The sequence below is a fragment of the Acipenser ruthenus genome, chromosome 33 (assembly GCF_902713425.1).
Source record: "Acipenser ruthenus chromosome 33, fAciRut3.2 maternal haplotype, whole genome shotgun sequence".
Classification (NCBI taxonomy): domain Eukaryota; kingdom Metazoa; phylum Chordata; class Actinopteri; order Acipenseriformes; family Acipenseridae; genus Acipenser; species Acipenser ruthenus.
The window spans coordinates 7,663,375-7,735,463 of NC_081221.1; the positions used below are offsets into that span (position 1 = coordinate 7,663,375).

General features: G+C 41.4%; 2 protein-coding genes across 3 annotated transcripts; one reads left to right on the forward strand and one right to left on the reverse strand.

Annotated features, from left to right (window-relative positions):
- Positions 1-3,068: 3,068 nt before the first annotated feature.
- Positions 3,069-9,560, forward strand: LOC117433250 (glucose-6-phosphatase catalytic subunit 1-like). Its single transcript, XM_034055351.3, has 5 exons — positions 3,069-3,360; positions 4,719-4,828; positions 5,317-5,422; positions 6,758-6,873; positions 7,727-9,560. Exons 1-5 carry the CDS (start codon positions 3,131-3,133, stop codon positions 8,236-8,238), a joined length of 1,074 nt encoding a protein of 357 aa, XP_033911242.1. The 5' UTR covers positions 3,069-3,130; the 3' UTR covers positions 8,239-9,560.
- Positions 9,561-25,673: 16,113 nt separating this feature from the next.
- On the reverse strand, positions 25,674-58,152 carry aarsd1 (alanyl-tRNA synthetase domain containing 1). 2 transcript variants are annotated; one of them, XM_034055837.3, is made up of 12 exons: positions 57,958-58,148; positions 51,081-51,209; positions 49,894-50,053; positions 46,057-46,114; positions 44,991-45,147; positions 44,066-44,182; positions 42,763-42,893; positions 41,424-41,490; positions 40,164-40,255; positions 29,567-29,621; positions 29,153-29,247; positions 25,674-26,149 (listed from the first exon to the last, which is right to left on the reverse strand). In XM_034055837.3, exons 1-12 carry the CDS (start codon positions 57,994-57,996, stop codon positions 26,011-26,013), a joined length of 1,239 nt encoding a protein of 412 aa, XP_033911728.3. In that variant the 5' UTR covers positions 57,997-58,148; the 3' UTR covers positions 25,674-26,010. The 2 variants fall into 2 exon arrangements, with proteins under 2 accessions (XP_033911728.3, XP_058862557.1); XM_059006574.1 differs by lacking the exons at positions 40,164-40,255; positions 41,424-41,490 and having other exon boundaries at positions 57,958-58,152.
- Between the last annotated feature and the right edge of the window lie 13,937 nt (positions 58,153-72,089).

The window sequence follows — 72,089 nt, forward strand, 5'->3', positions numbered from 1 at the left end:
AGAGTTGCACAGGGGAAGCAGTGTGGAGTAGTGGTTAGGGCTCTGGACTCTTGACCTGAGGGTTGTGGGTTCAATCCCCAGTGGGGGACACTGCTGTTGTACCCTTGAGCAAGGTACTTTACCTAGATTGCTCCAGTAAAAACCCAACTGTATAAATGGGTAATTGTATGTAAAAATAATGTGATATCTTGTAACAATTGTAAGTCGCCCTGGATAAGGGCGTCTGCTAAGAAATAAAAAAAAAAAAAAGCGAATCAGTGTTGCACAGCCTTCAGCCTTTGCAGAGTCAACCATTTCAAGTCAACAAAGTAATCTTGAATAAAAAAAAAATGGTATACATTTTTTTTTATTTGGAAACAGACCATTGGCAATTATATATATATATTATATTGTTGACTTGAAATGGTTGACTCTGCAAATGCATAGCCATTGACGCAAGATATGCATTATTTTGTGTGAGGTTAAGCTACATTATATATATATATATATATATATATATTGTAAAAAAGAACTCACCCACTCGGGTTCGTTGCCCCTTTAAAAATACGACCCAGGACACTCAAATTGGATTTTTCAGCGCTGACGCGCTATTTTTTTTAATAAACACAAACGTAAAACAAAGTACACAAAATAAACACCTAGCTCTTTCTGAGCACTAACTACACACGCAGGAACCTAACTATCACAGGACGGCTAAGCCGTTTCCCTGTTCCACAAAACTTAACCACACAGGTTTGCACTGTACCTGCTTCCTCGGGACTGCCAGGAAGCAGAGCACTCCTTTCTGCCTCCTTCTCTTTAGCAGCCCTGAGCAGACTGCCTGCTCTCCTTTTAAACCCTGCACCTGGGCCTAATTTCCAATAGCGCCCAGGTGGGGAAGATAATTCATAATAAAACAATTAAACAATTAAACAAAACAATAAGACAATTAAGAAATCAATTAGAAAATCTAATGAAACAATAAAGCAACACAAATCAAAACGGTGCATTTCTATAGCAGGGAGGTTTTAACCCCCTCCCTGCTGTTTCTCATAACCCGCTACTTCACAATATATATATATATATATATATATATATATATATATATATATATATATATATATATAGATAGATAGATAGATAGATAGATAGATAGATAGATAGATAGATAGATAGATAGATATAAATTATACTTAGGTTAACAGACATTATTCTGAAGTCCACTCAGTCCTAAATAATATCAGTCAAAAGGGCACACTACTTAAGAAGCCTAAAACAGTCAGGTCCCCTCATTGTTCATTAATCCACTGGTGTATATGACAACACTTACTACTCACTTTGTTCAGAAAAACAATGGTGTCTGCTAAGCTCCTAAACACAAAGCACTGTTCAAAGATCCCACTGGGACCTGCTTATCAAACTGATTGCTGAGGCTTTCTGACAATTATTAATCTGTTTTTTAATCCCGCACTCTGTCAGACCGGTATGCAGAACAGAGTAAAGAAGAGCTGGACAAGAGAAATAATGTGTCAGAGATCAAAGTGGAAATGAGAATTGCAGTGATGAAGCCAATTTGCTTGAAAACATTTAATTTAAAAAATGTGGAATTGGTATGATGCGATCAGAAACCCAGAGGCAGTGTAAACTGCGCCTGCTGCTGGACTGTTCTTTTTTTATGTTAAGCATTTTTGTGTTCTTTTTTTAGAAGGGTTTAATTAACAGCCAAAATTGTTTATGTAGGACTTGTTGAAAGTCTGTACCAAAATTGTTGATTGTTATTGTAGATATGACTTTAATGCAGGCATCGTGCAGGTAACACAAAGTCCAGAAACAAAACAAAACATTAAAACATTTTACACCGTATAAAACTGAGCTGATTTTGCCAGTGCTTACTAGTAGTATATTAACCAGTTTTAAATGATTTCGAAACAAATAAAAGCATTTTCGTTTCGGCTTTATTGTTAAAGTTTTCACGCGGCCCAAAAAGTTTGAGAAGCACTGCTTTAGAGGGCAGTGCATGCATTATTTTGTATTATGTACTGTTTCAATGACAGAATGATAAACACATATTTGACATTGTGGTGTAATACAGTACAAGAAGTACCCACTGAATTGTATAAAGTTATTCCTCTATTTAACCTACAGTGCAATATAACAATGCAAACTGCCCAAAAACATTACTCTGACAGCTTTAATTATGGCACACAGTCATTGATAAGACATTGATGCACTGCTTATAACCAGCGGCATGTTGAACGTTTGCCAAACTCATTCTAAAATTAGCGTTTCAACCTCTAAACACTTGAACCTTGACAACACCCTGCATCTGCAAGCTAGTGTTTATCTAACTTTTAAAACGTTTGAACTTTTTGTACAATGCAATATTCCAAAAACATAAAAGTGTACTATGGTATCATATTTTACTTTCCCAATGGTATAAACCAATACATACTGGTAATCATGCAGTACTGTGGTACGATAACAGTACCGCTGTGCAATATTTGTTCCCAACTCATTGTGTCCTTATTGCTGTTTGATAATGATATCTTAATGTTATTTATCAAAATCATTTCAGTTGTGAGCTCAGACAGATTTGAACCCAAGCTTCTAGAAGCAAATGGCTAGTGTATTAACCCCCTATGTCCATCTCGTCTCACCTTTTCCTAGGACTATATTTGGATACCATATATTCATGTAAATAGGTGCATATGCTAATGTAACAGGGTGTTATGTTACTATGTGGGTATCTGCTGAGAGTCGAGAGAGACACAGAGGGTTTGACATTAAACAAATAATGTAACAAGCATACAATGTGACTATAATAGGTGACTTGGTTCACCCCACTAACACCTGATTAGAATTTGATTTTCCCAGAAATGTCGTCAATACTGCGCAAATAAGAATTAGTAAAGTTAATCAATACCTGGCCAGCTGAGTTGTTTTCTGCCTAAAGAGCTCTAAACATGTTTGTGTTTGAGGCCTGTTATGATGTAATTGTTCTTCAAAGCCAGTAGAAGTCCAAAGATCAGACCTTGTATGTACCAGGCCGATTCACAGGTTAGTATATAATGAGGCTGGAACAGATAAGAGACAAACATTTCTACACAGCAAAGGCAACAGTGGCTCCAGTAATCTCATAGTTTTACCAAGGATGGACGCCGGCATGGACTTGCTCCACAGCTCCGGAGTGAGCATGGTGCAGTACCTCCAGACCCAATACAGAGACTCCCAGAGCTGGTTCCTGTTCATCTCCTTTGCTGCAGACCTCAGGAACACCTTCTTCATCTTCTTCCCCATCTGGTTCCACTTGAGCGAGTCTGTGGGAGTCAAACTCATCTGGGTGGCCGTCATCGGGGACTGGCTCAACCTCGTCTTCAAGTGGTGAGTGTGAGCTTGCAAGCGGGAGTCACTGAATGAACTGAATCACAGCTGTTAATTCCAGAGCGCAATGCCGTGACTCTACAATGGTTCTGTATCCAGAGGCAATAGTAGTATAACAGAAGCTGGTTCAAATTTTGGCATAACAACATTTAAGATTGTGTTTACATCATTGTAGTCAATTTTCGTAAAATGAAATGCAATTCAAAATACATTTGCTGGACAACATATATAACAATTAAGAAAATCTTAGGTTTAACAGTTACTATAATCTTATGTATGTCTTTCTGCACATCTTTTCAAATGAACCATTACATACAATGCTTTTTAGTACCATAGCACTATATTAGGAATATCATCTGCAAATGCTTAGTGAGTTAAGTTAATGGTCAGGGTCATTTTACTGTTCAGGTAATGTATTGGTATATCAGTGGTATTCATTTCCCTCCATAGACACAGTGCAAACTAATTTCAAACTGGAGGATATGGCTAAACTAATATGTTTCTGAACTTATATTTACCTATAATAAAAATACAGTAAACTTATATTGAGCTAAAATAAAAATAGTTTTAGGCAGAGGGAAACATGTTATATTATAGAAAAAGACTGTCAAATATATAGAGAAAGTCATACTAAAATACCACACACATGTTTTACAGTAAACATTTATATCTGGTGGTAGCTATCAGCTGGTTTCAAAGATGGCAATTAATGCTAAACTTGGACTGCCTACTTTTCTTAGCTTGATCTAAGAAAATTAATTATCTGAATTCAGCTGTTAAATTTGAACACTCTCTTTTCTATACATTGCACTTGTATAAACAGAATACTTAGGGCCTGATTTTCAAAACGGGCAAAATAAGAACTAATTTTTAATACCCGATTTGTGTAACTAAATCAAGTTATTTATATTTTAAGCGTTCAACAGGTGGATACACGACACAGCCCTTTCAACCCTTTGAAAGCCATATGTTTAGTGACCCAAATCACGTTTTAGAAATCACTAGTTCTTATTTTGCCCTGTTTGAAAATCATGCTGTTAGTGGAGTTGATGGAGTGTTATGGATACATTTTGTACCTATATTTTCAGAACTGTTGATCCATTAAATATTTTATATGCACAATCTAATTAGTTTCAAGGTGCTCAAGGACTCCATTCCCAAGTCTTCTTTATATTCTGCATGTAAAGCAGTTTGGAGCTGGAATCGGGGTGGGGGGTTAATTGGATTGAAGTGCATAGGTTCATTAACATTGATTCCTCAGAACCCCAGTTTTAAACAATTACAAAAGGACTTGGCATGCCTTCTTTACGAGCTCATGATGATTAACACATTTGTTCTTCCTGTTCGTTTCTTGACAGGATTCTCTTTGGACAGAGGCCCTACTGGTGGGTTCACGAGACCCCCTACTACAGCAACTCTTCAGTGCCTCACATCGAGCAGTTCCCAGTCACCTGTGAAACCGGACCAGGTGAGCATCCACCAACTACTAGACTGCTACTCAAGAACAAATGTCATGTATTTCTACTTGATTCCGATCTGTTAAGCTAGACTGTAAACGTATTGGAAATGAGATGCTGTTTTATTTGAAGTACAAACTTTTGTGTGAAGTGGGATTTGCAGAAACAATCATCTGGTTTGAACTCGTATTTAACATTCATTCAAAATGTGGACTCTTATGCACAGATCATGACAAGTGTTTCAGGGAGGTTATTGATTACATGCTGGTGTACCACGTGTGCCAGGTGAGACATGATTCTCAGAGCTATAGTGAGGCCATGGGGGTATTAAAGTTTGAAAAAGTCACTAGAATGTGACGACTGAAACAAAAAAGAACACACCATTGCTATTTCATCCCCAATACCACACATCTCTCTGAGTATACTAATGAATGGTTTAACCACTGTATATAGATAAAACAATGGCAAGCAATAATATCAGCTTCTTTTCTCCACATAGGCAGTCCCTCAGGCCACGCCATGGGTTCAGCTGGGGTGTATTATGTGATGGTCACATCTATTCTCACCATACTGCTACAGAAACATCAACCCTCTGTGAAAAACTGGTAAGTATATTTCTGTATAGACATCAGATTACCCAGTTTAGTTTTGTGTTAATGATCTTTGATGTACAACATATTATTAACCTCACGGATTTCTCAATTTTAAGAGAGTCATTTGAGTAAAGAAAATGGAAAAAGTTTGTTAAAGCGTAATTGTAGAACATCTAAGGAGTACATATCTGAGTTTATCTAGCAGGAATGCCAGCCGCATCAGATACCGATGCCCATTAGATTATACTTTTACTTTTTACTGATGCAAAAAAAAAAAACATTCATATTTGCGCAATGACTATTGTAAATAATAAGACAAAAACTGAACTGTATCTGCATTAAAACTGAGGTTCAAAAACTTCCCCTTTAAGGATATAATGTTACTCTTCAAGGGAAAGTTAAAACAAAGTTTTCTGCAGGCACTCTCGTTCACCACTAAAATATGTGAATTAAATGAAGATTTCAGAATGTCACTTTCATCAACAGTGCATGCCAATAATTTATTTGGCTGCTGCTTCCCAACCATTACAATCATTCAGAGTAGTCCTCATAGCTTTGTAGATAACAACCACACAATCTTTTTTTTTTTTTTTTTTTTAATTTAGTCGTCGCCAATTATTTTACCCCGATTTTCACCCCAATTTAGCATGCCCAATTATTATCTGTATCCCCGGCTCACCGCTCGCAACCCCCCCGCCGACTCGGGAAACGGAGGCTGGAACACGCGTCCTCCGAAACGTGCTCCTGCCAAGCCGTCATTTTTCGCACTGCAGATCCACAGCAATGCCACCAGACCTATAGTGCCGGAGGACAACACAGATCTGGTGGCTCCGCTGCAGAGCCACAGGCGCCCTATCGGCCACAGGGGTCACTGATACGCGGTGAGCTGTGGATTCCCCTGCCGACCGAAGCCCTCCCTACCCGGGCAGCGCTCAGCCAATTGTGCGCCGCCCCCTAGGAACTCCCGGTCACGGTCAGCTGTGACATAGCCTGGATTCGAACCTGCGATCTCCAGACTATAGGGCACATCCTGCACTCCGCGCAGAGCGCCTTTACTGGATGCGCCACTCAGGAGCCCACAACCACACAATCTTGATTGAACTAAAAAATAAACCAGCTAAGTTGTGTACTTCACTTTCTTATGTATTTAGCTCTTCGCCTTCCAAACTCAGCAGAGAGGATGATCTCCTAACTTGTCCTCATAAATGTTGCTTTTTATAACCTTGTTACTCAAAGAACCCTGTTTGGTAACATTACATTAAGTGTATCTAACTACGTTTTTGAAATCTACCACGGACTGTGATTATGCTGCTGTCTCTGAATGCTATCTGCACTGTGTTGTCTCAGGTGTGTTCGTGCTGTGCTGTGGTCAGTGTTCTGGGGTGTCCAGTTCTGTGTCTGTCTGTCCAGGATCTTCCTGGCTGCCCACTTCCCACACCAGGTCATCACAGGGGTCATCAAAGGTCAGTGTCACTCTTCACTCAGATTGCATTTTAAAACTATCGCAATTGGTCATATTGGTCAAGGGATACTTTATACCCTGCTTTTGCATTATATATTTAAGTTATTATATATATAATCTCATGATATGTGCTTTTGATAAACATATATTAAATATAGGGCTTCTGTTTTTCATTTTTTATTTATTTAATTTTTCGGTGCTTATTTTTCTATTTTCTAGTTTTATATCAACCTTTTTTTTTTCAGGACTTTTGCTTTTTATCTGAAATGATTGTTTTCAGTTACTTTCCAAAATGCTTGGGCATTTTTTTCTGTCAAAATATGTATAATAACTCGACAGTACTTGCACACTTAAGTTGTACTTTCTTTCCTTTGCTGTTTTCCACAATTAAATCCCTATGGTCACGGGCACATTCTTCTGGGGTTTTTGTGTGTGTAAGCATTTTTTTACATTTCGCCACAATTTGCAATTCTGTTTAAAATCCTCTGTATGTTAACTGTAATACAGCTTTAAACCCTTGTAGTCTTGTTTTAAATCTCGCATGCAGGGTCTCCAATAGAAATGTAGGAATTTGATGCCACTGAGTAGTTGGGGTGGGTTTAAAGAGCGAATCAATGATAGATACAAGTCAGGAAGGAGGGACATTACCCAGCTGCACTAGGAAAAGTTTTTTTTTGTAGATTTTTTTTTTTTAAAAATAGCAAAGGGGTGATGTCACTGTTTTATTAATTAATTAACTTAAACCATGTGTTTTTTTTCTGAATACCATATCTCTTCATACACTTGCTTGTGCCACAGTTATCATTTATGTATAGCATTATTTACTTACATACAGAAAATGTTACCTATTGCAGGTATGATCGTAGCCGAAGCTTTCAGCCACATCCAGTGGATCTATGGCGCCAGCCTTAAGAAGTACCTCAACACCACCCTGTTCCTGTTCTGCTTCACTGTGGGATTCTACCTGCTACTCAAAGTCCTGGGAGTGGACCTGCTATGGACGCTGGAAAAAGCCAAGAGGTGGTGCGTCCGAGCCGAGTGGGTCCACATGGACACCACCCCCTTCGCCAGCCTGCTCCGCAACCTGGGGACCCTCTTCGGACTGGGTCTCGCCATCAACTCCCCACTCTACATGGAGAGCTGCCGAGGGAAGCAGGGCCACAGTGCCCCCTTTAGGCTGGGCTGTATCGCTGCCTCGCTGGTGGTGCTCCATCTCATCGACTCCTTCAAACCCCCCACCAAAATAGCAGCCTTGTTTTACCTGCTGTCTTTCTGTAAGAGTGCAGCTGTGCCGCTGGCCACTGTGGGCATCATTCCTTACTGCATCTACAGCATGCTGAGCCGGCACAACAGGAAGCTTTTATAAACTGCAGGGACATTAAGAACCTCTTGTTGGCCATATATAAAAGGCCATCAAACTACAGACATATATTTATCTTAGTTTTATGTGTTTTTATATATTTATCTTAGTTTTATTATATGTTATTTGTGTTTTGTGGATTACCAAATTGGAAGGCAGACAAATAATTGCAGAGTGGTGAGAAAGACTTGGATATTATTGTATACTTTTATAGGAAATTAAATACACTTCTACGTGAGTAAAGTATTCGACAGTAATGGCACAGACTAAACGAAGACAGTTTACAAGATAACTTGATTATCTATAATTTTGGAGAGAATAGGTTACAGTTGGGTGCAGTTTAATATGGCTACATATGATCAGTTTGTTTTGTATAAGTCACTACAGCTTAATGAACTAAAAGGCAAATGTTGGGTGATGTGATATATATGCGATATACAAAATTATTAAATTCTATTTAAAATAATTTATTTCATGATGTTTTGGACAAAATCCCTTCTTCAGCTGTGTAGAGAGAAAAGTAAACACAGTGCAGAAAATATTGTTGTTTTTGCAAGACATTTGTGGATGATGGCACGATTATGGCAGAATAGAATGTTTATTTCAAGAGGTTCCAAAGTTAGTAGTTTGAAGATAAACTCGCATTCCCTTTGTTTCCAAACAGCATTTATTCCATAACAATGACTGATCCCACTATGGTGATGTCTTCAGCAGTATGATTATCATTGTTGATGTCTTCAGCAGTGTGATTATCATTGTTGAAGTGTTGCCTACTGGAAATGTAGTGGTGTTGACATGATGCTTTGTAAATGTTCAGTGGTCCGCTAAACACTTTTTACAGTTTGTTGCATTTCTTTCAGATAATGCAGTATACTATTCCTATTTTCTGTTCTGAATGCCCCTTTATCTAATCTCCATTTGTGATCCCTGGTCCTTGTTTCTTTTTTCAGGACAAAAAAGTCCCCTGGGTCGACATTGTCTATACCTTTTAGGATTTTGAATGCTTGAATCAGATCACTGCGTAGTCTTCTTTGTTCAAGACTGAATGATTCAATTCTTTTAGCCTGTCTGCATTATTGTATTAATTTGTATTAATTTAACTTAACTTAAATGTTAGTAATGTACTTTAGCTTAGGTTTTGTATTAAGTTATATGATTGATTAACTTATTACGTTTGACTGTTGTCATATTTAACCTTTTTTTTTTTTAATCTTCCAAAACACCAGATTTTTGTCTCCAGTTTATTGTAGAAAGTCTCAGGAAATTGAGCGGGGCTGCTGTATGTTTTAAAATGAGAAACTATTATAGAAATACATGAAAAAACTTAAGTGCGTATGTCTATGTTTCCTTTATTTTTCATATGATAAACTAAGTATTGTTAGGAAAATTAGCAATGCGGCCACCAGTAAGTGTTTAGTCACAGGAAATTGGCCGAAGAAACCGAGCCTGTCAAAGATCTTTTATTTGGGCTTGAAAAAAACCTGTTTGGCAACCGTAAGAAATGCACCTGCGGCACGTCTCTCAAAGATGGCATGGTGGATATGCACATAAGTTTATTTCCCCCTCTGTTTACTGTCATGCCATGTATTTCATTTAGAAACTTTTCATTGACATTTAAACACATTGGAGCTAGAACATGCATATATAGACACCGTGCTACACTTTTAATCAGGCGCTTAATAAGATGCTTCCACAACAAAAGTGCTTCCGTTAGTTAACTTGAATGCTTGCTGTGCAGTAATTGTAAGAACAGTTTCTAATTTTAATAAAATTAAAATTAATAACATGCTGTTTTAATAGCATTACAGTGAGATTTGTATAATTATTGGTTTGCAAGATATCGTTTGAATACTGGTCAGGAAATTATATTTGCTTTCTATTTTTATTATTAATGGCAATCAAACATTGTATCATATTTAGTAGTTATTTCTGAGATGTATTAGCTGATTGGTGCAAGTGCAGTTTTGCAACGTTTTGTTACTGTATGTAAAGTCTGATTGGATAGTCAGATTTTCATGACCATTTAAACAACCCCCCACCACTACGCACATCATGGCACCCTGTGGCCCCCCAAGGTTTGGACATTGCCTTATCTGGCCCACCTGAGAATGTAATTGAGTACCACTGGTTTAAAGTATCAAAGTTTGACTGCCAAGGAAATATATATATATATATATATGCAAGAACAGGCCTAGCAAGAGGAAATCCTAAAATCACCCTATGCGAATGATAGTCAGTACAATTGATAATCCAACACACATAATAGCTGAAATAGCAGAAAAACAACTTAGGTCGCACGTTGAGAAATTACCAAGCTATGTTAAGGATACAACACAATTTTTAAAAAGACTTGAATCAATAAAACACAACCTTCCAGAGAATACAATTTTATTTTGCATGGATGTAAAATCCTTGTACCCAAGTGTCCCGCGTAAAGAAACTTTAGAAGCTTGTCAAAAAGCACTAGATAATAGACTAGATAAATCAATACCTACAGCAGAGGTACTGAACATGATCAACATAGTTTTAGAAAACAGTTATTTTACATTTGTTGATAGAATTACAAACAAAACGATGGTACCGCAATAGGATCTAAATTAGGAATGCATTTTGCCAGTACATACATGGGGAAATGGGAAGAACAATTACTTAGAAAATCGGAAAGAGAACCTTTAGAATACATTCGGTTTGTAGATTATATTTTTGGGGTTTGGATACATGGAGAAGAATCTCTTTTCCAGTTTCATAAAATGGCAAATGAAATACACAGTAATATTAAGGTGGACCTTCGATGGACAAGGAAAGAAATAGAATTTTTAGATACCATAGTAAAACTTGAAGAAGGTTCAGTTGAGACTGACCTCTTCTGTAAACCTACTGACATGCACCAGTATTTACACATGTCCTCTGCACATCCGATACACACTAAAAGGGCAATCCCAAAGGGTCTAGGAATAAGAATACGAAGAATATGCTCAAAAGAAAGTGACTATGTAAAACAAAGAAATGTATTAAAAACAAATCTTAAAAAAAGAGGTTACAAAGAAAGAATTATAGAGACGGAGTTAAGAAAAGTGGATAAACTAAAAAGACATGATCTACTAGATTATAAAAATAGAGATAAAAAGGTCAAAAGAGTCCCATTAATAATGACTTACTCTAAACTTTTGCCCAATATTTCTAAGATAGTTTGGAAACACTTGCGGATTCTACATAATTCAGAAAAATTAAAAAAAGTATTTCTTAAGGCACCAGTTGTAGCATTCAAAAGAGAAGCTAATTTAGGTGATATTTTAGTTCACAGTAAACATAAAAGAATAATTGACAAAATAGGTTCTACGAACATATGCACTAGTAGATGTAAAGTGTGTAAATACATAGACAAACGTAAAAATATAATTAAACATAAGAACACCACATATCCACTAAAAACTAATGCCTACTGTAAAAATAGCGATGTTGTTTATGGAATAGCCTGTGAAAAATGTGATGAAATCAAATAGGTTGGAGAGACTGGAACTACTTTATATAAAAGAATTCAGAACCACCTTTCATTAATTAGAAACAAAAAAATGAATGAACCAATAGTACAGCACTTCACCGGTCAGGGACATGACATAAATGACGTAAAATTTGTAGTATTAGAACAGCTCAAATTAGACAATGCGACATATAGAAGAATAAAAGAAAGTAAATGGATAAATAGACTGAACACGATTATGCCAGCGGGACTCAACAGAAAAGAATGAACTAATTAACTTCAATAAATATATAACATTTAAATAAATAAACAAAATTCATTCAAAAGTTGTGCATGCTGATGCGCTGGGGAGGCCAAATCTAGACTGATCCTCAGAGCCAGCATTGCATGATATAATAAAAATATAAGTTTATATAAAGTAGTGTTAATTAGAATTAATACAGATTCAAAGATAGAAGTAAAAATGATGTCACAATATATAGAACACCATTACATCATGTAAGAATAAATCATGAATTTGAATGTAAACAATAACAAGTAGTTGTCATGCCGTCAAAAACCTATAAATACCTCCAATGTTTGGATTCAAACACAGGCTCACTTGAGAAAGATATGTACAACTGTCACAAAGACGGCCGGAGTGGGTGGCGTCAGACCAGAAGCAGGAAGTAAATAAACAGAGAGATGTGGTTTGTTTAAGCTGAGCGCGTGATCGCGCTCAGCATTTAATAATTAACAGCACAGAAAATAAAAGGTTGGAACACAACAAAAACACAGGACACGGCACTACACGCCAAAATAAAAAGACAAACAAAACGGACTAAACACTTAACAAACGGTGCACGGAGACGAACAAACACGGTGAGTACAAACAAAACACTTATTGATTATTATTTTACTTTACGTTTCTCCTTCTCTCTTTCTCACCCGTTCTCCACTCTCGAACACCCAACCCTGAGTGCAAGAAATGTGCGTCTATATATACTATTGTGCTGGGATTCAATTACTAATTAATTATTCACTTGAATCCCAGCACGTGAATTAATTCTGTGCAACCCCGTGCTCACATATTACATTTAACCAGCACGTGAAGTGATTTGTGCTCTCCTCGTGCCTAAATACAAATCTACACTTTAAATACACGTGAAACACAGACCCGTTTATATCCCGTGTACCAATCTATACACCAACATTTACACACGCAACATACACAAATGCACACAGGGACGGGGCACATTGCCACATATACCCCCCCTTGTGCGCAGCACACATGGCCTCAACGGCCACCTCCCCCCTTAAAAATCCAGCAGTCCAGGACAAAGTCTCGGGCTGGGAAGGGAGGCTTCAGTGGGCCCTTGGCTGGCAATGCTGTCAGCACCCCTGCCGGTAGTGGCACGGCTGACAGCCTGTTGGTCCCGTCCTGCAGCGAAAAAGCTGCGGGGGCAGGTGGTCCCCCGACCTCCCCCTTCTTCGTAGCCGGCAGCTCCCTCCTGTGGGGCTCCGGCCACAAGAACTCCTGCAGCGAAACTGCTGCTGGGGAAAGTGGTCTCCAGACCTCCTCCCCCTTCTTCGTGGCCGGCAGCTCCCCTTTCTGGGGCTCCGGCCACCGTACTCCCTGCGGAGGTACGGGCAGCAGAGGCAGCTCCTGCTCCTCTGCTCCGGGCGGTGGTGGAGGCAGAGGCAGCTCCAGCTCCTCTGCTCCTGGCGGTGGTGGAGGCAGCTCCAGCTCCTCTGCTCCTGGCGGTGGTGGAGGCAGAGGCAGCTCCAGCTCCTCTGCTCCTGGCGGTGGTGGAGGCAGAGGCAGCTCCAGCTCCTCTGCTCCTTGCGGTGGTGGAGGCAGAGGCAGAGGCAGCTCCTGCTCCTCTGCTCCTTGCGGTGGTGGTGGCGGAGGCAGAGGCAGCTCCTGCTCCTCTGCTCCTGGAGGTGGTGGAGGCAGAGGCAGCTCCTGCTCCTCTGCTCCTGGAGGTGGTGGAGGTAGAGGCAGCTCCAGCTCCTCTGCTCCTGGCGGTGCTGGCTCCCTCTGCTGTGGCGGCTGGGCATGTGCACGCCGTGCTGCCTTCAGCAGCATAGCGAGAGGCTGCTGGGGGACACCAGCATCCTGCCCTTCTCCCCCCCAAAAATTTTCAGGGGGTTGAGCCTGTAACTCCTCCCCTTCTGGCTCTTGGGGCTGAACCAGCAGGCATTTTCCCTCTGCTGGTGGCTTGGGTCCCAGGGCTGTGGAAGCCCCGACTTGCCTCCCTTTGGGCTGTGGACGCCCCGACTCCTCCCTTTTGGGCTGTGGACGCCCCGACTCCTCCCTGTTGGGCTGTGGACGCCCCGACTCCTCCCTGTTGGGCTGTGGACGCCCCGACTCCTCCCTGTTGGGCTGTGGACGCCCCGACTCCTCCCTGTTGGGCTGTGGACGCCCCGACTCCTCCCTGCTGGGCTGTGGACGTTCGGGCTCCCCCCACTCAGGCGTAGGACGTTCGGGCTCCCCCCACTCAGGCGTAGGACGTTCGGGCTCCTCCCACTCAGGCGTAGGACGTTCGGGCTCCTCCCACTCAGGCGTAGGACGTTCGGGCTCCTCCCACTCAGGCGTAGGACGTTCGGGCTCCTTCCGCTTGGGCTCCTCCCATTTGGGCTGTGGATGCTCAGGCTCCTCCCATTTGGGCTGTGGAGGCAAAACCAGCAGGCATTCACCCTCTGCTGGTGGAGATGGGGACAGCAGGTACTCACGCTCTGCTGGTGGAGATGGGGACAGCAGGTACTCACCCTCTGCTGGTGGAGATGGGGACAGCAGGTACTCCTCTGCTGGTGGTCCTGCTACCTGGGCTGCTGTTCCATTTATGGTTGCCTCCAGGTAGTTGAGGACAAACTCCACACCCTCCTCCAAGGTGTTCGGGGTGTGTTCCTGCTGATATGCCTCCCATCTCTCACTGTCCATCATCCATAGGACCCGGACGACTATGGGCAGAGACTGGGCCTCCAGCCCAGCATTCTCCAGGAACCAGCCCCGCAGTTTGATGGCGTCTTCTGCCATTGATTTTTTTTGTTTTGTTTTGTTTTTTTCCCCCAAAACAATATTTGTAATCTTTTTTTTTTTTTTTTTTTTTTTTTTTAAATCCAGACCCCTCCTGGTCTGACGCTTGGAGGCGCGGCTATCCCACGAAGACACCACGTGTCACAAAGACGGCCGGAGTGGGTGGCGTCAGACCAGAAGCAGGAAGTAAATAAACAGAGAGATGTGGTTTGTTTAAGCTGAGCGCGTGATCGCGCTCAGCATTTAATAATTAACAGCACAGAAAATAAAAGGTTGGAACACAACAAAAACACAGGACACGGCACTACACGCCAAAATAAAAAGACAAACAAAACGGACTAAACACTTAACAAACGGTGCACGGAGACGAACAAACACGGTGAGTACAAACAAAACACTTATTGATTATTATTTTACTTTACGTTTCTCCTTCTCTCTTTCTCACCCGTTCTCCACTCTCGAACACCCAACTCTGAGTGCAAGAAATGTGCGTCTATATATACTATTGTGCTGGGATTCAATTACTAATTAATTATTCACTTGAATCCCAGCACGTGAATTAATTCTGTGCAACCCCGTGCTCACATATTACATTTAACCAGCACGTGAAGTGATTTGTGCTCTCCTCGTGCCTAAATACAAATCTACACTTTAAATACACGTGAAACACAGACCCGTTTATATCCCGTGTACCAATCTATACACCAACATTTACACACGCAACATACACAAATGCACACAGGGACGGGGCACATTGCCACAACAACATATCGAAACGTTGGGCAGCTGGCTCTTTGAGCTATATATATATATATATATATATATATATATATATATACACACACACACACAGTACTGTGCAAAAGTAGGCAGGTGTGAAAAAATGCAGTAAAGTAAGAATGCTTTCAAAAATAGACATGTTAATAGATTATATTTATCAATTAACTAAATGCAAAGTGAGTGAACAGAAGAAAAATCTAATTCAAATCCATATTTGGTGTGACCACCCTTTGCCTTCAAAACAGCATCAATTCTTCAAGGTACACTTGCACAAAGTCAGGGATTTTGTAGGCATATAGTCAGGTGTATGATTAAACAATTATACCAAACAGGTGCTAATGATCATCAATTCAATATGTAGGTTGAAACACAATCATTAACTGAAACAGAAACAGCTGTGTAGGAGGAATAAAACTGGGTGAGGAACAGCCAAACTCAGCTAACAAGGTGAGGTTGCTGAAGACAGTTTACTGTCAAAAGTCATACACCATGGCAAGACTGAGCACAGCAACAAGACACACGGTAGTTATACTGCATCAGCAAGGTCTGTCCCAGGCAGAAATTTCAAGGCAGACAGGGCTTTCCAGATGTGCTGTCCAAGCTCTTTTGAAGAAGCACAAAGAAACGGGCAACGTTGAGGACCGTAGACGCAGTGGTCAGCCAAGGAAACTTACTGCAGCAGATGAAAGACACATCATGCTTACTTCCCTTCGCAATCGGAAGATGTCCAGCAGTGCCATCGGCTCAGAATTGGCAGAAAACAGTGGGACCCTAGTACACCCATCTACTGTCCGGAGAAGTCTGGTCAGAAGTGGCCTTCATGGAAGACTTACGGCCAAAAAGCCATACCTCCGACGTGGAAACAAGGCCAAGCGACTCAACTATGCACGAAAACACAGGAACTGGGGTGCAGAAAAATGGCAGCAGGTGCCCAGGACTGAGGAGTCAAAATTTGAAATATTTGGCTGTAGCAGAAGGCAGTTTGTTCGCTGAAGGGCTGGAGAGCGGTACACGAATGAGTGCTTGCAGGCAACAGTGAAGCATGGTAGAGGTTCCTTGCAAGTTTGGGGCTGCATTTCTGCAAATGGAGTTGGGGATTTGGTCAGAATTAATGGTCCCCTCAATGCTGAGAAGTACAGGCAGATACTTATCCATCATGCAATACCATCAGGGAGGCATCTGATTGGGCCCAAATTTATTCTGCAGCATGACAACGACCCCAAACATACAGCGAAAGTCATTAAGAACTATCTTCAGCGTAAAGAAGAACAAGGAGTCCTGGAAGTGATGGTATGGCCCCCACAGAGCCCTGATCTCAACATCATCGACTCTGTCTGGTATTACATGAAGAGAGAGAAGCAACTGAGGCTGCCTAAATCCACAGAAGAACTGTGGTTAGTTCTCCAAGATGTTTGGGCCAACCTACCTGCCGAGTTCCTTCAAAAACTGTGTGCAAGTGTACCTAGAAGAATTGATGCGGTTTTGAAGGCAAAGGGTGGTCACACCAAATATTGATTTGATGTAGATTTTTCTTCTGTTCACTCACTTTGCATTTTGTTAATTGATAAATATAAACTATTAACATGTCTATTTTTGAAAGCATTCTTACTTTACAGCATTTTTTTCACACCTGCCTAAAACTTTTGCACAGTACTGTATATATTATTTCTTTTTGCCATTCAACAGTCCAACAGAGGAAAGTAACATACTATCTGCCATTGCTTCTTGTTCTTCTAGTGCAACAGCTGACGATCTTAATAGAGATACTCCTAGCCAACCTGTTTTAAAATCCTATCCACACTGAGGTATGTTTGGTCAGCGAGAGAGAAGCTTTAACACAAGTTGGTTTAAAAAACGTCCCTGGCTCAAGTATTCTGTAACAAAAGATACCTGCTTTTGTTTTCCTTTGTCGCATTTTCATGGTAGTAAATGACAGTTTTTACGCGTTTACGAGTTTAACAATTGGAAATCTGCACTTGAACGTGAAAAGAGTTTTCACAAACACGCCACGATTCATGCTCATTTACAAGCTGTTGCCGCTTGGAGTGATTAAACACAGACAGGCAACAGGAGAAACCACTGATTCTCTTTTAGGCCCCAAACAAGTGGAGAAAAACAGGTACCATGTTGAAAGCATTGGAGAGAGAGTACGTTTTCTTGTAGTCAATGAACTCCCCCTTCGTGGAGATAGTGATGAAATAGGTGATGTGTACCGTTTTATAACTGGGCTTTTCATAAAGCTATTTGAATACACTCTCCAGAAAGATCCCAAATTAGCAGAGATAGTAAAGACTATACCACAAAATGCAAAGTATACATCAAAAGATATACAAAATGAAGCGATGGAGAGATTAAATAAAATGGTTCTTAATCAAATTAAAGAGAAATATATGCATTCTGATTCTAGTGGGTACTGTATCAAAAGTGATGGTACACGAGATAAGTGCAGTGTAGAAAATCTGTCCATCATGGTAAGATTTGTTACTGATTCAGTACCTGAGGAGCATCTGATTGGCTTGCTTGAATTGCATCAGTTAGATGCAGAATACATTACAACTCAAATACTTCAATACTTCACCTCTCTGAAGTAGGTTTTAATGCTGACAACATCATCAGCCAGTGCTACGATGGTGCATCAGTGATGAGTGGAGTTAATGGAGGTGCGCAGGCTTTACTGCAAAGAAAACTAGGAAGGCACATACCGTACATACATTGTTACAACCATCAGCTGCATTTAGTAGTAGTGCATGCAATTCAAAGTGAGCCATGTGAAAGAGATTGTTTGATCTTTGTAGTTCTCTGTATGCATTCTTTCATCGGCACTACATTACTCAAAAGTACAATGGCCCTTCCTAAAGAAACTGCTAAAAATTCGCTGGACAAGCCATTTGGAAGTGACCAAATGTGTAATAATATATCAGAATAATCAGGATCTTATTCTTGATATACTGTCAGAAGTCTCAGAGGATAATATTGCTTCCATAGACTTATGTACAAAAGCATCCAGACTTTTTTCTCAGCTGAAGAGACAGAGCTTCTTTGTTCTTGGAAAGTTCCCAGTCCATATTATTGGTATTTTAAAGCCAGCCAATACTGTTCTTCAGTCACAATCTGTTGATCTGTGCTGTGCTGGTGAGGTGATGAATGCATGTTGTTGAAGCTGACACCCTGGGATCCTTCAAGAAGCTGCTTGATGAGATTCTGGGATCAATAAGCTACTAACAACCAAACGAGCAAGATGGGCTGAATGGTCTCCTCTCGTTTGTAAACTTTCTTAAGTTCTTATGCTCTTATCAGTAGATGCATTAAAAAAATCTCAGTCAAGATGAAGATTTCTGGAATGAACACTGTAGTGTAGCTGTAAATGTGCATGCTACAAAGAGACAGAGAACCATGAGTAAGCAGCTAGCTGATTCTGTTGTGTTTTCAACACTAAGACATTCAGACTCTGCAAGTACTACCAAATCTGACTGCATTCTGACATTAAAGAGACCTTGGGCCGGACCAAATCAAACCCTGATCGCTCTTGCGAAAGCGTGTTTAAGTGTTAATATCGCTAATTTCCATATCGCATTTTCTTTATCTCGAAACCAAAACTAGCCATTTCCAATCTGTGAAAGGGGCAGAGACGGATATTGCTTGTTTCGGAAGCAAAAGTAGGAAGGCACAAAACAGCAGCTGTCGACCAATCACAGCTTACGTTCCAGACCTTCCAAAAGAGTCGGAAACAGGAAGAACGCTCCCGAAAACAAATGAAGGTAAGAGTCTGATTGTGAAATAATTAATACATGCGCAAAACCCTGGCGCGCATATAGTAGTAGTTTTTTTATATATATTGTTTTAGTAGTAGTATTTTTCTTACAGGCATTTAACATTGTGTGTGTTTTATTTGTGTGTTTTTCCTACGCAGTTGTTTCTGGAGTTTTGTTTGTTAATGAGTTTGTATTAGAAAGTTGTTCACAAGATTGTTTATGTTTTGTGCAATTGAACAGGTCGTTATGCTAGCATAACCTACAATATGACCTTTGTTCATATGTTGTTGTTGATGTTATTAGTAGTGGCATTTATCCAACAATGCAACTTACATAAAACACTTGAGAATGAATCTGTAGTACACCAGACTGTAACAATTCAAGCAACCAGGTTTATTATTATTATTATTATTATTATTATTATTATTATTATTATTATTATTATTATTTATTTCTTAGCAGACGCCCTTATCCAGGGCGACTTACAATTGTTACAAGATATCACATTATTTTTACATACAATTACATTATTTTTTTACACATTATTTTTACATACAATTATCCATTTATACAGTTGGGTTTTTACTGGAGCAATCTAGGTAAAGTACCTTGCTCAAGGGTACAGCAGCAGTGTCCCCAACCAGGGACTGAACCCACGACCTTCCGGTCAAGAGTCCAGAGACCTAACCACTACTCCACACTACTGCGGGGTCCATTCCTATTTTCCATTTCCAATTTAGTTTTATAAGCAAATCCAATTCTAATACAGCCTATTCCACACAGTTACAATTCCAATACAGCACAGGGTTAGTTTACTTATAAGTAGGAGTTTGAATAAAAAAATAAAACTGGAATTGACCCCAACCCTGCAAGCAGCTGTGTTTGAACTGTAAATGGCTGCATTTCCAGAAAATCACTGAAACTATTTAATTATACAAACATATAGCATATAGGGTGGTACATGTCGTATTAATATTATAGGTTCCAATAACTTCAAGACAACTCTTGTATGTATAACTTTGTTTTATTTAACACTGCAAACTACAGCCTGCTTCTAGGATATTCTCTATCTCTCCCTCCCTGCCTCATTTCCCCCTCTATTAATAACATCCGGTTCAACACATACCGGAACAATAACACTGTGTTAAAAGCCAGGGGCGGAGAGGATAGCCAGTCACCCGAAGGAGGAATGGAGAAAATATATATAATCAGCTTAACGCAGTTACTGCACGTATTACATAACAGTACAGTACTGATACAACATGATGTATAAAGTATTAAACACACATGCACTTACCAATGAGGTGACCTGTGCCGAGGCATCCCTCTCTGCCAAATGCTTCGAGGGGACTTTGCCATGATCCTGGGAAATGTAACATGACGCTGGTGATTTTGCAATCTGATGTTGTTGTCATTTGCACGTTGAGGGAGTGGAAACGCTTTCGGTTCAGATACACATATGCATGTTCCCCATTGGGGAACCCTGCTACACTATAGAATTGTTGTTTTACTTGGTGATGGCTTTCAACAGGTGGAAAATTAATGAATCGGTCAGAAGCAGCCACTAGTGCATCTGTCACAGATGTTATGACGTTGCTGATGGTGCACTGGCACGCTCACACTGTATCCCTTATTGTGTTTTGAAAGGAGCCGGTGGCATAGAATGCCAAAGCGGCACAGACCTTTGTCTCCACAGATAGGGGGTGGTTGCGTGCATACCGAGACATTAGATGAGGCTGAAGCACATCACACAAGTATTCTATAGTGTTATGATCGAACCAAAAATGATCAACCAGGAGGTGATCAGGAACAGTCGTGTTAGGTCCTGATGGGGTCTGAAGGCGTAAGGAGTGTGACGCCGGCGCTGATGACGACGTTGTCTTCTTCTTTCTAAAAGTATCACAATTGCCTCGATTTCAGCCATTGTTAGGGAAGAAGGTTGGTGTTGTAGGAGATTCTGCATAAAGTATTAATTATGTATTTGATTAAAAGTTTCTTTACTTTATATGTTATTTTCATATTGTGACATAGCTTAAAAGTATGTGTAACTAGCTAAGCAAGTAGATAGCCAAAGTTAGCAGGTATCTAATCAATATGTGTCGACACATCTTGATATAGACGAATATAATATTAGTGGGTACACACTGTATAGGAAAGACAGGCAGGACAGAAGAGGCGGAGGGGTAGCGCTATACATAAGAAATAGTCTTTAAGCCCAGGTGTTAAATCAGGACAAAGAAAACAATGCAGAATCAATATGGGTCAGAATAATGGACACAAATTCAAAGGGCATAATAATAGGAGCATGCTATAGACCGCCAAATTCAGACGCTGAGCAAAATAATCTGTTGTACAATGACATTCAAAATGCGTGTAGAAAAGGAGAAGCCATACTAATGGGGGATTTCAACTTCCCCCATATAAAATGGGAAAACCCGATGGGGGGCACGACGGACGAAATTGAAATGGTGGAAATGACAAATGACTGCTTCCTAACGCAATTTGTCAAGGCACCGACTAGAGGGGAGGCATGCCTTGATTTAGTCTTTTCAAATAATGAAGACAGAATAACTAAAACAGAGGTCAGACAGCCATTGGCAAACTCAGACCACAACATGGTCTCATTTGAAATATTTTTTAAAACCCCAAAAGTAATGACTAAAGCTAAGGTTTACAATTTTAGAAAAGCAAACTATGAAGGTATGAAACGGAGACTAACAGAAGTAGATTGGAGTAAAATAGAGAAAACATCCACAGAAAAAGGATGGCTGTTTTTTAAAAATGTAGTACTAGAGGCACAAAACAATTACATCCCAAAAGTAGACAAATCTAAATTTAAAACAAAATGGCCAAAATGGTTTAATAGATCAATTAAAAAAAATATTCAGCGAAAAAAGGCACTTTACAGAGCATTTAAAAGGGACCAAAAACAAAGTACACAGAAAGAGTACTTGGAACTGCAAACACAAGTCAAAAAGGAAGTTAGAAAGGCCGAGAGAAATAGAAGTGAACATTGCTAAGGGGGCTAAAACTAATTCCAAAATATTTTTCCAATATTATAACAGCAAGAGAACATTCAAAGAGGAGATTAAATGTCTAAGAGACACAAATGGCAAAATCATAGATGAAGAAAAAAAAATAGCAAATATTAAATGATTACTTTTCACAGGTTTTTACAAAGGAGGACACGGACAACATGCCTGACATGTCGACCTGTTCCTATCCAATTTTAAATAACTTTAGCATAACAGGCAGAAGTGTTAAAGGGACTAGGAGCTCTTAAAATAAACAAATCCCCTGGGCCAGATGAGATCCTCCCAATAGTACTCAAAGAAATGAAAGAAGTTATTTACAAACCGCTAACCAAGATCATGCAACAGTCTCTTGACACGGGTTGTACTGACGGACTGGAAAATTGCAAACGTAATACCGATCCACAAAAAGGGAGACAAAACCGAACCAGGTAACTACAGACCAATAAGCCTGACTTCTATTATATGTAAACTTATGGAAACTATAATAACATCTAAAATGGAAAATTACCTATATGGTAACAATATCCTGGGAGACAGTCAGCATGGTTTTAGGAAAGGGAGATCGTGTCTAACTAACCTGCTTGATTTTTTTGAGGATGCAACATCGACAATGGATAATTGCAAAGCATACGACATGGTTTATTTAGATTTCCAGAAAGCTTTTGACAAAGTCCTGCATAAAAGATTAATTCTCAAACTGAATGCAGTAGGGATTCAAGGAAATGCAGGCACATGGATTAGGGAGTGGTTAACATGTAGAAAACAGAAAGTACCGATTAGAGGAGAAACCTCAAAATGGAGCGAGGTAACCAGTGGTGTACCACAGGGATCAGTATTAGGTCCTCTGCTATTCCTAATCTACATTAATGATTTAGATTCTGGTATAGTAAGCAAACTTGTTACATTTGCAGACAACACAAAAATAGGAGGAGTGGCAAACACTGTTGCAGCAGCAAAGGTCATTCAAAATGATCTAGACAGCATTCAGAACTGGGCAGACACATGGCAAATGACAGTTAATAGAGAAAAGTGTAAAGTATTGCATGCAGGCAATAAAAATGTGCATTATAAATATCATATTGGAGATAGTGAAATTGAAGAAGGGAACTATGAAAAAAACCTAGGAGTTTACGTTGACTCAGAAATGTCTTCATCTAGACAATGTGGGGAAGCTATAGAAAAGGCCAACAAGATGCTCGGATATATTGTGAAAAGTGTTGAATTTAAATCAAGGGAAGTAATGTTAAAACTTTACAATGCATTAGTAAGACCTCACCTAGAATATTGTGTTCAGTTCTGGTCACCTTGTTACAAAAAGGACATTGCTGCTCTAGAAAGAGTGCAAAGAAGAGTAACCAGAATTATCCTGGGTTTAAAAGGCATGTCGTATGCAGACAGGCTAAAATAACTGAATCTGTTCAGTCTTGAACAAAGAAGACTACGCAGCGATCTGATTCAAGCATTCAAAATCCAAAAAGGTATAGACAATGTCGACCCAGGGGACTTTTTTGACCTGAAAAAAGAAACAAGGACCAGGGGTCACAAATGGAGATTAGATAAAGGGGCATTCAGAACAGAAAATAGGAGGCACTTTTTTACACAGAGAATTGTGAGGGTCTGGAACCAGCTCCCCAGTAATGTTGTTGAAGCGGACACCCTGGGATCCTTCAAGAAGCTGCTTGATGAGATTCTGGGATCAATAAGCTACTAACAACCAAACGAGCAAGATGGGCTGAATGGCCTCCTCTTGTTTGTAAACTTTCTTATGTTCTAAAAGTTTAACTAATATAGTAATATAATATAGTATATATAATGTAAATATGGTAAATAGCAAACTAGGTTAGCAACACTAAAATCTAAAGAAAAAATAAATAAAAAAAATCGTAAATTTTGTTTTAATTTGCCAGGGAAAGTTAGTCTTGAAAGGCTTCTAAACAGTAACCTTTACGGGTTTTTTTAAAACATATTCCCAACAAGTACACGCTTGACCACAAACTGTGATAAATTACAAAACACGTTTTTTTCAAATCCGCTAATACCTTAGCGACTATGGTATATATATATATATATTTTTTTAACTTTACTGCTGCATTAAATGTCAGTTTCATGTATTAAGAAAGCAGTATAACTTATTTGCTAATTTACATAATAATACCTTAAGTTTAAAATATTAGTGTGTGTCTTAACAGAGGCTTTCACTCTCTTGGCAGCCATTTCTTGGTTTCTATGTAACTAACAGAAGATCAGCTTCTTCCACAGCTAGCCAATCAGAAGTAATAGGGGTGGGACGTAAACACTTTTTAAAATGTATGTGTATGTGTATGTGCTAGACTTTCGAAACTTGCATGGCTCTTACAAATATACCTGGAGTGCCTTTCTAGCACTCGCAGCAGAGTGAACATAGGAAAAATAAATAAATAAAAACTACTTGTAAAGGCAAAGTAGAACGGCAAATCTTGTTGTCCCAGGCGTCGGGCGATACGAATTGGCCACCCCTGCTTATTATTGCCATTTTGTTTTTCCTAACCTGTGTGGTCCATTGTGCAAATCCAGATACAGATTGCACTGAAAGAGTTCAAAGACCCTGGCGTACAAACTGAAAAACTTGCCTCACACAGCTGTCTATTATTAATCTGTTTATCAGCTTTCTCTCGACATGTTGTCACAGAAGGCCAGGGGTTCACTGTGTGCATCTCTGCAAATTTTAAAAACACAGCAATATAAAATGTTTGCAATTGAAATTTGATCTTACTCAAATTGTGGCTCTAGTTACCAATAACTTTTTTTATATATATATTTTACATACAGCAACGATTATGATTATTATCTGAGCTCTAATTTTCCAAACACCTATGTAATCCAAACAGCCTCTTGGTAACCTTTCTTGTGGTGTGCTGTGACCATCTGCCTGGTTGTTAGATAAAATGCGCTAGTCAGCCCTCAATCTCTGGAATTTACAGTTCAGTACTGCATATTATATATTTAAAAGGCATATCTTATAGGATCTTGATTGGAAAGTCATATAAAACAATTTAAAAATTCTAATTTGATTATCCAAACAATTAAATAACCCCAACACATCCTGGCCCTAATTAGATTGAATAATAGAGGTACCATATTTAAGTCAGGTGTTAACCTAAGCTTAATAATGTCATTTATAACTTTTGCCTATTTGATTCACAGAAAACAGGTTCCAAAAGGGGACTTAACTGGTCTCCCAACAACTGAAACAGCCTTTCTGGACCAAGCTTCTTTTAGATAAGTACACAAAAAGTGCGTAAACAGATACAATAATAAGGCATTTTAGAGCACAAAACCATGTAGTTCTATTGTTCTATATAATGCTCATAAAAAAAGGTACTTCTGGTACACTGTGGAGAAGAGAACTTTTATTGTCCAGGGACAAATTACATAATGGAAAAGTATAGTATGCATCACAATTTTTATAACAACAACAACTAGACTATGACTTTCAAAAGCAGAAGGTAAGGGGTGTTTGAAAGCATTTTTCAAAATGAACTAAAAATATAGATCCCCTGTGCCAAAACTTTTTCAAAATTTAGTCATGACTAAAATCACCATGTTCCTAACATCATTTAAGGATATCACTAATGGTTATGATTTATTTGCTAAGGTAGAATATTTAAAGGGGTCATTAGGGTCCAGCTTGGCTTCCTGCCCAGAACTCCGGGACTGTTTTACTTTCGGGATTCATTCTTCCTCTGAACTGCGATGCTGTATGTTCTCCTGTAATAACACCTCCACCTCTGGCCGCCTGCCCATCTTGTTAGCTTTACCCTGGTATCGCCCCCTTTTCCCAGCTCCCTTCCCTTCCAGCAGCTCAGCCACTCTGTGAGAAGAGAGGAATCCTGTCAATATCCTTTTAGTGCCCCCCCCCAAAAAAAACAGGGACTGTATTTATAGAACTAGGGGGACTTTACCATATGTATCAACTGTAAGTGCCCCTACACACCAGACGCAATGCGACAAGTGAAAATTTACAGCAATGCGACAAAATGAATAGAACCTATACTCTTGATTAGTATCTTTCACACCACAGATGACAGGAGGCACGGGGGCAACACCAGGGCGATGCGAAATAAGTAGGATTGAATCCTATTTTTTGTGATTTCTTTGTGTGACATCTAGGGAATTGAGCAATCAGAGAACAGCTTGAATACACAGGGTCCACCAGGGTGAAGCAGTACCCAAAATGACGGAGGAAAAATAATACTTGCCATTGAAAAATCCAAGAGTTTTGACAAAGATAATCGCAATTATAAATACACAGATGAAAGATAATTTATGGGAGTCCATTTCGAAGGAGCTGCATGATTTATTACCATATATGTTGAAAGATCGTCAGAGAATTTCTACATCAAAATGATGAAAATGTACCAGTCTCGAATATTAGCATTATTTGATCAACAATCTATTCGGCTAAACGTTGCCTAAAAGTTAAAAAATAAATTTAAAAAAAATTTTGTTAAAATGTGTATGCACATGACAGTAAGCAGAGCAAATAAATATCCCGCTCTCATCTGATGTTTCATTTCTGTGTATTTATGCAACCTATTGTAGTTGTAAATACAGGTTCATCATTTATTTTCACTTACTGTGAAGCTGTGTAAGAAATGCATTATATGTTATGTATTATTTCTTTTTTTTTTTAATTTAGTCATTGCCAATTATTTGTTATTATTTTTTCCCAATTTAGAATGGCCAATTATTTTTTAAGCTCAGCTCACCGCTACCACCCCTGCGCTCACTCGGGAGGGCGAAATCCTGCAAAGCGTGTGCTGTCAGCCGACCGCTTTTTTTCACGCTGCGGACTTACCATGCAGCCACCCAAGAGCTACAGCGTCGGAGGACAACGCAGCTCTCGGGCAGCTTACAGGCAAGCCCGCAGGCGCCCGGCCAGACTACAGGGGTCGCTGGTGCGCGGTGAGCCGAGGACACCCTGGCCGACCTAGCCCTCCCTCCCCCCAGGCGACACTCGGCCAATTGTGGGCCGCCCTCGAGGGCTCCCGTCCATGGTCGGCTGTGGAATAGCCTGGACTCGAACTTTTGACGTCCAGACTATAGAGCGCATCCTGCATTGTTCCTAAAGTTATTTTAAAGCCTATTGAATCGTAGATTATGCTCTCAAAACTAAATAATTGCAGGGTTATAGCTCTCAATATATGAGCAGTACACCACAGAACTGACACACATGCACCCTAGTTAGACGACAATAGAAAGCTAATTGCTGTTTACTTTACACTAAATTTGCATCAACCTCACAATTCAACACATCCCAACACAGTTTGGATCACTTAATTAATTTTAAAAATTTCACTGGGTTAAATAAAAGAGAAGGTGCTGTCTTTTTTTTTTTTTTTTTTTTTTTAAATTAAAGAATTAAATAAATGTCTTCAACGAAAAATACACCAGGTCAGAAATATTTCTGCAAAATATCTGTCTAGTACAACAAGGAGGCATTTCACGTGTTGTTTTTTACATTTATTTATGTTTTTATGTTTGATAATTCACTGATGTTGAAACCTTTAAAAAGGTGGACATTAAAAACAAAATATTCTACAATTTTTTAAATATTTAGAAACATTTGAGGTGTAAAATGTAACAACTCTATTTTTTTCTATTTTAATAAATATTATCTTAAATCGTGAAATTTACAAAAAAATAGTCAAAAATACTGTACAGCTGTACCATACATACAACTACAGCTCTTTGTGCTCGCGCAGCTGCTTGTTTTCTTTTTTTTTTTTTTTTTAGTACCCAAACAAAAAACAACAACTATCCTTAAAAACAGGATATCTTTGGCAAATCATATTTTTAAAACCTTCTTTTTTCCCCCTTCAACAGAAATAATTGAACTTTAGTAAGTCAATATAAAATCAGTAAAATTTGTGGATTAAAAAAGACATTCCTAAATATATTTACAAAATATAGCAGCGGATACCGCACTGCGAGGTTTCGGTACGGCCCCGGCGCGGCTTGGGTGCGCAGCGGATACCGCGCCGTGAGGGCTCGGTGCGGCTCGGGTGCGCAGCGGATACCACACCGCGAGGGCTCGGTACGGCCCCCGGCGCGGCTCGGGTGCGCAGCGGATACCGCACTGCGAGGTCTCGGTACGGCCCCGGCGCGGCTCGGGTGCGCAGCGGATACCGCGCCGCGAGGTCTCGGTACGGCCCCGGCGTGGCTCGGGTGTGCAGTGGAAAAGAGGTATCGAGTGTTGGTGCTGTGACTTTTGTACTGTTTTGCAACTTTGTAGTGAAGTCTAATGCCCAGCCTTTAAGTGTTTTGTTCTTTTGTTTGAACCTTTTAATTTTGGCCCTCGCGCAGTGTTTATTTTGTTCTGGTTTGTTTTGTGAATTAAAAGTCCGCTTTACGCATAAGACTGCAGTTTTCTGTCTTGGGCTCTCTTTCCTGCTGGTAACCAGCCTGGGAAGTGACGCTACCCTGTCACAACCACTATTATATTATAAGTAAAGAGAGTAAAGAAAGAATTTAATTTTTCATTGTTCATTTTTTTTACAGTATGAAGTGCTGTGAGAAGTAGCAGCACAACTGCAGACAAATCCTGACATTTTTGTTTAGTTTTGTTTATACCTTTTTGTGTTCTGGTCCAGTATTTTGTTGGTTTTCATGTCTGAAACATGTTTCGTTTTCTTTGATGGCTATTCAAGTTTGTGGAATATTCATTTGTTTAGGGTTTGGACATCAGAGTGCCTTTATTGGCTGACAACAGTGTAGTTTAGGATGCTATGTTTGGGTAAAATGGATCAAATCACAATATGATCGAAACACTGCAGCATTACATAATACAAGCCAGAATGGTTTGAACTATTACCTGGGTCCCAAAGTGTCCACCATTTCTATTGGTCCAGCCAGTAGGAACAATCCAGCTTCCTTTTCATCCCCAACAGTAAGAAATATCAAAGTGCCCTGTGGATGAAATATGATTATGGAACCATTACTTAGGATTAGATAGTGCTGGGGCCATGGTTGTTTTCATGTTTGAAAACTTTAACAAATATTCAAATATTGTTTCATTTTGAATGCAGGTATTTATGTTATATGTCAATTATACATCAGTTTTATTTGTAGGACATCTTTTTGATAGTTATTTATACATTCTGTTATATGAACTAATACGAACACAATCATTTTTGACACTGAATACATTTCAAGCAGTGTTTGAATATTAAATATTTGTCCCAGCACTATGCTTAGCTGACAAATAAGGACACAAAGAAGGACTGACCTCTGTGCCTATTTCATTAGCAATGATGTTCATAAACTCATTGTCTCCATCTTTCCTGCAATTACAAAAAAAGACAGATGTTGTGATGCAGACAATGCAAATACACCTTTTCAAGGAGGGCTGTCCCAGCTATAATGGGGCAACAATATGAAAATTGTACATCGATATCATGGATGTATTTCGATAGATAATATCCAAGTCTTCCAAAACACAGAAATATCAAACACAATTGCATTTACTGATATTCACATACAAGAACTGAAGAAAGTTTACAAACAAGAGGAGGCCATTCAGCCCATCTTGCTCGTTTGGTTGTTAGTAGCTCATTGATCCTAGAATCTAATCAAGCAGCTTCTTGAAGGATCCCAGGGTGTCAGCTTCAACAACATTACTGGGGAGTTGGTTCCAGACCCTCACAATTCTCTGTGTGAAAAAAGTGCCTCCTATTTTCTGTTCTGAATGCCCCTTTATCTAATCTCCATTTGTGACCTCTGGTCCTTGTTTCTTTTTTCAAGTCAAAAAAGTCCCCTGGGTCGACACTGTCTATACCATTTAGGATTTTGAATGCTTGAATCAGATCACCGTGTAGTCTTCTTTGTTCAAGACTGAATAGATTCAATTATTTTAGCCTGTCTGCATACGACATGCCTTTTAAACCTGGGATAATTCTGTTTGCTCTTCTTTGCACTCTTTCTACAGCAGCAATATCCTTTTTGTAACGAGGTGACCAGAGCTGAACACAATATTCTAGGTGAGGTCTTACTAATGCATTGTAAAGGTTTAACATTACTTCCCTTGATTTAAATTCAACACTTCTCACAATATATCTGAGCACCTTGTTGGCTTTTATTTATAGCTTCCCCACATTGTGTAGAGGAAGACATTTCTGAATCAGCATAAACTCTTTTTCATAGATTCCTTCAGTTTCAGCATCTCCCATATGATATTTATAATGCACATTTTTATTGCCTGCGTACAGTACCTTACACTTTTCTCTATTAACTGTCATTTGCCATGTGTCTGCCCAGTTCTGAATGCTGTCTAGATCATTTTGAATGACCTTTGCTGCTGCACCAGTGTTTGCCACTCCTCCTATTTTTGTGTCGTCTGCAAATATAACAAGTTTGCTTACTATACCAGAGTCTAAATCATTAATGTAGATTAGGAATAGCAGAGGACCTAATACTGATCCCTGTGGTACACCACTGGTTACCTCCCTCCATTTTGAGGTTTCTCCTCTAATCAGTACTTTCTGTTTTCTACATGTTAACCACTCCCTAATCCATGTGCATGCATTTCCTTGAATCCCTACTGCGTTCAGTTTGAGAATTAATCTTTTATGCAGGACTTTGTCAAAAGCTTTCTGGAAATCTAAATAAACCATGTCGTATGCTTTGCAATTATCCATTGTTGATGTTGCATCCTCAAAAAAATCAAGCAGGTTAGATCTCCCTTTCCTAAAACCATGCTGACTGTCTCCCAGGATACTGTTACCATATAGGTAATTTTCCATTTTGGATCTTATTATAGTTTCCATAAGTTTACATATAATAGAAGTCAGGGTTTGTCTCCCTTTTTGTGGATCGGAATTACGCTTGCAATTTTCCAGTCTGTCGGTACAACCCCTGTGTCAAGAGACTGTTGCATGATCTTGGTTAGCGGTTTGTAAATAACTTCTTTCATTTCATTGAGTGCTATTGGGAGGATCTCATCCGGCCCAGGGGATTTGTTTATTTTAAGAGCTCCTAGTCCCTTCAACACTTCTGCCTCTGTGTGACAAACAGCGAATGAATCTGAATCAACAATCTCCCTCTCGACCTGTGAGAGCACTGTACAGCAGGAATTGTGTGCCCCGTACTGAATGTTTCAGCAGTTTATTCTGGAAAGGGATGGCGTCACTGTACCAGGAGTCCCCGCCCTAGTACGGTAAGCAAAGTTTCATTCATGAATTGGAGGATACGTGATTGAACTAGCTATCGGAGGGGGCGGGGCTGAGGGTACTTTAGGGGGACATGACACCATAATCTGTTCCTTTGTTGTGGTTGATGGGAGGAAACGAGGACTGTTTGGAAGGAGAGTTGAGTGTTTTGTTTGTTTTTGCAACCGTGTGCGTTTTGTATTTGTCAGACTGATTAAGCACGGATCTGGGAGCTGCAGCCTGAGGCCAGCGATTCACCCGGACTTCACCGCACCTGCACTTAACCGGCATCACTGTATCCAGCACCGAACCTGCACCCGAGCACGCACTGTCCGGAGACGTGTCTGTGTTTGTGTTGTGTTTGTGTTTTTGGGATTATTATTTCGGTACTGCAACCCCTTGTTTTGGCGCTGGCAATACCCATTGCTGGGTAGAGCCAGCTTTATTATTTAATTCCCGTTCAAGAAATGAAAAGGAACTTGAACCGTGAACTTTGTGTTTGTCCTTGTCTGGAGCACCTGCATCACCCATTCACTACGCACTACAACCCCCACGTTCACACTCTGTTATGCTAGTTATTTAAAATTGGATAGGAACAGGTCGGCATGTGGGGCATGTTGTCCATGTCCTCCTTTGTAAAAACCTGTGAAATGTAATAATTTAATATATTTGCTATTTTTTTTCTTTGTCTATGATGTTGCCATTTGTGTCTTAGACATTTAACCTATTCTTTGAATGTTCTCTTGCGGTTATAGTATTGGGAAAACATTTTGGAATTGGTTTAAGCCAAAATGTATTTATCTTCATGCTAGAAGTCTCAGAAACAAAATGTTAGAACTGGAAGCTACTGCACTAACAAGTAACTGTTATAGGTGTTTCTGTGATAGGTGTTACAGAAACTTGGTTGTCTCAGAGTGATGGAGACGAATATAATATTAGTGGGTACACACTGTATAGGAAAGCCTAAAGAGGCGGAGGGGTAGCTCTATACATAAGAAATAGTCATGAAGCCCAGGTGTTAAATCTGGACAAAGAAAACAATGCAGAATCAATATGGGTCAGAATAATGGACAAAAATTCAAAGGGCATAATAATAGGAGCATGCTATAGACTGCCAAATTCAGACGCAGAGCAAAATAATCTGTTATACAATGACATTAGAAATGCGTGTAGAAAAGGAGAAGCCATACTAATGGGGGATTTCAACTTCCCCCATATAAAAAGGGAGAACCCGTTGGGGAGCACGACGGACGAAATTGAAATGGTGGAAATGGCAAATGACTGCTTCCTAACGCAATTTGTCATGCCACAGACTAGAGGGGAGGCATGCCTTGATTTAGTCTTTTCATAATGAAGACAGAATAACTAAAACAGAGGTCAGACAGCCATTGGCAAACTCAGACCATAACTATTTGAAGTGATTTTTAAAACCCCAAAAGTAATGACTAAAGCTAAGGTTTACAATTTTAGAAAAGCAAACTATGAAGGTATGAAACGGAGACTAACTGAAGTAGATTGGAGTAAAATAGAGAAAACATCCACAGAAAAAGGACGGCTGTTATTTAGAAATGTAGTACTACAGGCGCAAAACAATTACATCCCAAAGGGAGACAAATCGAAATCTAAAACAAAATAGTCAAAATGGTTTAATAGATCAATTTAGAAAAATATTCAGCGAAAAAATGCACTTTACAGAGCATTTAAAAAGGACCAAAAACAAAGTACACAGAAAGAGTACTTGGAACTGCAAACACAAGTCAACAAGGAAGTTAGAAAGGCCAAGAAAGAGACAGAAATCAATATTGCTAAGGGGGCTAAAACCAATTCCAAAATGTTTTTCTAATATTATAACAGCAAGAGAACATTCAAAGAGGAGGTTAAATGTCTAAGAGATACAAATGGCAAAATCATAGATGAAGAAAAAAGAAAATAGCAAATATATTAAAAGATTACTTTTGACAGGTTTTTACAAAGGAGGACACTGACAACATGCCCCACATGTCGACCTGTTCCTATCCAGTTTTAAATAACTTTAGCATAACAGAGGCAGAAGTATTAAAGGGACTAGGAGCTCTTAAAATAAACAAATCCCCTGGGCCGGATGAGATCCTCCCAGCAGTACTCAAATAAATGAAAGAAGTTATTTACAAACCGCTAACCAAGATCATGCAACAGTCTCTTGACACAGGGGTTGTACCGACAGACTGGAAAATTGCAAACGTAATACCAATCAACAAAAAAGGAGACAAAACTGAACCAGGTAACTACAGACCAATAAACCTGACTTCTATTTTAAAATTATTTATAAAAACCTGCTTGATTTTTTTGAGGATGCAACACTTTGGTAAAGCACAGTAAAGTGTGCACTAATTGGCCTAATTAGTCCCATAGCAACAAACTCTGCAATCATGCAAAATACTAACGATAGACTTTCATGAAATAACACGATACCTCCTCCACTTCCCCTATATAAAAGAACGCTCTTCTCTGGGATTTGGTCTTTCTGTCCTCCTCTGTAAGATTTTCCTTATCCCAGTCTTACTAATACAAATCAGTTAAATATCCATCCATCCAATATTATCAATCTGCTTCTCCTGATGAGGGTCGTGGCTAAATTATATATAAATTGCATATAGAGATGTTGATTTATACCATTATTTATTCATTTCAGTGTATTATGAATGATGCATGAGAACTACTAGATCGTTATGACCAGCATTATGACCATAATAATAATACTACGAATAATGTAGCTTTTTTTCCCGCAGGCTGTTTCAAGCTTCCACCCCTTCTGACAGCAGCAACACCAGCTCCGCTGGACGGATGAGGAAACTCGTTCCCTCCTCCACATTATTGCGGACCTGGGGGTTATGGATGAACTGGATCGACCTCGCCAAAGAAATGCCACCATTTTCACCAGTAGTACCAGTGCTCTGGCTGAACTTGGTATAAATAGAATGCTCCTGCAGGTAGGAGATAAATTCAAGAAACTGAAATATCTGTACCTGCAGGAGAGAAAATGCCTGCAGTCCTCCGGTCAAAGCTCGAGGTCCCAATTTCGGTTCTGGGAGGAAATGCACTGGTTAATGGGTGACCGGCCAGTGTCATCGGACCATTTGCTGGAATCCTCATCCTCCCAGACGTCCTGTGAAATACCAGCCCCATCAATACAATATGGTAATTGCGCCAGCCATCATTTACTTTTTAAACTAAAATATGCTACAGCGGTAAAGTTAGCTTGACGTTTGATATTCGTTTGATATTCGACATGACATGAATGAAAATGGCTGTATCTCCCCAACCACAGAAGCTAGAGTGCTCAAAACAACTTTAATTTAAAGGAGACCAATTGTGAATTGTTTCACAGTCTCTGTTTTACATGCGAATCCAAAGAATAATTTCTGGAAAATAACATACTGCACATACGCACACTTAGCCTCAGCCACACGTAAAAGGACTTTATCTCCCCAACCACAGTAGCTAGAGCGTTCAAACCAACTTTAATGTGAAGAAGACCAATTGTGAATTGTTTCACAAGCTCTCCTTTACATGTGAATTAAACAAATAAATTGTGAAAAACAATAACATACCGCATATACACACACAGCCTACCTGACACGCGTAAAATGGCTTTATCTCCTCAACCACAGCAGCTAGCATTTTCAAACCAACTTTAATTTAAGGAAGACCAGTTGTGAATTGTTTCACAGCTTCTGTTTTACGTGTGAATCCTAATAATAATTTGAGAAAAAACAAATGGTTGGGGATATCAAGCCATTTTACGCAAGTCAGGCTAAGTGTGTGCGCATATGCGATATGTTTTGTTTTTCACATATTATTCTTAGGAGTCACATGTAAAACAAAAGCTGTGAAGCAATTCACAACTGGTCTTCTTTAAATTAAAGTTGGTTTGAACGCTGTAGCTGCTGATCCAGGAGCATCGTCTGATGTGCCTGGAGTACAGAAGGATGTACCGTCTGATTGCATGCACCTTTTGGAAAGGCTGGACCACGCTGATCAACAGCACCAAGAGGTGGTTGCGTTGCATGCTGAATTTCTACACACAATAACAAGAGAACTGCAGGTGCCTAACCCAGCTCCCGCTGAGGTGGGCACCGGTTCTGCTGTGCGCAGTCCTGCCAAATCAGCGGTCCAAGAAGTTTGTACAGAGCAATACCTACTCGCTTCTGCAGCGCCCAGGTGTACGGACATGTATTGGTGACGGCTAGATGTCCACCCGTACAAGTTCCACCAGTTGGTGAAACGTAGCTCTGATGACCCGAAATGTTTCAATCCATTGTTCATCAGAGAGAGACTCGTGAAGCACAACCTCCTCCCACCAAACAGAGGGACGATGTTGTGCCCGCATTCGTCTTTCCTGCCGATACACAAATAGAGGTCTGTACATAGGAACGAAGTGGATGAGGGTGTCTGCTGGAAAGAAAGCAATAGATGCACGATTCCTTTCCTGCAAACCCATTGCATGGGACTCAAGGAGTTCTTCCCATACAAGACTTAATCTAGCCAGTGTTTGTCTGTGTCTTCTCCATCCATCCATTTTTGTCGCAACTACGTTGTAAGCAGGCCTATGATTTTGTATACCCTTATAACTAATTAGCAAATACACACAACTTACTATATTAACAGCGTTTGTGTTAGTTTCCACATTTTCTGCATAATTAATTTTCATATTTCAACAAAGTACCTGTGTTTGAAACCAACACATCAGTTGTTTTTAATATATTTGTTCCACATTAACGCATATTTGTGATTATTGAACGCATACTACTTTTGTTTAGTACATTAACAGTTACGCAGTTGGCTAAGACTAATATATATGGGTGTGTGAAAGGACATCAGTAGCCTAAGAAGCATAAGAAAAGCAGTAATGGGAATTGGTGAGTGCTGTCGGTTTTTGTACACATGATAATTCTACCATTTTTAGAACAACTAATTCTAAACAATAATAGTAATAACTATTATTATTTTCTTCTTCTTGGCAGCATGAACCGTTTTAACTGCAAGCCTTTTGCATTCTAGACAGATGGGGGGTAACCTTCTCTTCATCTCTGCCTAGTGCGTAAAGCCTCATGTAAACCCCTATGCATTATTTGAACGATATCCTTTATCGCACAGCATCTCTTTTCAGCACGTTTGGTGATATTTAAATAAACCCTCCCATTATTTTATTATTAATGAGGTCGTTTGCATTTGGACGACTAAATTCTCTCTCTACAATAAACTCTCATGTAAATGTGGAAGCACAACTGTCATGACCAAAAAAGCGCGAGAGATCTGTTGTCATGCTTTTCAGCTTTTGCTTGTAAACTGCCCCATTGTCGACCCAGGGGACTTTGTTGACCTGAAAAAAGAAACAAGGACCAGGGGTCACAAATGGAGATTAGATAAAGGGGCATTCAGAACAGAAAATAGGAGGCACTTTTTTACACAGAGAATTGTGAGGGTCTGGAACTAACTCACCAGTAATGATGTTGAAGCTGACACCCTGGGATCCTTCAAGAAGCTGCTTGATGAGATTTTGGGATCAATAAGCTACTAACAACCAATCGAGCAAGATGGGCGGAATGGCATCCTCTCGTTTGTAAACTTTCTTATGTTCTTATGTTCTTATGAGCCCTAGTAATGTTCATTTCTATCTCTCTTGGCCTTTCTAACGTCCTTTTTGACTTGCGTTTGCAGTTCCAAGTACTCTTTCTGTGTACTTTGCTTTTGGTCCCTTTTAAACGCTCTGTAAAGTGTCTTTTCGCTGAATATTTTTTTTTAATTGATCTATTAAACCATTTGGGCTATTTTGTTTTCGATTTAGATTTGTCTACCTTTGGGATGTAATTGTTTTGCGCCTCTAGTACAGTAATCCGTCGCGTATCTGACCGTCACATATCCGCCCTACCCGTTTACCCGCCATGATCAATCGCTTCAGAAACGTTAGTTTATTATTGAACAGAGAAGATTAGTTCAGAGATTGTAGATCCACCAGAGTTTTTGTACACTGTGTTGTATGTGCTCCGTGCGCAACCATTGCTGGAAGTGTCACTGGAAGTGTCACAAGCATTAATACCCTGCATCTTTCTAAACATGGGATTTAGGGGAGTTCCCTTATAAAAGCTGAATCTCAAAACAATAATTGTGTGAATATAATGTACCGCCGTCCCTTTTCTTTGCAGCGCCAGCAATAAAGTTGCTGACAAGGTGAGTGTCTTTTATTTATTAACCACAAATAACTGTAGCTGGTTTCCAGTCTCACACTGTAGGCAGGTACTGTTTCTCACTCAAAAAACTGTCACACACTTTTTTAGTGGCTCCTCCTCCACCATTCACACACAGAACTGTGCAATCTAACTAACCCCATTCACTCCCGGCTGTGCATACACACTCGCTTGCATACCAGTTTAACAATACACACAACGCGTACAACACATAACCACAGCAGCAGGTCTTCTGAGCCCCCAGTTGTCCTGGTCGCTACAACAATAATTGCTACAGCTGTGTACAATGGTATTTAAAACAGGATTCATTTATCCACCTTTTTACATATCCGTCCTTACTCTGGTCCCACGGTAGGCGGATATGCGACGGACTACTGTACTACATTTTTAAAAAACAGCCATCCTTTTTCTGTGGATGTTTTCTCTATTTTACTCCAATCTACTTCTGTTAGTCTCTGTTTCATACCTTCATAGTTTGCTTTTGTAAAATTGTAAAGCTTAGCTTTAGTCATTACTTTTTGGGTTTTAAAAATCACTTCAAATGAGACCATGTTGTGGTCTGAGTTTGCCAATGGCTCTCTGACCTCTGTTTTAGTTATTCTGTCTTCATTATTTGAAAAGACTAAATCAAGGCATGTCTCCCCTCTAGTTGGTGCCTTGACAAATTGCATTAGGAAGCAGTCATTTGTCATTTCCACCATTTCAATTTCGTCCGTTGTGCTCCCCATCGGGTTTTCCCATTTTATACGGGGGAAGTTGAAATCCCCCATTAGTATGGCTTCTCCTTTGCTACACGCATTTCTAATGTCATTGCATAACAGATTAAGAGAGTGTGTGGAGGCTGTGTCGTCCAGTGGTTAAAGAAAAGGGCTTGTAACCAGGAGGTCCCCGGTTCAAATCCCACCTCAGCCACTGACTCATTGTGTGACCGTGAGCAAGTCACTTAACCTCCTTGTGCTCCGTCTTTGGGGCGAGACGTAATTGTAAGTGATTCTGCAGCCGATGCATAGTTCACACACCCTAGTCTCTGTAAGTCGCCTTGGATAAAGGTGTCTGCTAAATAAACAAATAATAATAATAATAATAATAATAATAATAATAATAATAATAATAATAATAATTTGCTCGCCGTCTGAATTTGGCGGTCTACAGCATGCTCCTATTATTATGCCCTTTGAATTTTTGTCCATTATTCTAACCCATATCAATTCAGCGTTGTTTTCTTTGTCCAGATTTAACACCTGGGCTTCAAGACTATTTCTTATGTATAGCGCTACCCCTCCGCCTCTTCTGTCCTGCTTGTCTTTCCTATACAGTGTGTACCCACTAATATTATATTTGTCTCCATCACTCTCAGACAACCAAGTTTCTGCAAGTTTCTATCACATCGTAGTTACTTGTTAGTGCAGTAGCTTCAAGTTCTAACATTTTGTTTCTCATCAAAATACTCTCAGCGGAGGCATATGAAATCAGATGAACAAAGTACATTTACTTTTAGTATGTTAGCCTTTGGGTTGGGGGTGGTGGTAATACCCATTATGTGATTTGTGCCTCATCTGCCAAAAAAAAAAAAAAAAGTCACCAGTCAACACTTGTGGTATCAAGTGAAACCCTGCAGAGACAGACTAAACGCAACATGCGGAAGTACAGCAATACATAATTGGAAATGGGATTTAGTTGAACCGGTAATGAAGAGAAGCCGTGACCGCTATGTGTTGTATATTACAAGGTGCTGTCGAACAAAAGTTTGAAGCCAGCTAATCTTCGGCGTCACTTGTTAGAAATGAAACAGAGACTCCGACTCCAAAAACATTCAATCTGAGTACCTGGAACCACATCATCTTGTGAAAGTGGATTTTCTGCACTTGCTGGGATCAAAGTACTGCAGTAGGCTGGATGTGGAACCAAATTTAAGGCTAAAACTGTCATCACTCCAACCAGACATTCAGGCTGTGACATCACTGAAACAGCACCAGCCATCATTAGGTAAGTTAATCAATTTCCCGTATGGCATCTTTATCAATTACCACACTGTGGTGGAAAGCAAAATTAATAGACTTTCCTGTATAGCAGCTGTGTGTCACTGTGATAGTAGTATATGGTGGTCTGCAAAATTTCTGGAGGTTCAGAAGGGGTCTGCACACACAAAAAGGATGGGAACCACTGGGATAGACGATATATTTAATGAATAAAAAAAGCTAATTAAATGTAAGGGATTCAGGTGTAATACTAGTGGTTTCATATTACTTCAGAACAGTTTATTTAATAAAAAACAAACAATGACTAACTGCATTGGGACCAAAAGCTATCCCAAGCTATCCACATGCCTAGGTGGAGTTCACTTCTTTAGAAAAAGCTGTGCCAGTCAGTGTCACTGGTAGTAGAAGACCAAATGCAATTGTCAAGTCAATGAGAGGCACAATGCATCACATTAGACACGTAAACTTATTACCTGTGTAAGCAGAACAGCTTTCCACGGTTCGGGTTACTCTTGAAATGTTCTGCGATAAGAACAGCCAAGTCTCGAAGCAGATTAAGATTGTTCTGCACATAAAAAAAAAATACAAAATGTTAGGGACTAGAAGAGGCTTATCCCATGACATCCTCCAGTTCACCCAACTACTGTGAAGCTACTGCGCTTCTAGTAGCTTCTGTTCTGAACTGTTCTACAGTATATCTTCTGTTTATCTCCAATGAAGTGATTCACAAACTTTGGTAGCCCTTATGAAATGACTCAAGTCTTGCTCTGTTACAGTACTGTATATATTCTGACTACTACATGTTATAACTTGGTGTGGCAGGAAAGAAGCCCTGCTGTTATAAAGTGTATGAGTGTTTGAGGAGAAAACACGTGGGAATGTGGCTGGGGCCATAATTGAATGATTAATGGTTAATGAGGCTCCAGCCCCAGGTGTATAAGAAGGGCAATCATGGGCATTAGTGAGTTAATGTCGGTGTTAGTGAAGGTGCATGTTGGTATCCTATGTTGCGGTCCTGTCTGAGCTTTTTTGTACAGATCTTTTGTTTTGGCCCTTGTGCCTGTTTATTTTGTTAATGTGTTTTTGTTTACTGTACTGTGTTAATTAAATGTGTGCAATAGCGATTAAACTGCAGCTATCTTGAAGGAGCGGCCTGCCTGAGTGCCAGAGGATGAGGTCATTCCTCAGCAGTGGGGGCACTTCGTGATCAATTGCCCCATCCCAGAGGAGGAGGAACAGCTTCCGGCCCAAGGGCCCAAGAAGGGGCAGCCATTGCCAGCTGCACGTGTGGAGGGGCCAGTGTTGCTGCCAGCACTGCCGCTGCCAGGACTGCCGCTGCTGGAGTGCTCCGGGCCACTGCCAGCTACATGTCAGGAGGGCAGCTGGGACATCTATCTCAGCGCTCTCGAGGCCTCGAGTTGGTGCCTCACCTGCAGGGAGTGGGGGAACTTCACGGTCAACTGCCCCCTCCAAGAGGAGGAGGAGGAGGAGGAGGAGGAGGAGGAGGACGAACAGCTGCTAGAGTGCTCTGCACCACTGCGGGAGTACCCCCCAGCCACATTGCCACGTTTCCCCCCCATCTGATGTCCAGGGTGCTGAACCAGCCAACTGATGCATACAAGATACTGCTTTGATCTCCTGGTACAAGATCCCAGGTACAGGGAATGTACTGTATAAGTTTGTTAGCACTCCTTTAAACCACATGCAAGTTAAAACGCAGCAATACAACCTACCTTTTGTAACACTTTAACTGATTTCTGCAGTTTGTCTACAGCTTCAACATGGTCTTCAGGCCCAGTTCTATACAATAAAAATACATATATATTATTTAATGATTACAACAAGCAAAACCAAAATGAGACAGTATTTAGTAACTAGGCCAGTGTCATTGCTAGTACTGCATCTACCTTATATACAGTATAAAAGGCAGTTATTTAAAAATGTAGTACTACAGGCGCAAAACGATTACATCCCAAAGGTAGACAAATCTAAATCGAAAACAAAATGGCCAAAATGGTTTAATAGATCAATTAAAAAAAATATTCAGCAAAAAAAGGCATGTTACAGAGCGTTTAAAAGGGACCAAAAACAAAGTACACAGAAATAGTACTTGGAACTGCAAACGCAAGTCAAAAAGGAAGTTAGTCCTGCATAAAAGATTAATTCTCAAACTGAGGTAACCAGTGGTGTACCACAGGGATCAGTATTAGGTCCTCTGCTATTCCTAATCTACATTAATGATTTAGATTCTGGTATAGTAAGCAAAATTGTTACATTTGCAGACGACACAAAAATAGGAGGAGTGGCAAACACTGGTGCAGCAGTAAAGGTCATTCAAAATGAGGTAGACAGCATTAGGAACTGGGCAGACACATGGCAAATGACATTTAATAGAGAAAAGTGTAAAGTACTGCACGCAGGCAACAAAAATGTGCATTATAAAATATCATATGGGAGATACTGAAATTGAAGAAGGAATCTATGAAAAAGACCTAGGAGTTTATGTTGACTCAGAGATGTCTTCATCTAGACAATGTGGGGAAGCTATAAAAAAGGCTAACAAGATGCTCGGATATATTGTGAAAAGTGTTGAATTTAAATCAAGGAAAGTAATGTTAAACATCTTGAACAAAGAAGACTACGCGGTGATCTGATTCAAGCATTCAAAATCCTAAAAGGTATAGACAATGTCGACCCAGGGGACTTTTTTGACCTGAAAAAAGAAACAAGGACCAGGGGTCACAAATGGAGATTAGATAAAGGGGCATTCAGAACAGAAAACAGGAGGCACTTTTTTTACAGAGAATTGTGAGGGTCTGGAACCAACTCCCTAGTAATGTTGTTGAAGCTGACACCCGGGATCCTTCAAGAAGCTGCTTGATATGATTCTGGGATCAATAAGCTACTAACGACCAAACGAGCAAGATGGGCTGAATGGCCTCCTCTCATTTGTAAACTTTCTTATGTTCTTATGTACAGCAGTTAATTCAATCCCTGGTCGGAGCATCTTGCAGTAAATGACCAATGTATCTACACTGTAAAGACATTGGCTTGCATGCTCTTCATACTTACTTGAGCAGGGAGGTCAATGCCCTTTCCACACTGTAACTTCGTTCAGCGTATTTTAGCACCCTACTCCCAGCCACGAAAATAAGGTTGGTTTTGTTCTTCTTCCCTTTTTCTGTTCCAAGAATCTTTATAGCCTGTGAAAATACAAGAACACTAACATAACATTTCAACCACACTCAACATGAGCACAGTATTAGGAGTGCTAAACAAGGTCTTAAAATCACTACACTACCAGCATTGTAACTCCCCACACTTTTCTTTTGGCTCTGCTTGTTTTTTTTAAACTTTAAACTGTGGTCTGCAGATATTTCAAACATGGAAGTTTTGTTCCCCTGTTCTTTACACAGAGTGGTGAGGGTATGGAATGGGTAGCCAAGAAATGATGTTGATGCAGAGTCATTGGGATCCTTTAACCCATTGCGGTCCTATGTCGGACCTGGTCCGACATCGCAATTTTCCCTTTCCGGTCCAATGTCGGACCCTGTTTGACATCATCAAAGCTGCAAAAAACAGGTCTCTAGTCATTTTTTCTCCGGAAAAAGCTGAGAAAACCATTCAATGACCGAATGAGACTGATAGAAGCCGAGAGAAGCCGAAAAAAAAAAAATCTCATGAATACTGATAGACCCGACACCACATAGATAACACGGAGATAAACAAAAGATAGCTGCTTCCGCATCCAGCGCTCAAAGAACATCACAGACATTAGCAGAGCTATTTTTAGATGTTATAGTAATAAAATAACGACTTGGATCGCATTATTGAGGAGTTTGGTGATAAAACGAGTGATCAAGAGATGATTTATCGGTATGTATTATTATTAAGAGGCATTTGAAAAATATAGTGAACAAGGGGTGGGGCGGGGCTGGAGATGCAGTACTGAGTGTCCTGTTGATATGCAGTGCCTTTTAAACCTGTTTTACTGTGAAAAAAAATACTTTTAAACAGCACGTCTAAATAAACTGCGCGTGTGTAAATAAATTGGACCCGACGCGCCTGACACGCACTGAATAAATGGACCGCTAAGGGTTAATACTTGATGTTTTTGGATTAATCAGCTACTACGAACAAGACAAGCACTGATGGGTCAAAAGACCATCCTGTGTTCTCTTTCACCCAATTTCTAAATAAGTTTCGCACAATATTTGGGCAAAATAAAATCGAGTTATGGAAGAGAGAAGTTGCATGGCTTTATTTTAAAAACACAAAGACAAAAAAGAAAAGGGTTGGGTAAGAGAGAAAGAACTGCTAAAATAGACAACAATGTCACTACTGATGATTTAGGTTAATTGCGATATTCTCTTACCTGCAAGTGGCTGAGGTTTGAAACATGTGTCCCACAGCACATGTTGGCATCAATTCCTTCAATATCAATTATCCGAATGGGGCCTGTATGGTCCTCTGGCAGTCCACGGCTTCGTACCTGTGAAGAATGAACAGGCAGAAAAGGACATAGAGCTCACAGAGGATTGCGTGTAAGCTATAAATTACTTTGTTGTTATTATCCATCCACCATCAGTTAACACAGATCTGTTCAAAAGCAAACACACTTTATGGTCAAGATTATCAAAGCTCTTTCTCCTAATTGTCATTAGCACGATTAAGAAAGGCACAATGCACCCAACAGATTTACCAAACCAAAACCTCATACATTTCAGGAGCTTTTTTTTCCTGTCAGATCTAAAATGACAGTTTTTGTTTTGTTTTAAATGTAATCACCTTAAAGATATTGGCCTAAGTACAACATGAGCCTCTTCATGGTGTTTAAGCTTGGTCCTCACAAACAAAAGACATGTGTGCTGTGCCCCATTGTGTTGCATAGGATCCTAATCCACTAGGACTAAACTGAGAACTAGTTTCCCTTGATCAAGGATGTTTTCAAACAGAGGTCTCCAAAGGTAAAAAGATAAAAACACACACACGCACACACACACACACACACTGCCATCTACTTTGTGAATATGGCCCCTAGGGTGTTCACTCCACTTATTGCTACCCAGTAAACCCAAATAAGTGCACATGCAAATAGAGGGTCCTCATTATCATGTAATTAGGTTAAAATGTGTATAAAATTAAGAGCTTATCAGATTATTGCCAAATGCAATCTGAAACGTCTGTACAAAGCTAGGGGTGTATGACACTTTGGCAAAACCAAGGCATATAGAGTGTGACAGACAGACAGACAGACAGACAGACAATCAGAACATAAATCCTTAACACCAGATATCTACCTTTTCAACAGTGGGGTCATCCACCGCTAACACTTTGACACTGACAGGGACTTGTTCCCTGATCTTCTTGTTCACTGCTTTCTCCAGAGCTTCTACCTGCCCAGGCTCCACTGACGGGGTGTCAAGCTCAATCACACTGCGTTGCCGACCCAATTCCCTTTTCAAACAGCATAGAAATACTATCAATAACTACCGGATTAAAATTTCAATAGTGCTCAATTAAGAAATACTAAAATAAACTAAAAATGAATGACTAACGTTTCTACTAGAAGTATTTTTCAATTTCGAAGACATTGAAATAGACTTAATTGAAACTGTGTCACCGAGGAACAAACAGAAAAATAAATACTGGAAAAAATGTGATTTGGAACACTGAATTCTGATTGGCAAAATATGTAGGAAATAATTGGTTGAAAATCCATGTGATCATACATCCTTTACATGATGTATCATATAGTATTAGAGGTGTGTATCATGACACATGACCAAAAGCACTTGTAGTCCACCAAACAGATCTAGAATGAGGAATAAATATGATGTATAATTGTTTTGAATATATATGGTCACATTAAAATCCCTTTTAACAAAACAGATGATCATTAATAATCATATTATGTTGTTACACATCAGTCGCCAATTAGGATCATCACATGTAGTATAGTGAACTGCATATAGACATCACTGTAGTATGTAATGCTACACCCCTATCAGTCAGTATGCTAAATCAGTAGCGAATAATCCAATGAAGCTCTCCATCTGGAATGCAGAGACTAGAATACTAGTGTTAATATCTCGTTTTTGCTCACGAGCAGCACTGAACCTTGTTGGATTGTAATGTGAAGAAATGTTTGCACATGGCACGGACCTGTATTTATTTAAATGGGCAACTTCTTTAATGGTACAGCAGGGCTTCAATGAATTCATCCACATCTGCACTGATTTTACAATAAAGGGTTTTTAAATTTTTTTTTTTAATTTTATGATATATGAGGTGAGCTCTGGCAAAATTACAACCAAATGTCATTGTTGAGCATGATTTTCAACTTCAGGAGACAAACATGCTTACCATGAGGTAGTTTTGAAGCCAAACATAGAGTCTGCAATGGCTGTTATTAAGTGTTGCCCTGAAAGAAAAATGAAAAACCCAAAAGGCAAATTATTTCAGCTATAAACAAGACAGTAAAATATAAACTGACATAAAGCAGTATCACAACCAACTTAGTAAGATCAAACAAAGAAGAATACTACCAATGCTGCAAAGAAAATTGCTTCTTTACTGTATTACTATATCTGACTTAGCTGTACATTATAACTTTCACAGTAAGCTAACGAAAAGTTGCTGTATGACGAGTCTAGCTACATTTCCACTGCGCAACACTGCTGTGCTCAGTCAGGCATTTCTTGTTGAAGATCATGCATTTTGAGCTAAATACTTTTAAATCTTTAAAAACCTGTGTACCAAAAGGGTAAATTAAACATAAAGTTGATGGACCAGAAGTTTATTATCTTAATCCCCTGCCTCCTCACTCTACATGTACTGAGAATGCTTTACTAATTGGAAAGAATGGAAAACAGCAGTACAGAGGTAACTATTACCCAAGACAGTGGTTTTCAAACTGTCCCCCTTCTGCCTGGAGGTTTCAGCTCATGTACCCCTTTACAATTTTTCGCTCTACTGAATGGTCTGCTAGAAGGAATCACCTGGGGATTTTCAGGCTCGCTGAGTTCAGAAATGCCGATTTTTTAACTAATTATTTTTATTTTCATTTCCCCTCAAGCAGTGACCTGGCAAAGGTCAACCTAAAGTGAAAAAGTGACCCTGACCAGAAAAATTATCCTGGGCTCAATTTAGATGCTATCATCATGTGTAGCACCTCGTTCGAAAAAAATACCAGGGGTACCTAACTCACTTTTAGCAAGTTGCCAAACAAGGGGTAACAAGGGGTTATTCGAACTTCCGCCCAACCCTTTGCCCTGTAGGGGATGCAGGTCCTAAAATGTTAGTATTGCTGTTAGTATTGCTGCAAGAAACACTTTTGGTTTCAAGTCCCCCCCACTGGTCATTAACCCGCACTGAAATGTGATTTTTTGGTATTTCTATCAAGTTTGGGGGGGGGGGGGGGGGCTCCAAAAAATCACCCAAAGATATTTAATATAGATGTTGATGAGATTTACAAGAATCAAGCAAAACACTTTGGTATCTGCGGATTTTGGAAGTTGCATTTGTCATGTATTCAAACACTGCTTATGGCCACTTTGGTGAGGCTAAAGTACCATATAGTCCTAACGGAGCTGGCGTTATTCTTCAATTTTGCATTGTCTGGGGTTAGATCTAGAGTAAAAAGTGGCAGGGTGTGCTTCCAGTGGCACTAGCTTGGAGCTGAGGGGTTATGAACTTATGTGGAACTTATTTGTTAAAACTACCAAAACCTCACTCAGATGTGTTCAAATCCCACCTCAGCCACTGACTCATTGTGTGACCCTGAGCAAGTCACTTTACCTCCTTGTGCTTGTCTTTCGGGTGAGACATTGCTGTAAGTGACTCTGCAGCTGATGCATAGTTCACACACCCTAGTCTCTGTAAGTCGCCTTGGATAAAGGCGTCTGCTAAATAAACTAATAATAATAATGCAAAAAGAAAAGGAACTCAAACATTTTAAAAGTTGCATACAGAATGTGCTGCATAGAAACCACACATCACAAAGTTCAGTAATCATCAAATTTAAAATGAATGCAGGCGTGAACTGTAGCGGGAAGCGAGATTTTCTTCATAATGTTCTTACATTCATAGAATTCTGCCCTCGGGGAAGGGCCACTTGAAGGTGTTCGGTTCAGCAGGATGCATAACCTTCACTTATGCTCCATCACCAGAGATGCGCTCAACTTCTCCAGGGAACATTTTATTTTCATACAACACCTTCACCCAGTCACCAACTTGTAGACACAGCCGAGCTGGACCCTCCTGGACAACTGCGCCTTTCAACACTGTTACCACACGGAATTCCGTACTTTGACTGGTAAATGAGACCTTTATCTTGCCTGGGGTATCGGGTACAAAGTGGTGTGCTTCCCTGGAGCCGATGATGGCTAAGGCATCGTCATACCTGGCATTAGAAAGAGGGTGGTTCTCTTCAACCTGTTCTTGTGAGATGAGCATGACCTGCATACTGGTTACGTGTCCTTTTGCCCATTCATACAGCTGGTAAGGAGCAAGAATGATGTTGCCTTGAAGACTAGCTCGTGCTGCTCTTGCCTTAATAGTACCTTCCACACCATCACACAGACTTTTTCCATGTAATGTTGCAAAGTAATGCCATTCTGCAGTGATACCGAAGTCTTGCTGATGAAAGCCAAGGTTGGTGAAGTTTTTGCGATTCTTGTACTGCCTAGCAGCTCCGTCACTGAAGTAATGTATACGTTTCAAGTCAGGGTCCTGCCTTTTGATAAAAGGAATTAACTACTTCTGAAATGCATACACTGTCAACGTGGAGTGTTGCATTTCATTATTCATCACTGCAACACTCATGTGCTTAACTTCACCATCCCGACAGAAGTAGAGCACAAACGGATGGAGTGTTGCCTGAGAATTGTCCCAATGAAATCTTTGAGCAGCGTCTTGGATCACAAAACTATAAATTTTCTGCAAAATCGAGCAGACAGAAAGCTGATTATCTATCAGTCTGTAGTTTTTAAAACGCACCAAAGTGAGGTTTTGGTAGTTTCAAATGTGTCACTGTAACAAACAAATCTAAGTTTCACACGCAAGTTCATAACCCCTCAACTCCAAGCTAGTGCCACTGGAAGCACACCACTTTTTACTCTAGATCTAACCCCAGACAATGCAAAATTGAAGAATACTGCCAGTTCGGTTAGGGATATGTGGTACTTTAGCCTCACCAAAGTGGTCATAAGCAATGCCATGACAAACCCAGTTTAAAAAACCTGCCAAAATTCAAAAAGCTGCGGATTGCAAAATGTTTTGCTTGATTCTTGGAGCCCTCCCACGTGACTTATTTCGGCCGAAATTCAAATTTCACAGAGGGTTAATGACCAGTGGAGGGACGCAACCAAAAGTGTTTCACAAAATTTGGAAGAGTGGTCCATAAGTTTCTTACAGTAATATTAACATTTTAGGACCTGTATCCCCTACAGGGCAAAGGGTTGGGCTGAAGTTCGAATAAAACTTGTCACTTACCTCTCTTCTGGCAACTTGCTCGAAAACTTCTCGAAAACCCTATTCATTACAAGTCGAACGAGGTGCTTCACGTGATGGTAGCGTCCAAGTTGAGCCCAGGGTTATTTTTCTGGTCAGGGTCACATTTTCACTTTAGGTTGACCTTTACCAGGTCACAGCTCGAAGGGGAAATTAAAAAAATAAATAAACGATTAGCATTTCTCAACTCAGCGGGCCCAAAACCCTGCAGGTGAAATGTATCAATTTTTGACTCAAAATGATACACAGGATAATCTGGATGCACTCATATCAAACATTGTAAACAAATTCAACCAGACGCTATTACTGTTAGTAAAATGCAGCTATGCCTAATAAATAAAACAAAAATCAGCAAAGTAGGAGTATTGTGATTATTATTTAATGTTTACGGAGCATTTTAACTTCTAAAAAATGCAGAAAGAAAGTGCTTCACTAATTAGTATTCAATTATACGACTAGTTGAAAACGGGTAAAGTTGAGCAGCACAGAGCGCTTTCCAAATGGCAGAATAGGCAGACGCCTGCTACGCCTTCTTCACCTCCCCCCCACTTATATCAGAGTGGAAATCCACTCAATCAAACCCCTGCTCTAAGAAATGGATTTTGCTGAGAGAAGTGAACTAGCATGATTATGCAATTCCTCCAAACGGTTCTTGACTAGAGCACTTGAGTAAGTCTATATGTCCTGTACCCGAGTGCTGCTGCATGTGGTTGAATCTTCTTTCCCAGTCTACCTTCATCTGCACTTCCACTCCCTCCTCCAGAGGAGAGGTGACAAAATGAACCGCATCGGCACCCTGGCGAGTGACTCGCAACACAGGGATATCATTGAGGACACCCTGGTCATCTGGCTAGAAGGTACACAGAAAATACTTTTTAAAATAATAACAAAAAAAAAAGATATTAAAATTGATGTTCAAAATAATATTTGGATGAAATAGTGCTCTAATGGCATTAGTGGGCAGGATTCATGAATGACAAAGTACAACCGCAGTTGCAATCACTACTTATTCAAAAAGTACTGTTCACATTTATCTAAAGCCTCACAATTGCACCAGTACTTGCATCAGCTTCACAGGTTTTGTAATTGCTCTTATTTGAAATCGTTCTTATCCATTTATCATACTTACTATGTACGCTTAATGGAATGTACTCTTAAGCAAATATTTGTTACTGTAATGCTCTTAGTTAAATTTTTACTGTATTCTTTATTCTGCTCATACTGATTTTACAGTACTTTATAACTGCTCTTATCTGTAATGTGATATTCTGTAATGTGATATTTTGTAATGTGATACTTTGTATTGTGATATGTTGTAACAACTGTAAGTCGCCCTGGATAAGGGCATCTGCTAAGAAATAAATAATAACAACAACAACAACAACAACGGTAGTTTAGCTGCAGGGACCCCAAGTGACTAATGCTCATCCAACTGCAGGGATAAAAATAAGCACTGCATAGCAATTTGATCCACTCCTGGTTAGGAGTTTAATAAGACACTCCTGAGCTTGTTACCTATACACTGTGGCTAATAAAGCTCATACTAAAATCTGGAATGGGTGAAACTGTTATGCGATAGGAGACTTATTTCCATCCCTAAACTACTTGTTGCAATAGGAGGTTTTACAGGATATCCTCAAGTTTACAATTCAGGCATCAAAGGTTGTTAATTATGTAAAAGCACAAATGCCCTTATAAAAGTTGATCCCAGTATTTGTGCTGTTTTCCCATGGTTATACTTTGCATTTACCACAGTTTCTGTTTTTTTAATATGCTTTACCATACTTCGCTGGTCTTTACAATGCTTAACAATGGTTTAACATGCTTTCACTTTGCTATGCTTTTACCATGGTAAATATTTAAGGGTGTAGCTGTACCTGACCCCCTCCCTCTGGAAACAGTATAGTGTCCTTCAGGATGATGTTAAACCCCTTCACTTTCTCCTTCTTCCCGCTGTTGTCTATTTTGAGCTCAGCAGGACGGCATGACACCACGGAAGTTGTAAACTGAAAACAAAACGCAACACCCTGGTATTAAAACCACACACAAAACAGTGTACAGTAAAGTGGCACCATCATAAATGTTGTTTTATAATTTACATTATCCAGAAAGAATAGCAACACATACAAAAAGTGCTCCAGTACACAATTCAGTATTATATTTTGCAGTAGTACAAGATACTGGGTACACATCGTAGAGTGGGCGGAATAGGGTGTGATCACGTTATCCCCTATGAGAAGGACAGTGTGTGCAAATCGTGAATGTAGCAGTTTTGAAATCGATGTAAGATTATCCCAGTAATCACCCATTGCAAATAAAACACTTTTTGTACACTTAACACTTTGAATGCCAGCGGCTCTGTGCCAGAGGTGTGAATTTGCGACAGGCCGCTGTACCTTTAATAAAAATAAGCTGTTGGCTAAAACAAGAAACTTGAAAAAATTATGTCACCACAATAAGCACCACAACTTCTGCTTTTGATTGGTCTATTATTTAATATATGCTGTCATTCAAGTTTTTATTTTGCAAATCTACATGAAAGTGATGCTGCTGACATCCAAACAAAACAGAGAAGGAAGCGGTGCTTGCGCTGTGAAGTGATAGGACTAGTTTTCTGTAAAGTCCGTCAGCATCTCTCTCTTGTTTAAGAATTGAGGTTAGTTTCTGATATTTACTTAATTAAATCTAAAATGAATTTTATAAACAGCTTCTGTTAAGACAGTATAAATATTATCGTATGCCATTCTTTTTAGATGTAAATCGTAATGAGAACTTGTAAATGCTTACTGCTAAAAAATTTTTAAAAAAATGCTTGCTGCTAAATTAGTTGAAGTAATGTTTACATTTGTTTTTTCTGATTGATTTACAATAAAGCCAAATATTATTTAAATATGTGTGGAAAATATTTTGCTGGCTAACTGATCAAGAAAATAACTTAAGTAAGTTTTCAGTGTCTCTGTGTGAAGGGCATATCAGGCAGCTTTTCAGATTGTGTGCCCCGGGAAACTTACAGGTTAAAAACAAACCCCCTCAAAGACGTCTTGGACTGTACTGCCTTTCTCTCTGTGATTACTGTTTATAAATAAAAATGATAGAACAGCAAACACAGTTCAGAAAAAGTTGGTGAAAATGCTGAAAATGATTTTCGCTGCAGAAAATAAGATCGCCCTGGCAGTGCTGTCTATTTATGTCTTGAATTTATTATTATTATTATTATTATTATTATTATTATTATTATTAATAATTTCTTACAGTTGTATACAAAATAAAATACATAAAGAATTACAGTACAATTAAGAGCAAGATACAAAATGCAATGACTTCAGTCCTAACAAGAGCAACAAAACGCAGTATGATTTGATATCGATTTGAATTACGCCTCTTGTTTATTTTTTTATTATTAGAATGGCAAAAAAATACACTGCACTGCAGGCTGTTGGTCTTCTATTTGCCGACCAAGATAGTAAGCCTGAAAGTTGTGTCAGGTCAGTTTAGCTAGCGAGATAGGAAGAGACGAGGTAGGAGAGGGGAAAAAAAGAACACACCAGCAGCAAAAAAATAAAAATAACTATTGTATAAAAGTGTAATCTTATTTGTTCTACATATCTACCACATGAAGACATAAACAAACTAGGGTTTTCTTGTATTGTTGCATTATATTTGTATGGCTTACATGCATATTTACATATCTTTTTAGGTACAATATTCTTATTCTTTATGGCCACACTTTTTGTTAGAACCGTTCCAATCTGTAATTTACACTCATTTTATTTTATTGTATTTTAGAACCAAAACAAAGTTTAGAAAGCATTTGAATCACTGTTCCCATGTTGTACATTTTTTTGGGTAACTGCAGAAAATAATGATCAGACTTGAGCTCATACTGTCCAGACTGTAACGTCCCAATTTTTCAGTGTGTGGAACTTTGTGTTGAAAACAAAACATTTAAGTCCAATTAATGACTCAGATGTGTCATTGTTAGCTAAACTAGTAATTTTATTCATTAATTTATTTTTGTACTGAATGAAGTATGAATTATAATAGGCATCTCTATAACATTTCGTTTTTGCATTGTACAGTGAAAACATTATTGTATTTATTGAATGTATTGTATATAGTTAAATTATACATGTACATTTTTTTTTTAACTTTTAAATATGCTTCTATGGTTTCCCTATATATTAATTTGAACAACTTGCATTGTTGAAATATGTATTGTTGTTGTTGATGTTTTGTGAATTAAAAAAACAAACAAAGATTAATTAAAAAAAAAGAAATAGTATACAGTATATTACATAGTTTTCAAACACTATCCTCTCCTGAAGACATACAGGGTGTATAAAGTACTTTATAAAATAATTTATTTACTTATATTGTACGGATTTTTACCCAGTTTTCCAATCAAATAATAAAATGCATACCTTTATAACCAACCATTTCATAGCCTGCAAAGTAGGGAAACATATTATCCATTTGTACGTTTGTTGTATCATTTTTTTTTCTTTTAGATATTAAAGGATATATGAAAATCACTTACTAAACCATGAGGAATGTTGGTGAAAGACAAAATTGTAAGAGAAAACTATGTGGCATTCAAAGTGTTAAGGTCGGTTTATATTCCATCGCTCAACTGTCGTTGAAGAGCAAGGCGACGTGCGACCATCGCTGTGTCGTGTCGCCGTGCAGTTTATACTTTCTACCGGCAATCGCCGTGCTCAAACTGCAGTCGCTGACAGTTCCAATCAACTGAACTTTGCCCTCGTCGCTATGGTTATTACAACGCCAAAATGGATGACCGGTTGTTTGTTGAGAAGCTGCTCGGTGTTTATCCCTGCGTATATGTATTATATATACAGCTCTGGAAAAAATTAAGAGACCACTGCAAAATTATCAGTTTCTCTGGTTTTACTATTTATAGGTATGTGTTTGGGTAAAATGAACATTTTTGTTTTATTCTATAAACTACTGACAACATTTCTCCCAAATTCCAAATAAAAATATTGTCATTTAGAGCATTTATTTGCAGAAAATGACAACTGGTCAAAATAACAAAAAATTCACATTGATGTTGGGTGACTTTATGCCACTCCTGGCGCAAAGATTCAAGCAGCTCGGCTTTGTTTGATGGCTTGTGACCATCCATCTTCCTCTTGATCACATTCCAGAGGTTTTCAATGGGGTTCAGGTCTGGAGATTGGGCTGGCCATGACAGGGTCTTGATTATTATTATTATTATTATTTATTTCTTAGCAGACGCCCTTATCCAGGGCGACTTACAATCGTAAGCAAAAACATTTCAAGCGTTACAATACAAGTAATACAATAAGAGCAAGAAATACAATAAAACAAGTAAAGTACAAGTTTGACAAACCACAATTCAATAATACAGCAGGTAATAGTGATAGTTACATCAGGATATGATTAAATAGTGATAGTTACATCAGGATGTGATTAAATACAAAGTACTACAGGTTAAAAACTTGGCAGATTACAGTATTCTGAAGTACAGGATTAAATGCAGTAAAATAGGGGCTGATAAGAGCAAAATAAAGCACATTTACATGAAGGGTGATAGTGTCCCAGGATACAAACAGAGGAGTTCTACAGGTGCTCTTTGAAGAGGTGAGTCTTAAGGAGGCGCCGGAATGTGGTCAGGGACTGGGCAGTCCTGACATCTGTAGGAAGGTCATTCCACCACTGCGGAGCAAGGGTGGAGAAGGAGCGGGGGCAGGGGAGCGTAGCGGTGGTAGAGCTAGTCTTCTAGTGCAGGCGGAGCGGAGAGGTCGAGTGGGGGTGTAGGGAGAGATGAGGGTCTGGAGGTAGCTGGGTGCAGACTGGTCAAGGCATCTGTAGGCTAGTACAAGAGTCTTGAACTGGATGCGAGCGGTGATCGGGAGCCAGTGGAGCGAGCGGAGTAGTGGAGTAGCGTGGGCGAAGCGAGGCAGAGAGAACACTAGGCGGGCAGCAGAGTTCTGGATGAGCTGGAGCGGACGGGTGGCGGACGCAGGAAGGCCAGCCAGGAGGGAGTTGCAGTAGTCTAGGCGGGAGAGTACCAGGGCCTGGACCAGGAGCTGGGTAGCATAGTTGGTGAGGAAGGGTCGGATTCGTCGGATTGATCTGGTGGTCCTCCATCCACACCTTGATTGACCTGGCTGTGTGGCATGGAGCATTGTCCTGCTGGAAAAACCAATCCTCAGAGTTGGGGAACATTGTCAGAGCAGAAGGAAGCAAGTTTTCTTCCAGGACAACCTTGTACTTGGCTTGATTCATGCGTCCTTCACAAAGACAAATCTGCCCGATTCCAGCCTTGCTGAAGCACCCCCAGATGAGTCCAATTTTCAGCTTTGCCCAACACCTGGTCATCTAATGGTTAGATGGAGACCTGGAGAGGCCTACAAGCCACAGTGTCTCGCACCCACTGTGAAATGTGGTGGAGGATCGGTGATGATCTGGGGGTGCTTCAGCAAGGCTGGAATCGGGCAGCTTTGGCATGAATCAAGCCAAGTACAAGGTTGTCCTGGAAGAAAACTTGCTTCCTTCTGCTCTGACAATGTTCTCCAACTCTGAGGATTGGTTTTTCCAGCAGGACAATGCTCCATGCCACACAGCCAGGTCAATCAAGGTGTGGATGGAGGACCACCAGATCAAGACCCTGTCATGGCCAGCCCAATCTCCAGACCTGAACCCCATTGAAAACCTCTGGAATGTGATCAAGAGGAAGATGGATGGTCACAAGCCATCAAACAAAGCCGAGCTGCTTGAATCTTTGCGCCAGGAGTGGCATAAAGTCACCCAACATCAATGTGAAAGACTGGTGGAGAGCATGCCAAGACACATGAAAGCTGTGCTTGAAAATCAGGGTTATTCCACCAAATATTGATTTCTGAACTCTTCCTAAGTTAAAACATTAGTATTGTGTTGTTTAAAAATGAATATGAACTTATTTTCTTTGCATTATTTGAGGTCTGACAACACTGCATCTTTTTTGTTATTTTGACCAGTTGTCATTTTCTGCAAATAAATGCTCTAAATGACAATATTTTTATTTGGAATTTGGGAGAAATGTTGTCAAACAGCACCTGTAGAACTCCTCTGTTGTATCCTGGGACACTATCACCCTTCATTTAAATATGCTTTATTTTGCTCTTATCTGCCCCCTATTTTACTGCATTTAATCCTGTACCTCAGAATATTGTAATCTGCCAAGTGTTTAATCTGTAGTATTTTGTACTTAATCATATCCTGATGTAACTATCACTATTTAATCATATCCTGATGTAACTTTCACTATTGTCTGCTGTATTATTGAATTGTGGTTTGTCACACTTGAGAATTATTGTATTTCTTGTTCTTATTGTATGACTTATATTGTAACACTTGAATGTATTTGTATTTGCTTGCGATTGTAAGTCGCCCTGGATAAGGGCGTCTGCTAAGAAATAAATAATAATAATAATAATAATAGAATAAAACAAAAATGTTCATTTTACCCAAACACATACCTATAAATAGTAAAACCAGAGAAACTGATAATTTTGCAGTGGTCTCTTAATTTTTTCCAGAGTTGTATATTTGATTTACTATATGCATAAACAGATGTAATCAATGTAATATGCATAATAGTTTTTAAAGCGTTACTAGCAATGGTACACAGTAACCCACAGTTCCACGTGTAATACTGCTTTGTGTGTGTGTTCCTTTTTTTTACCCTTCATAACGTCGATAAATTGATGCATCTGCTTTTTTTTGGAGAACGATATATGGATAGTGAAAAATTAGGCGTCACCTCAGCCTTAAGTTTTTTTTACCTGTTAACTTGAATTTATAGTAATTATTTAATTTAATAATGATAGTAATTATTTAATTATTTAAAACCATTTACAAAAATAGAAAAATGCAATTTTCAATGTTAAACATTATGTAAACTAGCCTAATATAAATATCGTACTGTAGATATAAAAATGTAAATAATCGTAGAATAAAAATGGTTCAATAATCGAAAACTGTAATTGATATCGCGGCACTGCTTTAACATAAACGTGTACACTTCAATCTTTCTGAATCCCTGTTTTCACGTTATTCTGACAGTTGAAACATTTTTTAAAAATAGTTTACCTTTTTTGGGACGGTATTTCGAAAACAAAACCAAATTTCTAACTTTCAGATTACATAATTGGTTATACCTCTTTGAATTATTATCCTATCAGCTGGCGGTCGGAAGATGTGTGTTGGATTAAGTGATGCGCATTCATTCTCTGTTCTCAGTCGACTCAGGGCAGCAGGCAGCAGAAAGTGAAAGCTAAAGTTAGTAACTTAATCTAAAATGGCCACTGGAAATGTAGTCGAATTTGGTGCGTAAAAAGCATTTTTACACGTTTAAAACCTTTTTTTAATTTTTTGTTTTAGATGTATTTAAGTTAAGTAAAAACAATTGACAACAACCTATTTGGGGTTTTGTTTGTTGAAATCTAAAATTACGTTTGACCACCATTACCCGTGCAGTTAATATGAAATTACCAGCACACAATCCGCATTAAAAACAAGTACTTAAACTAGTGTGTACTTATCAAAAGCAATAGAGTAGTGTATTGTATGGGTAGAGTACAATTATACTGTTACAGCAAGCCAGCTCCTTACAAATGCACAGAATTGCATAAATAGTGTATCAGTGAGGTCCTCAGGCCGGATGTCTGGACAACTCGAGACCAGGTCGCTGAATCAATTCAATCAATCAATTCAGGATGTATTTCTTACCTCTCTCATGTAGCAGTCCCTCTGACACTGAAACGCCATTGTTACTGTAAGCAGTGTAATAATAATGATGATACTGTATCTTCGAAAAGACAGCTGCTCTGTCTGCCGGTGTCGTACTGTTGCTAGCTTCTCATAGCCAGAAATCTCTATCCCCTGGCGCAATGCGCATGAGTAAAATGAGATCGGCACAGGGCTCGTGTCTGAGGTAAATACGAGTGGTGTGCATGCGCAGCAGTTGTCGGCTGCATTTTGCAGTCATTAGCATTACTGTACTAACGTTTTTGACAGGACGACAAGATTTCCTTGTAATGTGTGTAATCAGCTATGGGCTGTTTTCATTAAAAACGTCTTTGTTTGACGTGATCACAATGCTTGAGCAACCTGTTCAGTTTTGTCTTAGTTTTTTTTTTTTTTTTGGTAATACAAGCAGCTAAAACAATATACTTATCATTAGTCTAAGATATTAATGCTTGGTTTGTTGTCTATGCAACCGACCTGTTATATTAACGACTGCGCTGATTTGAAATTAGCATATATATATATATATATATATATATATATATATATATATATATATACAGCTCTGGAAAAAATTAAGAGACCACTGCAAAATTATCAGTTTCTCTGGTTTTACTATTTATAGATATGTGTTTGGGTAAAATGAACATTTTTGTTTTATTCTATAAACTACTGACAACATTTCTCCCAAATTCCAAATAAAAATATTGTCATTTAGAGCATTTATTTGCAGAAAATGACAACTGGTCAAAATAACAAAAAAGATGCAGTGGAACATTGTCAGAGCAGAAGGAAGCAAGTTTTCTTCCAGAACAACCTTGTACTTGGCTTGATTCATGCGTCCTTCACAAAGACAAATCTACCCTATTCCAGCCTTGCTGAAGCACCCCCAGATGAGTCCAATTTTCAGCTTTGCCCAACACCTGGTCATCTAATGGTTAGATGGAGACCTGGAGAGGCCTACAAGCCACAGTGTCTCGCACCCACTGTGAAATGTGGTGGAGGATCGGTGATGATCTGGGGGTGCTTCAGCAAGGCTGGAATCGGGCAGCTTTGGCATGAATCAAACTAAGTACAAGGTTGTCCTGGAAGAAAACTTGCTTCCTTCTGCTCTGACAATGTTCCCCAACTCTGAGGATTGGTTTTTCCAGCAGGACAATACTCCATGCCACACAGCCAGGTCAATCAAGGTGTGGATGGAGGACCACCAAATCAAGACCCTGTCATGGCCAGCCCAATCTCCAGACCTGAACCCCATTGAAAACCTCTGGAATGTGATCAAGAGGAAGATGGATGGTCACAAGCCATCAAACAAAGCCGAGCTGCTTGAATTTTTGCGCCAGGAGTGGCATAAAGTCACCCAACATCAATGTGATAGACTGGTGGAGAGCATGAAAGCTGTGCTTGAAAATCAGGGTTATTCCACCAAATATTGATTTCTGAACTCTTCCTAAGTTAAAACATTAGTATTGTGTTGTTTAAAAATGAATATGAACTTATTTTCTTTGCATTATTCGAGGTCTGACAACACTGCATCTTTTTTGTTATTTTGACCAGTTGTCATTTTCTGCAAATAAATGCTCTAAATGACAATATTTTTATTTGGAATTTGGGAGAAATGTTGTCAGTAGTTTATAGAATAAAACAAAAATGTTCATTTTACCCAAACACATACCTATAAATAGTAAAACCAGAGAAACTGATAATTTTGCAGTGGTCTCTTAATTTTTTCCAGAGCTATATATATATATATATATATATATATATATATATATATATATATAAAGAACATAAGAAAGTTTACAAACAAGAGGAGGCCATTCAGCCCATCTTGCTCGTAGATAGATAGATAGATATAGATATATTGGATTTCAAAACTTTAAAATAAACGATCACAAAGGTTTTCTAATGAGTAATGTGAGAATGAATGTAATGTGGCTCTGTGCCTCGTGCTGTTATGTCTAGAATAAACACAAGTCTTGTAAATTATATTAAAATGCATAATGTATGCGATATAACGTTATTGTTTACAGATAGTTGTTTGTATATTTATTTTATATACAGTATACACACAACACACAAGATTGATATTGGGTTTATATACAGTAAGAAACATGGGATACCAAATTATACAGCCCACAATATCATAGTCTATGGCTATATTATTTGGTACCCCCTATATCTATAGTGTTTTGGAATATAAACACTTCCGAGACTGGGTCTATCTGTTGTGAGGGTTGTACATTAGATATTCTATACTTTCTCGTCATGTACAACGCAGTTCAATAGAAATGCAACTGATTTACAAATAGGGCAGCAGTGTGGAGTAGTGGTTAGGGCTCTGGACTCTTGACCATAGGGTCGTGGGGTCAATCCCCGGTTGGGGACACTGTTGCTGTACCCTTGAGCAAGGTACTTTACCTAGATTGCTCCAGTAAAAACCCAACTGTATAAATGGGCAATTGTATGTAAAAAATAATGTGTAAAAAAATAATGTAATTGTATGTAAAAATAATGTGATCTTGTAACAATTGTAAGTCGCCCTGGATAAGGGCGTCTGCTAAGAAATAAATAATAATAAATATAATTTTATGCAAATTAAAATCTTTTTTTTTTTTTTTTAAATTTAGTCATTGCCAATTATTTTTTTTTATTATTATTTTCTCCCCAATATGAAATCCCCAATTATTTTTAGGCTAAGCTCACCACTACCACCCCTGACTCGGGAGGGGCGAAAATGAACACATGCTGTCCTCCAAAGCGTGTGCAGACTCACTGTGCAACCGCCTCAGAGCTAAAGCGTCGGAGGACAATGCAGCTATGGGCAGCTTACAGGCAAGCCCGTAGGCGCCCGGCCAGACTACAGGGGTCGCTGGAGCGGTGAGACGAGGACATCCTGGCCGACCTAACCCTCCCTCCACCGGGACGACGCTCGGCCAATTGAACGCCGCTTCCTGGGAGCTCTCATCCACGGTTGGCTGTGGAATAAGCCTGGACTCAAACCGGCGACGTCTAGGCTATAGAGCGCATCCTGCACTCTAGCGAGTGCTTTTACTGGCTGCGCCACTCGGGAGCCCCGCAAATTCAAATCTTATTTTGTCTAAAGGATTTACAGTTAGTATATAAAAACAAGAAAGTTTACAAACGAGAGGAGGCCATTCAGCCCATCTTGCTTGTTTGGTTGTTAGTAGCTTATTGATCCCAGAATCTCATCAAGCAGCTTCTTGAAGGATCCCAGGGTGTCAGCTTCAACAAAATTACTGGGGAGTTGGTTCCAGACCCTGACAATTCTCTGTGTGAAAAAAGTGCCTCCTATTTTCTGTTCTGAATGCCCCTTTATCTAATCTCCATTTGTGACCCCTGGTCCTTGTTTCTTTTTTCAGGTCAAAAAAGTCCCCTGGGTCGACATTGTCTATACCTTTTAGGATTTTGAATGCTTGAATCAGATCACCGCGTAGTCTTCTTTGTTCAAGACTGAATAGATTCAATTATTTTAGCCTGTCTGCATATGCCTTTTAAACCGGGGATAATTCTGGTTGTTCTTCTTTGCACTCTTTCTAGAGCAGCAATATCCTTTTTGTAATGAGGTGACCAGAACTGAACACAATATTCTAGGTGAGGTCTTACTAATCCATTGTAAAGTTTTAACATTACTTCCCTTGATTTAAATTCAACACTTCTCACAATATATCCAAGCATCTTGTTGGCCTTTTTTATAGCTTCCCCACATTGTCTAGATGAAGACATTTCGAAGTCAACATAAACTCCTAGGTTTCTTCTTCTTCAATTTCAGTATCTCCCATATTATATTTATAATGCACATTTTTATTGCCTGCATGCAATACTTTACACTTTTCTCTATTAACTGTCATTTGCCATGTGTCTGCCCAGTTCTGAATGCTGTCTAGATCATTTTGAATGACCTTTGCTGCTGCAACAGTGTTTGCCACGTCTCCTATTTTTGTGTCAAGCTGGACAGAGAGGGTCAGATTGAACTGCCCCGTAGTGGGCTCTAGGTGGGCCTGCTGTGTACCGGCTGCTCGTTGATAGACATCAGGTCACACCAGCGTCACGCTCGACCCAGTGCCCACTAGCGTGGCGCAGGTGACCCCCTCGATGGTGATGGGGACATGACAGAAGTCCCTTACTGTCGTTCTCCCCACGACTTCAGCTGGGCTTGGCAGGCAGGCGCAAGGTGTGGACATGCTTTGAGCTGCTTCTGGGGGGATCTGGGCCCTACTCCCCCAGCTGTGCTGTTGGGCCCCTCCTGGCTGTGACGGCTGGGCGTGGTTGGTTTTGCTTGGGTTTGGGGATCAAGCCTGTGGTCCCCCATCTATGCAAGGCCAGAGTCGTTTCCCGGCATCTGGCTTAGCTCTTGGACCTGCGGCGAGGAAGATGCTGCTGGTAGTTGTGCCTGCAAATGTCCTGGCCAGCCACAGTTCCAGCAGACGTGGACCCAGGACTGGACCACTGGCGTCCACTGGTTGTCATCGACTTGACAAGGGCAAAGACTTCCTGGAGCCAGGGTAGTGTAGGCGAGCCACTTTCAGTTTTGTTCTTGCAGGGCTGTGCTTTATGAACAACTGGTCAGCTTCTCTCTGGCCTCTCCTCTGCTGTCCCCTCTTCCCACTTGCCAACAGAAGTGCTACTTGTAAGGCCTTGGGGCGCTGTAGCCACAGGTGTCGCCACAATTCCCCAGTCCTGACCGCTTCAACAAACTGCAGCCTTGCCTGTTCTTCTTGCTCGGTAGGGGGGGACCTTGCGTAAACTCTGCGGCTCTCCCGTTCCAGCTCCGAAACAAGGTTGTCCAGGCTCCCACAGTTGTCACACGATTCTCTACTCAATTAACTCCCCCAACTTCCTGACGCAATGTGTCAAGGCATCGACTAGAGGGGAGGCATGCCTTGATTTAGTCTTTTCAAATAACGAAGACAGAATAACTAAAACAGAGGTCAGAGAGCCATAGGCAAACTCAGACCACAACCTAGTCTCATTTGAAGTGATTTTTAAAACCCAAAAAGTAATGACTAAAGCTAAGGTTTACAATTTTAGAAAAGCAAACTATGAAGTTATGAAACAAAGACTAACAGAAGTAGATTGGAGTAAAATAGAGAAAACATCCACAGAAAAATGATGGCTGTTTTTTTTTTAAAAATTGTAGTACTAGAGGCGCAAAACAATTACATCCCAAAAGTAGACAAATCTAAATCTAAAACAAAATGGCCCAAATTGTTTAATAGATCAATTTAAAAAAATATTCAGCGAAAAAAGACACTTTACAAAGCATTTAAAAGGGACTAAAATCAAAGTACACAGAAAGAGTACTTGGAACGCAAGCCAAAAAGAAGTTAGAAAGGCCAAGCGAGAGATAGAAATGAACATTGCTAAGGGGGCTAAAACCAATTCCCAAATGTTTTTCCGATATTATAACAGCAAGAGAACATTTAAAGAAGAGGTTAAATGTTTAAGAGACACAAATGTTAAAATCATAAATGAAGAAAAAAAATAGCAAATTTAAATGATTACTTTTCACAGGTTTCTACAAAGGAAGACATGGACAACATGCCCCACATGTCGACCTGTTCCTATCCAGTTTTAAATAACTTTAGCATAACAGAGGCATAGGTGTTAAAGGGACTAGGAGCTCTTAAAATAAACAAATCCCCTGGGCCAGATGAGATCCTCCCAATAGTACTCAAAGAAATGAAAGAAGTTATTTACAAACCATTAACCAAGATCATGCAACAATCTCTTGACACAGGGGTTGTACCGACAGACTGGAAATTTGCAAATGTAATACCGATCCACAAAAAGGGAGACAAAACCGAACCAGGTAACTACAGACCAATAAGCCTGACTTCTATTATATGTAAACTTATGGAAACTATAATAAGATCCAAAATGGAAAATTGCCTACATGGTAACAGTATCCTGGGAGACAGTCAGCATGGTTTTGGGAAAGAGAGATCATGTCTAACTAACCTGCTTGATTTTTTTGAGGATGCAATATCGACAATGGATAACGTTAGGTTACCTACCGTAACCCTGGTTCCCTGAAAGAGAAGACGACCACCAACATTATGTATGGGATATTCCCTGCCTTTGAGGTAGGTAATACTGAGCTCTCTATATCAGAGCTGCCATAGCCCCCTTGCTGTGATGACACACTCGGTCCCGCCTACCGAGGGTACAAAACCGTCACTCACTGGATGATCTCCCTCTTTTTCCGCCGAACCCGTGAGGGCGACCAAAGCGACCTCATGGTTGGTGGTCGTCTTCTCTTTCAGGGAACCAGGGTTATGGTAGGTAACCTAACGTTCCCTTTGAAGTCGAAGATGACCACCAACATTATGTATGGGCTAATGTATACCAGAGCCATCGCGAGGGAGAAGGAACGGCAGGATATGAGGGACGCACAAGCGCTGTCTAACCTAGAGGTTAGCGGTGTGAACTTACACCCTCAAGGACCCTTGTGCCCACAGACGGCACAGCAGGATCTACCACATTAATGCAGAAGTATCTGGTGAAAGTATGCAGCATAGCCCAGCTAGCTGCAGTACAAATATCAGACATCGAGGCACCCTTAAAAAGTGCCCAGGATGTAGCCAACCCTCTAGTTGAATGTGCAGCTACCCTACCAGGTGGGGGTAATCCAGCACCATTATATGCGGTCGACACTGTATCCGCAATCCAGTGTGACAGACGCTGCATAGAGAGGGGCTGTCCAATAGTCCGTGTTCCGTAACAAACAAAAAGCTGGTCCGATTTACGCAAAGCTTTCGCCTTAAGTACATAATACCTCAATGCCCGCACTGGGCAGAGGAAGTTTAGCCTCTCATCCTCCGATGAAGTAAATGGAGGTGGATGAAAAGACTCCAGTTCCACAGATTGGTTAATATGAAAAGCTGTGATCACCTTAGGGAGGAAAGCGGGGTTGGTGCGCAGCGAAACTCTGCTTCCATCCTCCCACACATGCATGCAGGAGCTGTGCACGGACAGCCCCTGCAGTTCACTGATCCGCTTAGCAGAGGTGATAGCTAAAAGGAAGGCTGTCTTCATAGGGCCTTTGTAAGAGCCTCCAGTACAATGTTAAGGCTCCACTCTGTGCGCCTTTAAGAAAGCGCGTAGCCAAAAAATGCGCACCCGGAGACATAGAATCTACGGGGGCATGACAAGCAGATATAGCTGCCAAATACACTTTTAAAGGGGACCTTCCAGCGTCAAGCAATTCCTGCAGGAACTGCAATATAATTGGCATAGGGCAAGTAACAGGGTCATGGCCAGACACCAGGCTTGAAAACACTTCCACATGTAGGTATACACCGACCTAGTGGAGTCTGCCCTAGCATTCTGCATAGTGCTCACAACCGCTTCCGACAGCCCTAGGGCTAACCAGCGGTCACTTTCAGGGGCCAGGCCTACAACCGGAACCTGCCTGGATCCGGGTGCCAAAGCCCTGTGCCTGAGTGAGGAGATCCAGATGAAGCGGGATCTCCCAAGGCTGGCCGTACAGCAGCTGGCACAGGGTCGCAAACCATATTCTCCTGGGCCACCTGGGGGCCACTAGGAGAACTGACGCTTTCTCTGACCGGACTTTCTCCAGAAAAGCCGGGAGCAACAGTATAGGAGGAAAAGCGTACAAAAACGCTTTGGGCCAAACGTGCGCTAGGGCACCTACGCCGAGTGGACCGCCTAAGCGATGAAGGGAGTACCATAGGGGGCAATGTGTCGTCTCCGCCGCAGCGAACAGATCGACCTGCGCCTTCCCTAACTGTTCCCAAATGCGCTCCACCGTCTGAGGGTGGAGATGCCACTCTGACGGATGCGGACCTCTCCTGGAGAGGAGATCCGCTGCCAAGTTCGCCACTCCCAGAATGTGCGTCGCCCGCAAGGACAGCAGGTTGGTCTGAGCCCATACTAATAGCCTGAAAGCTATGCGATGCAACCCCAGAGACCGAAGGCCTCCCTGGTGGTTGATATACGCTACTACTGTTGTGCTGTCCGTCCGGATCAACCCATGTGTGTCGCTCAGCACTGGAAGAAAGTGCTGGAGAGCAAGGAACACCGCCTGCAAGTCCAGCATGTTTACGTGCAGGGGTGCCCAGCGGTCCGACCAGGATCTGCGGGCTCCCCTGCCCTCCCAGACTGCTCCCCAACCCCGGTTGGAGGCGTCTGTTGTCACCACTTGGCGATTTAATACTACTCCCATTTGCACCCCTCTGCGCAGGTGAGAGGGAACCCTCCACCAGTATAGGGCTGCTGAGCATGTGTGAGACACAGTCAACCTGCGGTGTCTGTCGCGTTTGGCGTTGAGATGAAATGCATTGAGCCACGCTTGCAGCGGGCGCATACGAAGCAGACCCAGTTGGATCGCTACTGTGGCTGCGGCCATCAGACCCAGTAGTTTCTGGCACACCCTGAGGGTTACCTGCGATCCCTGTAGAAACAGGGAGAGGCAATCCTGAATAGCTGCTACCCTGTCGTCTGACAGGTATACGCGCATTGCATTGGAGTCCAGCCGGAGCCCCAAATACGTGGTGCATTGCACTGGTGCGAGCCAACTCTTTGCATCGTTCAAGGCTAGGCCCAGCCTGACCAGATGCTCCGTCACAATTGCCTTGTGGGCTAGAGCTCCCTCTTGAGACTGGGAACAGATCAACCAGTCGTCGAGATAGTTTAAAACTCTGATCCCCTGCAGCTGCAGGGGAGCCAGTATAGCGTCTACGCACTTTGAAAACGTACGCATCTACGCGAAGAATGGCTTGCTTGCGCAGCAAGGCAGCCACTTCTTCCTGAAGTACCAAGGCCTGCAAGGAGTCTGTCACAAAGATACTTATGACACCTCGAAAGGGAGGGGGTCCCGAGCGAAACTGAAGTGCATAGCCGGTTTGCACGGTAGCGAGCACCCAGGCGTCTGTGGTGCAAGCGCGCCAGTACTGCAGCTGTTGTGCCGAAAAGGGGTTCTGAAGCCGCCAGGCTTCAGGGGCCCTGCTGGGGCTGCTGAGGCTGGGGCTGAGCAGTTTGGGGTGAGCGCGTAGAGTGCTGGCCCTGAAGACGACCCCTGAGACGCTGGTATGTGGATCGACCATGACCTGCGTTGCCTCTACCTGCCAGTTGGGCTCGGTTACCTTGAAGGTGATGCCTTAGGTCTTGGGGACTGGTACTGTTCTGGTGACAGTTCGAGTCTGGGGAGCCCACCAACGGCCCAACCTACTCCACGCCAGAGCACGGGGAGGGAGCCGCGCAGCCACCTGACGGGAAGCCTCCCGTTCCCGAAGAGATTTCTGCAGAATCTCTTCCACAGCTGGCCCAAACGTATGTCCCAGGGATATGGGCGCATCCAGCAGTGCAGCTTTATCTGCGTCAGGGACCCTGGCTTGTGACAACCACAGCTGTCTACGTGCCACAATTAAGCCCGCCAGGCTTCGGCCCAGGGCTTGCCCCTGCAGACCGGAGATCTGCAGCAATGTATTGGACAGGAGACGCAGCTCTGAGGCCACCGGCTCCAGGAGCGGGGCCTCGCGCAACACTCCATCCAAATACGTGGTCAGCACACCCTGTGTTAGCCAAGCGGGTTGCCTGCGCCTCTGCTGTGTATGCTTGCTTTAAATGCGTCTCTGTCACCCTGCACTGAGGGTTAGGACACATCAGGTCTCTAGCGAGCCCACCCACCGGCAGGGCCCTCACCAGGGCCGTGATGGTGGAGTCTACCGGGGGAAACCCCGTCAGGCTGAGCTTATCTATGCCCTCCAAGGAGGAGAGCGATGTAGCCTGCTTGGAGACACTAGGAGCCAAAGCTGGTCTATCCCAGGAGGAGCGTACTTCCTCCACAAAGTCTGGGAAACACTGCGGGTGAGGAGCCAGCACCTGCTTCCGGAACACGGACCGGCACAGCTGTGCCGCCGGTGTACAGGGTACCTGCAGGAACGCTGCAGCACGTTCCATGAGAGCTGAGACCGAGCTTGGCAACGGGGTGGTATTGGCTTCTGACACACACTCAGAGCCGGGTTCCTCTTCTGTAAGGGTGTCGCCCATCTGCATGTCGGAGGAGAACGAAGCTGTATCACCTGAGGCCGCTATGGATAGCGTGTCCTCCTGTGCCAGCTGAGGCGACCCTTCCCACCCCCCTTGCACTCTCTGCGGGGAGGGGGGATATGGTGACTGAGGCTGCAGCGGGGCCTGGACAGGGGCCGGGGCTGCTGTGGCCTGCTTTTATAGTATCTGGGCTTTCAGGTCCATAATGTCCCTCGCCTGCTTCGAACGCTTCACCCTCTTCGTGGCCGGAGATGGGGAGCGGTTACGCTGCGCATTCGGAATGCTAGGCAGGGAGTCCAGGGGCACGGCGTCAGGGGAACCTAAGGCTGCTGACGACCCCGCCGCGTAGGACGCGGAGCTCTCCTTTCTGGCTCTCTACAGACGAGCCTCTTTCATCCTAGGCTGAAAGGCCTCGCAGATGCTACAAGCCACGTCCCTCTCGAGGGCCATGGTGGCATGCGGGACACCCAAGCACCTCACACAGAGGGTATGATTATCCTCTTGTGGGATGTTAGCGTTACAGGCCTGTGGCAAAGTGCCCCGCCCCTGTGTGCATTTGTGTGTTTTGTGTATGTATGCGTGCGTATGTTAATGTTGGTGTATAGATTGGTACACGGGATATAAACGGGTCTGTGTTTCACGTATATTTAAATAGTATATTTGTATTTAGGCACGGGATTGCACATCACGCACGTGCATTTAAAATATAATGTGTGGCACGGGGTTGCACGTAATGAATTCACGTGCTGGGATTCAAGTGAATAATTAATTAGTAATTGAATCCCAGCACAACAGTATATATAGATGCACATTTCTTGCACTCGGGGTTGGTGTTCGGTGAGTGGAGAACGGGAGAGAGAGAAGGAGAAAATAAAACAAAGTAAGAACGTAAATTAGTTGTATCTGCTCACCGTGTTTTGTTCGTCTGTCTGTGCACTGTTTAGTTCGTTTCGTTTGTCTATTTATTTTGGCGCAAGTGCCGTGTCCTGTTTTGTGTACTGTTTAAAACCTTTTATTTGTTATTAAACGCTGAGTGCAGCCATTGCACTCAGCTCATCACACCCACCGTCTCTGTCTGTGTATTCCTGTCTGGTCTGACGCCACCCACTCTGGCCGTCTTTGTGACACGTGGTGTCATCGTGGGATAGCCGCGCCTCCAAGCGTCAGACCAGGAGGGATCTGGATTAAAAAAAAATAATAAAAAAAAAAATAATGGCAGAAGACGCCACAAAATGGCGGGACTGGTTCCTGGAGAATGCTGGGCTGGAGGCCCAGGCTCTGCCCATAGTCGTTCGGGCCCTGTGGATGATGGACAGTGAGAGATGGGAGGCCTATCAGCAGGAACACACCCCAAACACCTTGGAGGAAGGTGTGGAGTTTCTCCTCAGCTACCTGGAGGCAACGATAAATGGAACAGCAGCCCAGGTAGCAGGACCACCAGCAGAGGAGTACCTGCTGTCCCCATCTCCACCAGCAGAGGGTGAATGCCTGCTGGTTTTGCCTCCACAGCCCAAGCGGGAGACAGATAAAGAGGTGAAGGACAGGGAGGAGGAGTGCCGCCTAAGGGCCAGGCATCCACGGCGATGTAACAAGCCATCGTCGGGGTGCCTCCTCTGCGACCAGGATCACCTGTTCGCCAACTGTCCCTTCCGCAGTTATGAGGAGGAGCCTGAGCGTCCACAGCCCAAGCGGGAGGAGCCTGAGCGTCCACAGCCCAAATGGGAGGAGCCTGAGCGTCCACAGCCCAAATGGGAGGAGCCTGAGCGTCCACAGCCCAAATGGGAGGAGCCTGAACGTCCTACGCCTGAGTGGAAGGAGCCCGAACATCCTACGCCTGAGTGGGAGGAGCCCGAACGTCCTACGCCTGAGTGGGAGGAGCCCGAACGTCCTACGCCTGAGTGGGAGGAGCCCGAACGTCCTACGCCTGAGTGGGAGGAGCCCAAACGTCCTACGCCTGAGTGGGAGGAGCCCGAACGTCCTACGCCTGAGTGGGGGGAGCCCGAAAGTCCACAGCCCGAGTGGGGGGAGCCCGAACGTCCACAGCCCAAGAGGGGGGAGTCGGTGCGTCCACAGCCCAAAAGGGAGGAGTCGGTGCGTCCACAGCCCAAAAGGGAGGAGTTGGTGCGTCCACAGCCCAAAAGGGAGGAGTCGGTGCGTCCACAGCCCAAAAGGGAGGAGTCGGTGCGTCCACAGCCCAAAGGGAGGCAAGTCGGGGCTTCCACAGCCCTGGGACCCAAGCCACCAGCAGAGGGAAAATGCCTGCTGGTTCAGCCCCAAGAGCCGGAAGGGGAGGGGTTACAGGCTCAACCCCCTGAAAATTTTTTGGGGGGAGAAGGGCAGGATGCTGGTGTCCCCCAGCAGCCTCTCGCTATGCTGCTGAAGGCAGCACGGCGTGCACATGCCCAGCCGCCACAGCAGAGGGAGCCAGCACCGCCAGGAGCAGAGGAGCTGGAGCTGCCTCTACCTCCACCACCTCCAGGAGCAGAGGAGCAGGAGCTGCCTCTGCCTCCGCCACCACCACCGCAAGGAGCAGAGGAGCAGGAGCTGCCTCTGCCTCCGCCACCACCACCGCAAGGAGCAGAGGAGCAGGAGCTGCCTCTGCCTCCGCCACCACCACCGCAAGGAGCAGAGGAGCAGGAGCTGCCTCTGCCTCCGCCACCACCACCGCCAGGAGCAGAGGAGCTGGAGCTGCCTCTGCCTCCACCACCGCCAGGAGCAGAGGAGCTGGAGCTGCCTCTGCCTCCACCACCGCCCGGAGCAGAGGAGCAGGAGCTGCCTCTGCTGCCCGTACCTCCGCAGGGAGTACGGTGGCCGGAGCCCCAGAAAGGGGAGCTGCCGGCCACGAAGAAGGGGGAGGAGGTCTGGAGACCACTTTCCCCAGCAGCAGTTTCGCTGCAGGAGTTCTTGTGGCCGGAGCCCCACAGGAGGGAGCTGCCGGCTACAAAGAAGGGGGAGGTCGGGGGACCACCTGCCCCCGCAGCTTTTTCGCTGCAGGACGGGACCAACAGGCTGTCAGCCGTGCCACTACCGGCAGGGGTGCTGACAGCATTGCCAGCCAAGGGCCCACTGAAGCCTCCCTTCCCAGCCCGAGACTTTGTTCTGGACTGCTGGGTTTTTAAGGGGGGAGGTGGCCGTTGAGGCCATGTGTGCTGCGCACAAGGGGGGGTATATGTGGCAAAGTGCCCCGCCCCTGTGTGCATTTGTGTGTTTTGTGTATGTATGCGTGCGTATGTTAATGTTGGTGTATAGATTGGTACACGGGATATAAACGGGTCTGTGTTTCACGTATATTTAAATAGTATATTTGTATTTAGGCACGGGATTGCACATCACGCACGTGCATTTAAAATATAATGTGTGGCACGGGGTTGCACGTAATGAATTCACGTGCTGGGATTCAAGTGAATAATTAATTAGTAATTGAATCCCAGCACAACAGTATATATAGATGCACATTTCTTGCACTCGGGGTTGGTGTTCGGTGAGTGGAGAACGGGAGAGAGAGAAGGAGAAAATAAAACAAAGAACGTAAATTAGTTGTATCTGCTCACCGTGTTTTGTTCGTCTGTCTGTGCACTGTTTAGTTCGTTTCGTTTGTCTATTTATTTTGGCACAAGTGCCGTGTATGTGTTTTTGTTGTTTCAAACCTTTTATTTTCTGTCTGTTTATTAAATGCTGAGCGCGATCACGCGCTCAGCCTAACCAAAATCCAAGTCTCTGTGTTTGTATTCCTTCCTGCTTCTGGTCTGACGCCACCCACTCTGGCCGTCTTTGTGACAAGGCCGTACAGGCATGGAACCCCAACATGGGTCTGTTCTTGTGCATATAGTCCCCCTTTTTTTCAAATATGGGGACTAGTGTGCAACAGACTACGCCTGCACTGTGCAGCACCACGAGGTATGCGCTAGAAGCGCAGTGCCTACGCAACGAGAGCAACGTGCACAGCACTGCTTGTCTCGAACGTTCCAAATGCCTTGCGCAGTGGGAGCATAGTCGTACCCTGCGCGCTGTGCGTGACTTTGACTAGGAAGGAGTAACGAGCACCTGCGCACTATGTGCGCTGTGAATATCGCTCTGCG

Excerpts from the sequence above, each read along its gene's own strand:
- LOC117433250 (XM_034055351.3), top strand. The coding sequence starts at position 3,131 with ATGGACGCCGGCATGGACTTGCTCCACAGCTCCGGAGTGAGCATGGTG. Across the intron at positions 3,361-4,718 it reads CTCAACCTCGTCTTCAAGTG|GATTCTCTTTGGACAGAGGC; the intron begins GTGAGTGTGAGC and ends GTTTCTTGACAG. Across the intron at positions 4,829-5,316 it reads CACCTGTGAAACCGGACCAG|GCAGTCCCTCAGGCCACGCC; the intron begins GTGAGCATCCAC and ends TTCTCCACATAG.
- aarsd1 (XM_034055837.3), bottom strand. The coding sequence starts at position 57,996 with ATGGCGTTTCAGTGTCAGAGGGACTGCTACATGAGAGAG. Across the intron at positions 44,183-44,990 it reads ATGACCCCACTGTTGAAAAG|GTACGAAGCCGTGGACTGCC; the intron begins GTAGATATCTGG and ends CATTCTTCACAG. Across the intron at positions 40,256-41,423 it reads CAGTTAAAGTGTTACAAAAG|AACAATCTTAATCTGCTTCG; the intron begins GTAGGTTGTATT and ends TTTTATGTGCAG.